Source organism: Drosophila gunungcola, unplaced genomic scaffold, assembly GCF_025200985.1.
Source record: "Drosophila gunungcola strain Sukarami unplaced genomic scaffold, Dgunungcola_SK_2 000016F, whole genome shotgun sequence".
NCBI lineage: Eukaryota > Metazoa > Arthropoda > Insecta > Diptera > Drosophilidae > Drosophila > Drosophila gunungcola.
Genome location: NW_026453199.1, coordinates 1,624,009 through 1,696,097, shown reverse-complemented (window position 1 = coordinate 1,696,097; position 72,089 = coordinate 1,624,009). Strand labels below are relative to the sequence as shown.

At 37.4% G+C, this 72,089-nt stretch overlaps 1 pseudogene; it reads right to left on the bottom strand.

Moving 5' to 3' along the window:
- Window positions 1-46,158: 46,158 nt before the first annotated feature.
- Window positions 46,159-51,360, bottom strand: LOC128263711 (uncharacterized; annotated as a pseudogene).
- Window positions 51,361-72,089: the final 20,729 nt, after the last annotated feature.

The following is a 72,089-nucleotide window of genomic DNA, read 5'->3' as shown; positions in this document are numbered from 1 at the left end:
GATCAAGATACATCGGAGAGATTAAAATTATCCAAAACAATCAAAAAATTCCTGTCATTCCATTTCATTGGCTGAATTATCTCCTATGTAAGACTGGAGTTAACAGCAGTAACCTCCCCACCTTGTCTACGAGTAACGCGATCGGTCTCAGATGTTTGAAAAACTTTGGAGTTGGAAATCTCCGTGTTCAGACAAGTATCTGTGAATACTAAAAAATGTTCATTAGGTAACTTCATATAAGGTCCCCTTGCGTTTTGATAGTCTAGAAATATAGAAGTGTTTAGTTTTTTGGAATAGAACTCAAAAACAGAGGTCGATTGGTATTTCTTTTTCTGTTAGGAACATATTATTTTACTTTTAGTTCATCATCAGGCCAAAAACTTTTATTATTTAGAACATTAAAAGCTTCTGGAGGAACAGATATTTTAGACTGTAATGTTTTGAAATGGCTATTTTTCTTGAATAAATTTCGTAGCATCAACAGATGTGGTTTCGGTTGTTAATCGAGAAACAAAGTATTGTTTCCTATAGGGAACAACTGAAAGAGTCTCTTTACAAAAGACTTGAACACTTTGAACATTTTTACTCCGCCTTTCTGACGACGAAAGTACTCCAGAGAACGCAGAACCATAAGGAACAACTGGCTTTAATGCTTTTGATCCACCGGGCTGCAACTTATACAGTGCCAGAAGCTGATGAGCTAGGTGCCGGTAAAGAACATTTATAAATATTTTAAAATGGAATTGGGGCAGATTTAAAGAAGTGACTTAGGTTACTCATTTAGCAGTTGTTTTAGTAATCCAAAAATGTTCTTTTAACTGTCCCGACTCTGCAATATAACTACACACATCTAAAGATTCATTTCACTGCAGGACTCATACAACCACTTGAGCCCCGACTGCAAGTCAATATAATTTCAAGCATGCAAATTAAGTTTGTCAGTAATTTTGTTAAAAAAATATATTTTTTATTTTATGTAACTTGGTGTTAAACCTTTTTATTTTTCACATTCGAATTTTTAACTTCCAATCTGTTTCTTGATCCAAATTGGACTGCCGGCTTAATTCTAAAATCTTATCCAACGACCCTCGGCCAGAAGCTTTTCTTTGAGCTTCAAGAACTTTTCCTATTGTTTAGATTATAAGCTTAAGATGAAATCACGGCATCCTATTGTGGAATTCAAATATGCTGACCGATGCAATCTGTTTAGGCTTGGATCGCAAAAGTTTGAACTTGGAACGCAATTGATTGGGCTTTGAGTGGAAACTTGTGTTTACTTTAAGTTTTGTTTGTTTATCTTGGCAGGGAATCCAAGAGCGGACTCCAAAGCCAAAGGCATGGGCAAAGACAAAGGCAAATGCAAAGGCATAGGCAAAGATTGCTTAATTTGAATTTTGAAAATTTTTTATTAATTCCATAAGCGGTCTGGTTTCACGGGTTAGTTAACTCTCCCCCTTCTAAAATGGATCGCACCTTCTCTTTTTTTGAGCATAGATCTTGGAAAAACAACATTGGTCTTGGTTTGTATCTTTTTCTTTAAAAGTTTCTTCGTGGTTTGTATTTTCTTCCATTAAAATTTCTTCTTGGTTTGTATTTTCTCTTTTAAAAATATATTCTTGGTTTGTACTGATTTCTAGTTCTTGCCGTTTTTTTTTATTACAAAATTTTCGTATATTATATAAAGTAATAATATTAAAAATATAATGATAAAAATTAATAATTATTTCAGAACTTGTTAAAAGTATTAGGTTGAGTATAAATACTGAAAAAAAACATTTTTCTGAAAAAAATAATAAATATTGTTGTTTTATTAATATTTAATATTGTCTTTATGAATAATTCTATTTCTAATGTTGATTATTATTTTGTTAGGCAAATTTTCCTTTACAACTTGTTTTTTATAACTGGATTTAAGTTTGTTTGGTTTTCCATGTTTCTTTTCATAAACAACTGGTCCTACATAATAATCTTATTCTTTTCTGTTCTCATTATGTGTTTCTAACATTCTTCATTGTGTATTATTCAAGATAATGGAATATTATTATGATCAATTTTATTATAAAGGATATCAAATGGTTTTTCTTTTGTTGTGGAATGAATGCTCTGATTATATTTTTGAGCGGCTCTAATAACTATTTCGGAATAGTTAGTTAAATTAAACTCCTATTTTATGCAGCGAGCTATTTCTATTAATGTCGAGTGTGCCCTTTCTACTTGTCCGTTTGACGGTCTATGTCTGCGTAATGCAAAGTAATTCCACACCTTTTGTGGGGGCTAGAATTTATAGGAAAATAAATTTCAATGAATTTAGCGAAATATATTTTGCCCTTCAAATTCGAATATTCCTCGACTCACAAGTAGTGTATATCGCTGACATGATCGAATAGAACAGTTGCGTGCGTAGGCAGAGAATAAGCGAAAGAAGTTTAGGAAAATTTCATTGAAGTTACGTTAAGCAGGCAGACGAGCGTCAGCTTGTGTTGACGGAGTCGCATAGCGCGATCTCTCTCTCGCGCGTCACCGAAAGCGCGTAGGACCCAGAAACGAGAACAAAAACCTGGAAGGATTCCGTTATTTGAAGTTTCGCAACCTCACTTAGTGCAGACAGCAGCGCGTGCCAGAATTTTCGTTCACTTCATTTCAAATCGTAGAACAGTACACACGTCTACGCTGCGAGCGCAGTTTTGAAAGTGAATAAAAATTTTAACGCAACGCACAGCACGCCACGCGCGGCCACCATGATCTAGGATCACCCCAACCTTATGGAAGGCGTTTAGGCAGTCATCTGAATGCCGCTTCATTATCTCACCAGCACGCGCCACGCACGGCATGGATAAATTATTACTGACGAAAGCCAGGATTTAGCCAGTTGCCCAAGGAGGATCTTTTCCTTGAGCAGTCTCCGGACTAAGAATTGCTGGAAGATGTCTTTAATTTAAAAATGTGACGAACAGTCGAGTTTTTCTTTTCTTTTGTAAATATAGTTTAGATTCTTTAAATAACTCTTGTATGTTAGGTTTTTGATCATAGCCGTTTATTTAGACTCCATTTATACAAGATAATTATGTTATAAACCCCAGCCGTGAAAATCACATACATGTTCAGCCCACTGTAAAAACCAATTTTCCTGATAACATTACATAATGTGGGTTGCTGCAGCATCTTCGATGGGCCCAACGAAACTGGGTCAACGGATATGTACGTAAGTGAACGAAAACCTTATATTGCATTTCTGAATATAATATTTTTTGGGATTTGATTGTGTGTCGATTAATCGGATAGGCTTGAACGTATAACGACGCGCCACTACACAAATAAGAAAATAGCGACCCAACCCAAAAAACCCTAGGAACCGAAATTGATTTAATTGATTTAATTTGACAAGTGATCAAGATGTAATTAGGAGTATTTTTTGTAAGAAGCAAGCAGTTGTAAAAACAAATACGGACCAGAGTAAACCATATTTTTTGTAGCCAATTTTTAAAAATGTTGTCGAAAATGTCTGTACTTCACAGTAATCTCGATTTGTCACTCGCGGTGGACGCTGAGATAACATCCTGTACAATTTGTACACAACCATTGATTGCCAACGATTTAACAGCATCTACGCCGAGTGGTCATACATTCCACCACCAGTCTATCAGAGATTATGTGCTTGAGTCGAGTGGATGCCCAGTTTGCACTCGTGAGTGCACGGTGCAACATATATCTTTGTGAAACAACAACCTGTAAGCAGAATTGTCAGCTGCTGATAGAAGGACAGGAGAAGTTAATGCGGCAAACAATATTTTACCGGCGGTAGAAGAGGTAGAAATGCAGGACATCAGAGAGGTACAGCACTACGTACTGGAATGACACTTAGGTCGAACTGAAACCAGCTAGAGGATCGCCATGAGCGAAGTTTAGACACAGATTCAGTGGTAGATGTTTCTAGAGCGGAAAATTTTGAGGATATAGAGAGAGTAGTTCGTACTGTTCAGTTCAGTTCAAACACCGAATAGGTGGATGACCGATAATCAAGGACGACCAGCGGAAGTAAATTCTGCAGGAACTGTGTATCAGGATGTTCATCTGAATACTCAGCGTGTCGATAGGTCAATTTCTTCGATTCAGCCAGATAAGGTGCCGAATATTATTCAGAGCTGGCACATCAAGTTTGATTGATCCAAGGAAGGTTTACAGGCTGAGGTATTTCTTTATCGAGTTCAAGCATTAGCTAGACAGAATTTAAATGCAGATCGCCAAATGTGCGTTAATTTGCATTTATTTTTTGTCGGCAAGGCTAGTGAATGGTACTGGAGATTTCACCGAACGTATCTTCAATTAAATTGGATAGAATTTTGTAGGGATTTCCGTAAGAGCCATTTGGAGAATATCAATTTCAAGTGGAAAGCTTGTTGCTCGTTGGCGTAACCCAATCTCAGAAAAATCCTAGGTTAGACTTCTTATACGGCATTCTAAGCCTTCTCTTCAGTATGAAGTTATGGACCTGTGATTGATCTGGCTTCAAAGGAGTTTCAGTCAGAACAGTATAATGAAATAAGGAAACGAATTCAAAGTAACCAATCACGCCTTACTGATCTCAGGGTCGTGGATGATTTTGTGTATAAAAAGACCGAACCAGCCAAGGGAAAGTTGTTGCAAGATGAGGAGTCGAATACTCTGGGTTCCCATTAACCTTGTAGGCGAATTTTTAGCCCGAGCACATAACGCACCCGATGCTGCACATATCGGCATGAGCAAGATGATCGATAAGATCAGACGGTATCTATTCTGGCCAGGAATGGTAACGCAAATACGCAATTATGTGTCAGAATGTTCCGTTTGCAAGTCAACAAAGAGCCCAAACCGAGTTCTTAGACCACCCATGGGCAGACCAGTAAATTCTGATCGACCTTTTCAGAAGCTCTATATGGATCTTCTTGGTCCATATCCGAGGTCCAAGAAAGGAAATATGGACCTCGGATATGGAAATTTACGTCCGAGAGAATTTGTGAATACTTGGAAAAGCACGTATTTTATTCTTTCGGAGCACCAGAATCCATACTCACAGATAATGGCTCTCAGTTTAAATCAGGATATTTTAGAGCATTTCTTAATCGATTTTGTGTAAAACACGTTTGTACAGCTATCTATTCGCCAAAGCCAACGCGAGTGAGCGAGTAAATAGATCCGTTTTAGCAGCAATTTGAGCATACGTAGGCGCTGACCATACGAGTTGGGATTCAAACATCGACGCGATAAGTGCTTCGTTTAGACCGAGCGTACATTGGAGTACAGGATTTTCTCCGTATTTTCTTAGTTTTGGACAGAATATGATAATCAACGGGCGGGACTATGAGTTGCTAAGGAATTTTAGTGCATTGACCGACGATGTGGCATTAAAATCTGCCGACATGTTGCACATAACGCGCCAACAGGCTAAAAAGAAAATCTCGGAATCTCATTCAGCAAATGCTAGGGTATATAATTTAAGGAGTCGATCGGTACATCTGAAAGTTAACGACACTGTATTCGCTCGCAGTTTCGCTCAAAGCAATGCTGGGAAAAAGTTCAATAGCAAGTTAGCCCCTGTTTTCATAAAAGCATCCGTTACAAAGAAGATCAGCCCGACTTATTATGAGTTAGAAATCAAAAAATCATTAGGCGTATATCATTTAAAAGACATAAGGACGTGATATATTCGAGAAATAATTCACAGTGCCCTTTTTCAGTTTACCCCTCGGCGAGATATTACTCTGGCTGAGTTAACTGTGGTTGTGGGGGCCAGAATTTGTAGGAAAATAAATTTCAATGAACTTAGCGAAGTATATTTTGCCCTTCAAATTCGTATGTTCCTCGACTCACAAAGTAGTGTATATCGCTGACATGATCGAAAAGCGCTCTCTCTTTCTCTCAGAACAGTTGCGTGCGTAGGCAGAGAATAAGCGAAAGAAGTTTAGAATATTCCATTGAAGTTTGGCAACGTTACGTTAAGCAGGCAGACGAGCGTCAGCTAATTGCATCGTTCTCTCGTGTTGACGGAGTCGCATAGCGCGATCTCTCTCGCGCGTCAGCGAAAGCGCGTAGGAGCCAGGAACGAGAACAAAAACTTGGAAGGATTCCGTTATTTGAAGTTTCGCAACTTCGCTTAGTGCAGACAGCAGATTTGGATTTAGAATTGAATATGTTTGATTAGTTTGGACCACATAAGTCCGTGTTTGAAATACAATGCTGCTGTTACATGAATTCAGTTTGTGAATTTATAAATAAAATCAAATAAGGGATAACCGCCAAATTTCTAACATGTTATCAAGGAAGGGAGGGTACAGAACGGGGAGGGAATATCACCTAGCTACCCCGAACTCTTGATTAATCTTGATCTACTTAGTCTTCATCGTCCGACCGCTTATCAAAAAATCTGTTTACATCCCTATTTGTTTGGAACCTGTTAGATCATCGCTTAGTGCGCTTAAAATTTTTTTTGTTTTTTGTGACAGTGTTTATCATATAGAGGACGAAGAAAAAACCACCCCCCATCCGGCGAGTTTAGTACCGAGCAATGCTAGAAGTGCACGACTCCGACTCTTCTATACACTAGATGGAGTATTTTCCAAAACATCTAGTGCTGTCTAAAAAATAACGGCGAGCCAACGCGCGACGCGAAGTACACTACACTTTGTGCAAATGATTTAAATTGGTCCGAGATAAAACTAGGTTCGTTATCGGTCATAATTACTTTTGCTTGGGGAAATTGTTGAAGTAGTTCCATTACCTTAAATTCAATGTTTAACTTTTTTGTGAGTTTCTCTTACAACAAGGTATTTTGAATACGCGTCTAAACAAGTAATAAATTTTGGGCGTAGTATATATCTATATGTAAATTTTCTCCTTCTTTAGTTGGAATAGGAGCTTCCCCTATTGGAAATTTTATTGGGGCCTGTTGTATTTGTTTTCATTACAAATCACACAATTTTTGATATATTCTTTCAATTTTTTAAATAAGATTGGCCAATAATAAAACCTACTGATTTGTTTATAATTTTTATCTAGACCCCTATGAGCTCGACTGTGTGTTTCTTCTATAATTATGGCGTTTTCTATGTCTTGAAGAAAGATTCTCGTACAAATAAATGGGTTAGTGAAATTATTTTTAAGGGTAATTGAATGTGATATAAGTCCTCTAATGTACAATGAATTCCTACCGTAATGTTTGATGGATTATACTCTTTTAATATTGTATTAAATTTTCTGGTGTTTCATATTCAATTATGTGTCGTGTCCTGCCAAATAATTCCAGTGACTCATGTATTGAAACCTCCCCGTTGTTAATAACAGTTGTTGTTTAAACTGATTTAACGGTTTACGGGTCTCTTGTATTACAATTTCAAAACTACTGTCAGCAGAATGCTATGTGTTTCGATCTGAGTCTGACTGTTCTGTTTGTTCTACATCACTGCTTGTTATGTTATTTATTTGTATTCGAGATAAAGCATCGGCTACAACATTTGTTGCACCGGGCTTATATATTATTTTTCTCTATGAAAGAATACCATCTTTTCATTTCTACGTTGGGATTTTTGTCCGAAATCGTGAAAGACATTGATTGATGGTCCGTTTGGATTTCTATACCAATTACTCCATACAAATAGTTTCTCAAATTTTTTAAGGCCCATAATTATGTGTCAGAATGTTCCGTTTGCAAGTCAACAAAGAGCCCAAACCGAGTTCTTAGACCACCCATGGGCAGACCAGTAAATTCTGATCGACCTTTTCAGAAGCTCTATATGGATCTTCTTGGTCCATATCCGAGGTCCAAGAAAGGAAATATGGACCTCGGATATGGAAATTTACGTCCGAGAGAATTTGTGAATACTTGGAAAAGCACGTATTTTATTCTTTCGGAGCACCAGAATCCATACTCACAGATAATGGCTCTCAGTTTAAATCAGGATATTTTAGAGCATTTCTTAATCGATTTTGTGTAAAACACGTTTGTACAGCTATCTATTCGCCAAAGCCAACGCGAGTGAGCGAGTAAATAGATCCGTTTTAGCAGCAATTTGAGCATACGTAGGCGCTGACCATACGAGTTGGGATTCAAACATCGACGCGATAAGTGCTTCGTTTAGACCGAGCGTACATTGGAGTACAGGATTTTCTCCGTATTTTCTTAGTTTTGGACAGAATATGATAATCAACGGGCGGGACTATGAGTTGCTAAGGAATTTTAGTGCATTGACCGACGATGTGGCATTAAAATCTGCCGACATGTTGCACATAACGCGCCAACAGGCTAAAAAGAAAATCTCGGAATCTCATTCAGCAAATGCTAGGGTATATAATTTAAGGAGTCGATCGGTACATCTGAAAGTTAACGACACTGTATTCGCTCGCAGTTTCGCTCAAAGCAATGCTGGGAAAAAGTTCAATAGCAAGTTAGCCCCTGTTTTCATAAAAGCATCCGTTACAAAGAAGATCAGCCCGACTTATTATGAGTTAGAAATCAAAAAATCATTAGGCGTATATCATTTAAAAGACATAAGGACGTGATATATTCGAGAAATAATTCACAGTGCCCTTTTTCAGTTTACCCCTCGGCGAGATATTACTCTGGCTGAGTTAACTGTGGTTGTGGGGGCCAGAATTTGTAGGAAAATAAATTTCAATGAACTTAGCGAAGTATATTTTGCCCTTCAAATTCGTATGTTCCTCGACTCACAAAGTAGTGTATATCGCTGACATGATCGAAAAGCGCTCTCTCTTTCTCTCAGAACAGTTGCGTGCGTAGGCAGAGAATAAGCGAAAGAAGTTTAGAATATTCCATTGAAGTTTGGCAACGTTACGTTAAGCAGGCAGACGAGCGTCAGCTAATTGCATCGTTCTCTCGTGTTGACGGAGTCGCATAGCGCGATCTCTCTCGCGCGTCAGCGAAAGCGCGTAGGAGCCAGGAACGAGAACAAAAACTTGGAAGGATTCCGTTATTTGAAGTTTCGCAACTTCGCTTAGTGCAGACAGCAGATTTGGATTTAGAATTGAATATGTTTGATTAGTTTGGACCACATAAGTCCGTGTTTGAAATACAATGCTGCTGTTACATGAATTCAGTTTGTGAATTTATAAATAAAATCAAATAAGGGATAACCGCCAAATTTCTAACATGTTATCAAGGAAGGGAGGGTACAGAACGGGGAGGGAATATCACCTAGCTACCCCGAACTCTTGATTAATCTTGATCTACTTAGTCTTCATCGTCCGACCGCTTATCAAAAAATCTGTTTACATCCCTATTTGTTTGGAACCTGTTAGATCATCGCTTAGTGCGCTTAAAATTTTTTTTGTTTTTTGTGACAGTGTTTATCATATAGAGGACGAAGAAAAAACCACCCCCCATCCGGCGAGTTTAGTACCGAGCAATGCTAGAAGTGCACGACTCCGACTCTTCTATACACTAGATGGAGTATTTTCCAAAACATCTAGTGCTGTCTAAAAAATAACGGCGAGCCAACGCGCGACGCGAAGTACACTACACTTTGTGCAAATGATTTAAATTGGTCCGAGATAAAACTAGGTTCGTTATCGGTCATAATTACTTTTGCTTGGGGAAATTGTTGAAGTAGTTCCATTACCTTAAATTCAATGTTTAACTTTTTTGTGAGTTTCTCTTACAACAAGGTATTTTGAATACGCGTCTAAACAAGTAATAAATTTTGGGCGTAGTATATATCTATATGTAAATTTTCTCCTTCTTTAGTTGGAATAGGAGCTTCCCCTATTGGAAATTTTATTGGGGCCTGTTGTATTTGTTTTCATTACAAATCACACAATTTTTGATATATTCTTTCAATTTTTAAATAAGATTGGCCAATAATAAAACCTACTGATTTGTTTATAATTTTTATCTAGACCCCTATGAGCTCGACTGTGTGTTTCTTCTATAATTATGGCGTTTTCTATGTCTTGAAGAAAGATTCTCGTACAAATAAATGGGTTAGTGAAATTATTTTTAAGGGTAATTGAATGTGATATAAGTCCTCTAATGTACAATGAATTCCTACCGTAATGTTTGATGGATTATACTCTTTTAATATTGTATTAAATTTTCTGGTGTTTCATATTCAATTATGTGTCGTGTCCTGCCAAATAATTCCAGTGACTCATGTATTGAAACCTCCCCGTTGTTAATAACAGTTGTTGTTTAAACTGATTTAACGGTTTACGGGTCTCTTGTATTACAATTTCAAAACTACTGTCAGCAGAATGCTATGTGTTTCGATCTGAGTCTGACTGTTCTGTTTGTTCTACATCACTGCTTGTTATGTTATTTATTTGTATTCGAGATAAAGCATCGGCTACAACATTTGTTGCACCGGGCTTATATATTATTTTTCTCTATGAAAGAATACCATCTTTTCATTTCTACGTTGGGATTTTTGTCCGAAATCGTGAAAGACATTGATTGATGGTCCGTTTGGATTTCTATACCAATTACTCCATACAAATAGTTTCTCAAATTTTTTAAGGCCCATAAATGGCATAAAGTTGCTCGGTTTTATTAACTGTTTTAGAAATGAAAGTAATTGGTTTATTATCCTGTGATAATACTATACTTTTTACTATAATCTGGTTGATCTAGTTCAACTTGTGCTATTAGATTGTATAGCTGAATCGTCCAACTGTATTAAAACTTTTGCAGATATTCTTTTAGAAACATTTCCATTTTCCCCTCCTAAATATTTTGTAAGAGGTTTTTCAATTTTTGAATAATTACGGACAAATTTTCGGTAATAGCCAGTTAGGCCTAGAAAACTTCGAAGTTCTCTAATATGTTGTGGAAACGGATATTTTGAAATTGTGGAAATTTTTTCTGAATCTGTTTTGATTACATTAAAAGAAACAATGTATCACAGAAGGGAGGTTTCTAATTTAAAGAATTAAGATTTTTCGAGACAAATTTTCATATTTGCTCTTTGTAAAATGACTATTATTTGAGTTAAATCTGAGAAATTTTGCTCGATTGTGTTTGAAAAAATTATAATATCGTCCATGTAGACCTGGCATGTTTTTCCTACTTGTTCTCTGAGAATATCATCCATTGCTCTCTGGAAATTCTGGGAGCATTTGTTAACCCGAAAGGCATGCGTAAAAATTCAAATTTTCCGTTGTAAATAGAAAAAGATGTTTTTTCAATAAATGAGTCTTTCATTAGAATTTGATGGAATCCTGATTCAAATCAATTGTGGAAAAAAATTTTCCTAAGTTGGCTAATATAACAGATGGGTCTTGCACCGGGTATCTATCCGGTATTGTGTTCTCATTTAATTTTTTGTAGTCTCTTTAGGTGCTACTATTTACAGTACTGGTGAATTGTAAGGACTTCTACTCGGCCTTATAATATTTTCATTTATTATTCTATTGTTAACGAAATCTAAATGGCCCTGTCGTTATTTGTATTTATTTCGCCCCGAACATCAGTTTTAAACTGAATTTATAGGTTTATTTTAGAGTGTTCTTCTTCAATTATGTCAATTATTCTTTTCTCCAAATCTTCTACTTGATTTGAATTTAACATTTTAATATTATTTATTTTATTTCTTTCAGAATGCTTTGATCCCAAAGTTGTTACTTTTTTATTGACGGATAGTTCGACATAGGCGCGTTGAGGGCGTGTTCAGGAATTTTTTGTCCCAAACTATATAATTTTTTGTTGACGGATTTTTCTACGACGGCTTGCTCAGGATTCTGTGATCCCAAGATAAATAAACATTTTACCACCATTTGTGATTCTGTTTTAATTCCACTTTGTTTTTCAAAGTATTTTTTATAGAATATTCTTTTAATGGAAGGATAATTTTTCCATTTGTTTGCGATAATTGGCTTAAAGAATTATCCTCATCGTAAAGTAATTTTTCTTTTTTCCGTTATTTGATGGTCCCTTTTTGAATATCAATTACCGCTCCTATTTTTTTTAAAAGATTAAAACCTATAAGTAGTTCGGATTCTAACCCTTCTATTTCATAAAATACTTGTCTTCTGTTAAATATCGTTATTAAATAATAATATTTTATTATTGTAAACCGACTAATGGTTGAAACTCTTTTGTAAATTGGGAGCTCTTTTTTATTTTGATAAAGAAAATGTTGCTTCTGTGTCAATAAAAACTTTTAATTCTTTTTTTTGTTTGTTCTAATCAAGTATGGTATCCTACTCTGGATTCTGATCTAAAAAATGATCCTTTTCTATATTATTTACTCTCATAATTTTTTGAGCATGCTGATTAATTGAACCAGTTGGTTCCCGCTTTTGAGTGGCGCTTATATTAGTTTTTTGTGCTTGGTTTTGATTTTAATTATTCCTTGGATAATAACTATTATAATTTTGTCTGTTATTATTACACCTATTAAAACTATTATTAGGACGATTTTGATACTGGATTGATTCATCTATCTCCATGGGCTCAGGAGTAGACTGTACCTAATTGTTTTAAGACTTCCAATTATTATTTTGTCCCCACTGATAATTATTATTCAGACTCTGATTGCATTGATTATTTTTAACTTGTTGCGGAGATCTTTAATTGTATCTCAAATAGTTTTAATTATTGTAATTAGTGGTCTTTTGATTAAAATAATAATTATTTTATTCTGGGCCATTACTATAATTTGAGTTATAATTCCTATAACTCATTCCAACGAAATTGTGAGCGAATTTTGCTCTCATATTATTACTTTCCATCTCCTGTACAAACGCCATTGCATTAGGCAAGTCAGTTGGGTTCATGGAATACAGAGTCGATGATATTGGGCCGTTAAGGCCAGTTACGAAAACTCTTAGTGCACTCTGTCTATGTCTATCAATAATTTCTGAAGTGATTGTTAGTTTCCTGTACACTTGGTTATAGTATTCCATTACACTTAGTTTTCCTTGTGTAAGAATACTTAATTCTTGTTCGGTAATGTGTAGCGGTCTGCTATCGATCAAAACAAAATCTAATCTGGCTAAAATAGCATCAAAATTTAGGTTTGTTCCGTGGATGGTTAGAGCATCATTTGCTTTTCCTGTTAGTGATAGTGCAGCGAAATATTTTTTACTTTTTCGAATATACTGACTCATAGCGTTTTCTGCTGCTTCCTTCTAACTCACATATTTTTCAAGTTCCCCCTTAAAATCTGGAACTGATTTAATGATTTCATAAGATTCTTCACATTTTATCAAATTGTCAACTTATTCAATTTTATAATCTTCTACTTTGTTGACATTTGTTTGAAGTTCTGTTTTTAGTGTTTCTATTTCGTTTTTGAAGAATTTACCTCTGTTGAAACAATCTGTTTTATTATTTTGCTTTTCTAATTCTTTATTCGCCATTTTACTTGTGCTTGGCGTATCGGTCATTTTTAATTTATTAAATAGAATCAAGAAATCTTCTAAATATTTCAGGATTTATTAATTAATTTATCTTTCAAATTAAATTTTTACTTAAAATATAAGTGTTCTTATTTCTTACGATCTTTTAAGTTTTAAGCTTGTCTTCTTTGATGATGGCGAGGAAATGCCCTTCAGCTTCCTTCCTTCCTTCTTTGTTTAAATGAAAAATTTCCGTTGTTATTCTTCTTGGATTTCCCAGTTGTTATGTTTATGTTTTTATTTAACTTTCTTTTTTAACTGTGTTTTTGTTTATTATGCCTTAATTATTATTTTTGGTTTATTATTCTTTATTTATTTATTTATTTGTTTTTTGTTTTGTGTTCTTTTAATGAGAATTAATTAATTCGGTCCACTTTTATTACTGCATTAATTGATTTCCATTTAAATTTTTAAATCACGATCACTTTCACAATGTTAGGTGTCGTTGATTTGTTGTTTTTAAATTAACTTGTTATAATTAGTATTTTTTAAGAACTTTTTTGTTTAATATCCCATATTCAAAAATAACATTTAGTATCTTAAAAGTTATAAGATCTGGTATATCGGTATTTTTGACTTTGTAAGAGTCTGGTCTCATTTCAATATTCTCTCTCTCTTTTTCTGCGGAGTTGCTCGGAAGTGGTCGTGTGTTGTGTTTGAAAAGAATAAAATAATAAATCAAAATATATTCTATCAATCCTTTGCCTTTTGTTAGTTTTTATTCAAGTTTTCAATAGGTTATGGGCCCAGGCTACGCCTATTATAATTAGATCCGTGAAATTTTTATTTGCTTTGTGGTTTGCGCCACGTTGTGAAATTCTTGTGAAATTGTAGAATTCTGTGTTACTTACACACATACATACATACATATAGCTGTATGTGCGTTTGCGAAAAGTAGTATGGAAAAAGCAAAACGCAACATTAAGTCTTTCGACGGCTAAAAGTACTCAGAATAAGAGCCCTTTTCGCAGAAATAGATGTCTTAAAAGTAATTGATGAGAATATTCCTGATAACATCGACGATTCCTGGAAAAAGGCAGAGCGTTGTGCAATAAGCACTTTGATAGAATATCTTAGTGACTCTTTTCTCAACTTTGCGACAAGCGACAACACGACGCGACAAATTCTCAGGAATTTGGACGCGATCTATGAGCGCAGGAGCCTCGCGTCGCAGTTAACGATTAGAAAGAGATTGCTGTCGCTTAAGTTGCAGAGTCGATGAACTAATGAGTGAGTTGTTGGCTTCAAGAGCCAAAATCGAAGAAATGGACAAAGTAAAGAACAGATTGCTCGATCACGAGATAAAAAATAAAAACGATAGCAAAGATACAAGTAGGAAGGTTATGAAAGCAACTGTGAATAATAAAAATAATTATAAAAATAAATCGTTGAAAAATACTAATACATTTAAAAAAAATAATACTTTAATTCGCAAGCCATTCGATGAAAAAGGAAAGTTTAACATTAAGTGTCATCACTGTGTCAAAGAAGGGCACATGAAAAAGGATTGTTATGCGTATAAAAGAATAATAAACGATAAAAAGTAAAGAAAATAACAAAAAAACACAAACATTAACAACCCAAAACGGCTTCGCGTTTATGTTAAATAGTTTAAATAAAAACATGTTCAAAACTGGCGATGAAACAGTGAAATTTATACTGGACTCTGGTGCTACGGACCATCTCGTAAATGACGAGAAACTCTTCGCTGATTCCATCGACCTGGAGTTGCCAAGGGACTGCAGGAGGCTGGTATGACTGTTATCTTTGGCAGTAACGGCGTAAAGATACACAAGACCGTAGCAAGATGCTACGGACCATCTCGTAAATGACGAGAAACTCTTCGCTGATTCCATCGACCTGGAGTTGCCAAGGGACTGCAGGAGGCTGGTATGACTGTTATCTTTGGCAGTAACGGCGTAAAGATACACAAGAATGGGTTTGTGGTTGCTGAGAATTCAGGTGCGTTCAATTCTTGAATTCAAGGCCTATACATTAAATGTGAAAACTAATGAATATCTTTTATGGCATGAGAGATTAGTTCACATTAGTAAAGGAAAATTGCTAGAAATTAAAAGAAATAATTTATTTAGTGACAATAATCGTTTATATAATATTTATCCAGTTGATGAGATATGTGAAGCATGCTTAAATGGTAAACAAACCAGGTTGCGTTTTGAAAAAAATAAAAATAAAGAATACATAAATAGACCCCTATTTGTAATCCACTCTGATGTATGCGGGCCAATAACGTTTGTTCTAATTCACTACAAAAATTGTTATGTTATATTTGTAGATCAATATACACATTATTGTGTAACGTATTTAATGAAATACAAATCAGATGTTTTTGCAATGTTTAAGGATTTTGTAGAAAAAAGTGAGGCGGATTTCAACCTTAAAGTCGTTAACCTATATATAGACAATGGTAGGGAATACTTGTCCAGCGATATGCGTGAATATTGTGTACAGAAAGGGATAAGTTACCATTTGTATCAGAAAAAATGATCAGAACGATCACTAAAAAAGCTCGTAGTATGGTATGTGGTGCTAAATTAGATAAAAGCTACTGTAGTGAAGCTGTTCTGACAGCAACCTATTTCATTAACAGGATTCCGACTAGGGCACTTGATGATAGTTCAAAAACTCCATATGAAGCATGGCACAATAGAAAACCTAATTTAAAATATTTACAGTGTATTTTCCTGAATGTTAATATCCCGAATGAGAATAAGGATAATGATACCGTTTGTAACCTGAATAAGAGTAAGGAGAAAGATAATATGAAAATGATAAAATAAATTTCCAGAATGACAGTATGGAGAAAAGATTTGACTCAAAACAGGTCAGTGAAAATATTGAATGTATTTCTAGATTAAGTGATACGCTAAAGAACAGGCAACAAATATCATAAAAGGAAGATGAAATAGATTACAATAACTATATTTTAAATGCTCATACAATCTTTAGTGATGTTCCAAGTTCCTTTGAAAAAATACAAAGTAGGAGTGACAAATCTTTATGGGAGTCAGCTATTAAAACCGAATTGGAAGCTCATGAAATGGGTTTTTACTTTAAAGTCCGACGAATTTGGAAATCCAATAAGACACATAGCTAGATTAGTGGCGCGTGGATTCAAGCAGAAGTATCTTGAAGATTGTGAAGAAACATTTTCTCCTGTGGCTAGAATAGCCAGTTTTCGCTTCTTATTATCTATTTCAATTCAATATGATTTAAAAATACATGTATGGATGTAAAAAGAGTTTTTCTAAATGGAAAATTAAAAGAAGAAATCTTTTAACGAACTGATTTTCTTTTTTTATCCGCTCGCTACGAATGTCGTGCGGCTAGCTCAGAAGATGTTAGGGTTCGTCCCACCAAATTTATATAACGTGACCGCCCGATTGATCAGCGAAAACGCACAGAAAGATTGGGAATATACAATGATATTTTATTGACCCTCGGCCGGGGTTTTGTATTGAGAATGGGGAAATATTCTCCGCCGTCGGCCCCTTCCCACGCTGAACGTCTCCCTGGGTTGTGATCGCTGCGAAGTGGTGTCTCTCTCGCCGACTTCGCTCGCTATGCCTTCTGTTGCCTTTGCGTCGGCGGGATATCAGGGCTTAGAGATGCGTCACCGTTCCCAGACTAGGGTGAACAGGCACTGTGCTCTCAAGGAGTACGCCTTCGCAGCCGCAGCCTCCTGTCCCTTGCTCTGTCCCGGCCGGTCGCCCCGGACGTCGGCTGAGTTTCTACGCCGGAAGCCGCTAACGCAGTCCCAAGGTCAAACGCCAGGTTCTAGACGAACGCTTCCACCCTACCCTCTCTGCCGCAGGCTTTAGAATTTGACGTATCTGATGCTCGCACGGCGCTTGTTGTTCTTCGTCCTGGGTATCCTCGTTGTCCTTGCTCTGCCTATGGATGTCTCGACTGGCTTCGCTCCTTGTTGGAGTAGCGCTCACGATTCGGTAAGCTGCCGTTCTGGGACTCTAGCCTTGAACTGCTATGCTCTCAATGCATACGCCTTTCGAGACACTAGCTGAACAAACGCGCGTCCTTCCGGGCTAGTCGCACCAGGACCTTGTACAATTCCTGCAGGACGATCAGGCGTACGCCGGAGATCGTCAATGCAGTCCTTGTAGGCAGGCAGCTAGATCAAGACCACTGTCCTTCTGAGCCCACGGCTCTTCGTCGAAGGACTCTATTTGTTCAACTCTGTCGGACACGCCGGGTGTGATGCCAAGCTCAAATCGCGACAGAAGTTGTGACAAAGCGCCTGGACTTAGCCATGTGATGCTTTAAGGACCTCAGCTACCTGTGTCTTAATTCGGAGACTTTAGCTCTAAGTCCCGAACGTCTTTACTTGGTTCTTCACTTTGTTTCACTGGTTACTGGTTCAATTGATGACTGTTACTTGTGGACTGGTAGAAATCGAGTGATCCAGCTTCCTGCGCTCGGGCGGCTTATATATGCCTCTGTTTTACCGCTAGTTACCGGCGTCTCCTTGCATCCTTGTTTTACCGTTCGACCTTTCACCCTCTGCGCACGGCACCAATATCAGGGTCCGTAGTCCGGTGCCGTCCCGTTACTTCCTTCTGCACACGGACCTTCGCTGCTCTCTTTTGTTGCTGCCCCTTTCGAACTCTCCCTATCCTTGTCTGGTGCTCAGGGCACCACACTCTCTCGCCGCACTACCGTTACTACGGTCGAACTCGCCGCGTAACTGGTAACTGGTAGGTCATTGCTTGCATGCGCTCACTCTGCTTGCTTTTTAACTTTATTCAACTCCTCACAATCTATATGAAAGTGCCTCAAGGTGTATTGTGTAGTGCAAATAGTGTAAGTAAATTGAATAAAGCAATTTATGGTCTCAAACAAGCAGCAAGATGTTGGTTTCAGGTATTTGAGCAAGCACTTAAGGAGTGTGGTTTCGTAAATTCACCGGTAGATCAATGTATTTATATCCTCGATAAAAGTGACGTAAGAAAGAACGTATATTTACTTCTTTATGTAGATGATTTAGTTATTTGCACAGCAGGTATAGAAAAGATAAAATGTTTCAAATCATTTTTAATGAACAAGTGCAGAATGACGGACTTGGAAGAAATTCGACATTTTATTGGAAAAAGAATAGAAATCAAAGATGGAAAAATATTTTTAAGTCAAGCTGCTTACAGTAGAAAGATTTTGAATAATTTCAAAATGAGTGATTGTAAATCAGTCAGTACTCCACTAGCAAGCAAGCAAGCATCTAGGCAGGGAAACCAAGAGCGGACTCCAAAGCCAAGGGCATGGGCAAAGACAAAGGCAAATGCAAGGCAAAGGCAAAGGCAAATGCAAAGGCAAAGGCAAAGGCAAATGCAAAGGCAAATGCAAAGGCAAATGCAAAGGCAAATGCAAAGGCATAGGCAAAGATTGCTTAAATTGAATTTTGAAAACTGTTTATTAATTCCATACGCGGCCCGGTTTCACCGGTTGGTTAACTTGCAAAAGATAAATATACCTCTTGATGCAGATGGAAGCTGGCAATCTTTCTTGGCACAAGAAACAGTCATAATCAAATATATTTGTTTATTTATTTATAATAAGAATTAGAAGCGATAATGTAAGTTACTTGTAAATACCTCAGTCAAGTTGACACTGTGATCAAATAAAAACACAAAATCAAAAACAAAAACAAAAAGCGCGAGAGAAAAACTTTTTTATCGATCGAGCGTGAATTGTAAAACACAAACAACTTTGTACGTACACAGTTAGATAGGTCTAGTTATGTCTGTTGACCGCAGCGGCAAACCACTCCATATTTTTTTTTTTTTTTTTTTTTATTTTTACATATGCATTTTATTTATTGAATCTTCTCTGAATTGAGACTAACAATAAGTATATAAAATCTTAAATTAAAAAGCTATATCTGACAGTCAAGTTGACTGACGCGGGATGTAAGGGCTCTAATAACTATTGCTGAGCTGGAAGGTCATTTCGTTGCAATCGGGTCCGGTTGGAAACCCTGCCTAGGCCCCTGGCGAGCTGGTTTGGATGAGATGTTAGCTTGGTGTGGTAGGACGCCTTTTGTTTTGAAATTTCATCTTTTACGGGTAGAATGCCAAGATCTCTGTGGATGTTGTCGTTCCGAACATACCAAGGTGCCCCAGTGATAGTTCTCAGGATTTTTGATTGGGCTCGCTGGATAATGTCGATGTTACTGCTGCTCGCGTTTCCCCACAATTGGGAACTGTAAGTCCAGACTGGCTTAAGCGTTGAATTGTAGAGCAGAACCTTGAAGTCCAGGCAGAGGGGGGAGCGAGCGTTTATGAGCCAATGGAGGTTATTGGATTTTAGTTTTAGATGAATTTTCTTAGCTTCGATATGTCTCCGCCATGTAAGTCTTCTGTCAAGGTGGACGCCAAGGTACGTTACATCGTCAGCTTGTGGAAGTGGCGTGTTATTCAGAGTAAGCGGTGGACACGTTTGTCTGTTAAGAGTAAACGTTATGTGTTTACACTTTTGCGCATTTATTTTTATACGCCAGTCTGATAACCACCTCTCCACTACCACGAGATGATCAGCTAGTTTTGCTGCTGCCTGAATTGGGCATTTGGACCGACTTAAGATCGCGGTGTCGTCTGCGAATGTAGAAGTAGTTAGCCGCTCGTTCGTGGGAATATCTGCGGTGTAAAGGAGAAATAGAGTTGGACCAAGGGCGCTACCTTGAGGAACTCCAGCCTCTATCGTGTAATCGTCGGATATTGTAGTGTTGCAAAGGTAGTGTTGTAAAGGTACGATTCAAGTATCCTGTGAGTGTTTTCCGGTAGTAACGCTCTGATTTTATGCATAAGGCCATCGAGCCAGACTCGGTCGAAAGCCTGCGCAACGTCAAGGAATACCGCACTGCAGTATTCCCGAGACTCGAATGCAGTTCGTATTTCTGTTGTTAATCTGTTAACTTGCTCTATTGTTCCATGGCTTTCTCGAAAGCCAAATTGATGCGCCGGAATAATGTTGTGCTCTTTCAGATATGGGATTATGCGTGTCAAAAGGCATTTTTCGAGCAGTTTTGACAGACACGAGAGTAAACTTATCGGTCTATATGAGGCTGGTATTGTGTGATCTTTTCCTGGCTTTGGGATCATTATGATTGTTTTCGCACTCAGCGCTTGTATTTAAATCACTAGTTGTAGGGCGAGAGCGGGAGCCAATAAAGCTTTCGTCTGTTCGCTCTTGCGAATTCGCCCCGTCTCTCGCCACCGTAGCATAAGTTAGGTTCTAAGAGAAATTATTGAAATATAATTGTTAGTTATCAATCGAACGTCATCGTAGCCACTCCTTTTCGTCACGCTTTCGACATAGTTTTACAAGTTTCGCAATTAAAATCGTCTCGAACTACTGCGTTCACAAGTTTTCGCGTTGTTAACACAAAATAGTATTAAATTGTCATGGTGACCCCGACGTGATCAGCAGTAGAGTTCGCGAGTTTTAATATTTTTTTCGGTGAAAAACTATAAACAATAACAACAAAAACCAATTTATTCGTGTCGGTTCGGCCAATAAATTAAATTCAATAATTTCGTCGCTGGAAATTTTCTGCCGTTCTTGAAGTTGCGCCTGACTTTTCGGCAAATTTAATTGCTCAATTTGCTGCTGCCGCCAAATGGAAGTCAAAAGGAAGTTGCAATTATCAAGTCGGCCATCCAGGTATAGAGTGCCAAAAGTTGAAAGTTAATCTGTGGCGTTTTGTCAATTGTGTTTTGGCACATCTTTCAACTTTTTGTATTCGTGTAAAAATCGGTAGATAGTGAGCATTCTAACCAAGAAAAAAAAATTTGCATGTACTAACAACCAAAATTCTACAATAAACATAATATATTTCGAATTATATGTGAATCGCTTTGGCCAAAAAACAAGCAATAAAATACTCGTCGTCGACCCAATTAGTGCGAACTTAATTCCCCCAACTTTCGTCGTAGTGAGCACCAATTTAGGGTATAAATAAAAATAGCTGGAAAAAAGTGCAAATTGTGAAAAGTGTAGCTCTCAGAAAATTAGCGGCAATAACTTTCGCCGCAATTTGTCCGAACATTTCCCGCGCTTTTCAGAATTTTCCCGCGCTTTTCCAATTTTTCCGCGCTTTTCATAATTTTGCGCGCATTTTGGCGTCAGGCTTATATATTCGTTGCCCTTAGTTATCGGTCAGTGTATCATTCTCCGTTAGCATCTGCATAGGAAGAGCCGCTAGCCGCGTACACATACACAGGCACACCGACACCGCTGCCGCTATTTCGAGTTATCTTTGGTCGTTTTAGTTCTCGATCGCTGCAGCAGTGCAATTTTCGGTCTGCCTAAACGTTTGTTCGTTTTTTCGGTACGCTTGAGCTTGAGCGGTAGCTCCCCTACAGTGCGTGCGTGTGGCATATACTGTCGCAGGGTTTATATAAAAAATATAAAAACCCTATTTAGATTTTTCGCTGTAATTCTCTCGGCACTTAGCTCCCTTACACCGTGTGCGATCGGTATATTACTCGTTGATTTTTTATTTTTTTATTTAACAAATAAATAATTTAATAAAAATAAATATTTAACACCTCTTCGATACCAACCAAATAAATACAAATAAACGCAATGGCACCTAAGGATATCGAAGAGCTTAAACACCAACGAGATGTTTGCATGAAAAGTATTAACCGAACTTATCGCCACTTAAAAGAAGCTAAATTATCTATAAATCCGGTCGAGCTTGAGTGTCGATTAGAGATTCTAAATACGCACATTGAAAATGCTTCACTTTTGCAAAACCAAATAGAAGTGAAAGATACAAAAGATGTATACCGCGAAGAGTTGGAAGAGAGGGCCGTAATGACAAAGTCATTGCTGATTTCAATTTTAAAGAAGTCCAAACAAAATAATATCGAGAAATCCGCTCCGCCAGCAAATCGCCCGCCTCAATGCCGTCTGCCGAGCGTTGCTCTCCCAACTTTTAGCGGAAAACACTTCGAATTTAAAAATTTTATAAGTCTTTTCGAAACTTTCGTTGACAAAGATGACACTTTACACGATATTGAAAAATTCAATCATTTAATTTCGTGTTTAGCTGGATACGCTTTAGGAACAGTTAGGGCCTTCCAAGTCACTGCGGAAAATTATCCCAAAGCCCTTGCTAGCCTGAAGCGGGTGTACGAAAATGATTGTCTTATTTTTTTTGACAACATATCGACACTTTTTAATTTGCAAAAAATTTCCCAGCCTTCAGCTAAAGCCTTGAGAACCCTCATCGACACGGCCACAGCCTTGTATGACTCCTTGCTGTCTATTGGGGATGATAGACGCATTACCAATGCCATTTTAATACATCTGGTAATGAGCAAGGTCGATGCAGGAACTAAAAGAAAATGGGAAGAACAGTTAGATTATACTTCGCTTCCACTTTGGATCGAATGTGAGGCGGCCCTCAACAGGCGATACCAACACATGGTAGCAGAAGAGGCTTCCAAGCCCAAAACTGTTCAGCAGACCCAATCTAACCCTAAGAAGAATGGAAATAGGAGTTTTTCGTTTGTCGCTGCCAGGAACGACTCTGTTCAATGCATGTATTGCAATTCAGCTGAACATCAGATTGGAAACCGCTTCCTTCCTTTGGAACCCCGACAGTTCAGCAAAGATTCGATTTCGCTAAAAGAGCACCCTTATGCATTAACTGTTTAAGAAAGGGTCACATTGTCAAAAAATGCAAATCGAACAGATGTAGAGTGTGCAATTCCTCACATCACACTTTGCTACATATATATGCCCCAAACACAAATCTCGCGTTGCCACCTCCTTCTCAGCCCACGCTCATGCAGGAGTCTCCATCCACTTCGCATGTTTTGCATGCGAATGCATCGGATCGAGTCATTCTTGCAACTGCTGCTGTGAGCGTCCAAACAAAAAGCGGCAAGTTTGTATTAGCTCGAGCGTTGCTCGACTCTGGTTCACAAATAAACTTTGTAACCGACGAGCTCGCTCAGAGGCCCAAAATTACAAGAGAGGACGTGTGCATGAGCTTGCGAGGCATTGGTGGAACTAATGCCCAAGCCACAAAAAAAATACACACGATTGTGAAGTCGCGAGTAGGGAACAGCCAATTGTCGTCCGATTTTTGGATTATGAAAAATATTTCTGGTTATCATCCGGATCAAGCGGTGAACAGCAGCGGGTGGAGGGTGCCTGAAAATATTCAGTTGGCAGATCCATTCTTCTTCAAGCCCCAAAAAATAGATATGCTTATCGGCGCTGAAACATTCTTTGAACTTTTATCTATTGGCCAGATAAAGCAGGGGCCTGAATTCCCCATCCTACAAAAGACAGTTCTCGGCTGGATAGTGTCAGGCAGATGTGCCTCTGAAAATAATAAAAACGCTGAAAAAATGGTACATCTCAGCTGACACAACCCTGCAGAAATTTTGGTCTGTGGAGGACTTGCCGCCCAAGGCTAAAGTCCATACTCCTGAGCAACAACTCTGTCAACAACACTTTGAGAAAAATACTCAAAGATTGTCGTCCGGTAGATTTTCGGTTCGTTTGCCGTTTAAATCTTACCCAAATACTCTTGGTTCGTCATACGAAGTTGCGAAACGTAGATTTTTGTCGCTAGAAAGGAAATTGTCAAAGGACCCTTCGCTGAAGAAGATGTATATTGAATTCATGGAGGAATATGTTTCACTGGGCCACAAGTCCTCCACCAATGACAAAATTCCGAATACTACGCACTATTTCATTCCGCACCAATGCGTTTTACGGCCACAAAGTACTTCAACTAAGTTGATAGTAGTTTTCGATGCATAGAGCCGTACTTCTACGCAGGTAGCGTTGAATGACACCTTGATGGTAGGCCCAACTATTCAAGAGGAGCTGTACTCGACTCTGCTTCGGTTTAGATTGCATAAGTTTGCCCTTGCGGCCGACGTCAAAAAGATGTATCGCCAAGTGATGGTGGACGAAGCTGATCGTAACTTCCAGCTCATAGTATGGAGACGAGATCCTTCTGAGTCCCTGAAAATCTTTAAGTTGAACACCGTTACATATGGAACTTCGCCAGCCCCCTTTTTGGCGATTCGGTGTTTAATGCGGCTAGGAGAGATGGCGCAAGCAACTCATCCAAAAGCCGCAAAGGTTATTCAGAATGATTTTTATGTTGACGATTTGTTGACTGGCGCCGGATGCGTTGAGGACCTGCAAAGCCTTCGAGACGAAGTTTCTCAGGTCTTGCAAGAGGCAGGCTTTGAATTGGCAAAGTGGTTTTCAAACTGCCCAGAGTTATCCGCATCTGATAGCGCTGTAATGCCACTTATGGCAGACTCAGACGTAACCAAGACCCTTGGCGTGGTTTGGTTACCGGTTAAAGATTACTTTCAATTTCGGTTGGATGACTCTTTCCTGGATCTTCGCGCGACAAAACGAAATATTTTGTCGGTGACTGCTCGACTTTTCGACCCACTTGGCCTCTTGTGTCCTTTGGTCACAAAGGCAAAGATGTTGTTGCAGGAACTGTGGCTTCACGTCGTGGGAGACGTTTAAAGCGACGCTTCTGCAGCTGCCTAAAATTAAGGTATCGCGATTCGTCAACACAGATCCACAAGTCCCGATTCAAATACATGGTTTCGCTGACGCTTCCATGCGAGCGTATGGAGCGTGCATCTACATTCGGACTCAAACTGCTGAAGGTTTGAAAGTGTCTTTATTGACCGCCAAATCGAAAGTAGCTCCCCTCAAGACGAAAACTTTGCCTCGCCTTGAGCTGTGTGCAGCTCACCTTTTAGCAGATCTCTATAATCGTGTCAGGCCATTGATAAATTCTCCCATTGAGAATGTTTTCCTGTGGACAGACTCCGAGATCACTTTACACTGGATTAAAACCCATCCCTCGTCGTTGTTGGTTTTTGTTTCGAACCGGGTTGCAGAAATTCAGGAGTGGTCGGAGAAAGCAATTTGGAGACACGTTCCCACGAAAGTCAACCCAGCAGATATAGTGTCCCGAGGATGTTACGTAGAGGAGCTTACAACGTCCATTTGGTTCAGTGGGCCTTCGTTCTTGCTAGACTCAGAAAATAATTGGCCTGTAAAAAAACATTTCGAACTGCCGGCAGATGTAATGTCGATGGAGCTACGCAAATCGGCAATAGCTCTTCGCTTTTGATAAAATTGTCGAAGTTGTCCAATTTCACGAGTTCAGGGACGACATAAGTAAAATTCGGAAGAATAAACCGGTAGCAACGAATATTCAAAAGTTAAAGCCTTTTCTTCAGGAAAATAATTTAGATTGGTGCTCCTCGACATTGCTACGAGTTGAGGGTCGGTTATTGAATGCTCCTATCCCGTACGAAGCCAAATTCCCGTTGTTGCTGTCTAAAAGCTCACAGTTCGTCAGATCCTATGTGTCATACCTGCACGTTACGAACTGTCACGCTGGCCCACGAGCTCTCGTAAGTCGTCTGCGCGAGAAAATCTGGCTAGTTAATACTCAAGTAGACTGCCGACGAACAGTTCGGTCGTGCATGCGCTGCTTTCGCTGTAAGCCGCAACTTTTGACGCAAATTATGGGAAACTTGCCAGCAGATTGACTTCGAGCTCTCCGCCCGTTCAATATTTGTGGCGTTGATTTTTGTGGTCACTTCAGCACAACGTATCGTATCCGTGGTAAGCCACCGTACAAGTCGTACGTGGCCTTGTTCGTCTGTTTTGCGTTCAAAGCGGTCCACTTAGAATTAGTGTCTGACCTAACCACTGATGCTTTCTTGTTGGCTTTTCAAAGGTTCGTGAGTCGTCGCGGGATTCCGGAGAAGGTGTGGTGCGACAACGCCACCAATTTCGTCGGCGCAGATCGCCACATGAGAGAGTTCCGAGCCCGTCTGGAGGAGCAGGGGGGCGGTATCGAAACATTCGCATCAAAAAAAGGATGCGAGTTTGCGTTCATACCGCCCAGAGCACCGCACTTCGGCGGACTGTGGGAGGCAGGTGTAAGGTCTGCAAAGCACCTGTTCCTTCGGACGATAGGCCAAGACCTCTTGACCGCGGAGGAGCTCGGAACTCTGCTCACCAGCGTGGAGGCCGTGCTCAACTCCAGGCCCCTCGGCGCTCTAAGCAGCGACCCGAACGACGGCGAGGCCCTGATCCCCGGGCATCTGCTCATCGGCGGCCCTCTTCTGGCCCCACCATCTGCGGCGCTCCCGGACCAGATCAGCCTGACCTGCTTGCGACGATGGCGAGGTGTCTCGTCTCTCAGGCACAGGTTTTGGCAGCGATGGTCCCGGGAGTACATCTCCAGCCTCCAGCAGCGGTCCAAGTGGCACCAGGGGGAGCCCAACCTCGTCGTGGGAGCGCTCGTCGTTGTCGCAGAAGACAACCTTCCGCCCCAGCAGTGGAGGATCGGACGAGTGGTAGCGGTGCACGCCGGCGCCGATAGCAAGGTTCGCGTGGCGGACGTCAGGATGCAGGACGGCGAATATCGGCGAGCTGTCCACCGACTGGCCCTGTTGCCCGTTCTGGGCTGAAGGACGTCGTCCCTTCAGAGGGGGCGGTGTTTGCGCACTCAGCGCTTGTATTTAAATCACTAGTTGTAGGGCGAGAGCGGGAGCCAATAAAGCTTTCGTCTGTTCGCTCTTGCGAATTCGCCCCGTCTCTCGCCACCGTAGCATAAGTTAGGTTCTAAGAGAAATTATAATATAATTGTTAGTGATCCATCGAACGTCATCGTAGCCACTCGTTTTCGTCGCGCTTTCGACGTAGTTTTTACAAGTTTCGCCATTAAAATCGTCTCGAACTACTGCGTTCACAAGTTTTCGCGTTGTTAATACAAAATAGTATTAAATTTTCAATGATTACCGACTTTTTCCATTTTTTTGGGAAGTAGCCAAGTCATGTAATACCGTTAAATAGTTTACAAATTACCTCAACTGCACAGTTTGGGAGTTCAATTAGCATCTTAGGAGTTATTAGATCACCGCCTGGGGCCTTTTTTGTTTTTAATTGCTCGCTGATGACTTTTGCAACTTCGTTTGTTTGGAACAGAATTGGCGCCGTCTCAGTTCCACCTCGAATTGACGGCGACGGTAGTGTGAATGAATTATTTGCAGGGTTTGGCTGAAAAACGTTTCGAAGGTGTAAAGCAAATGTACAGGCTCTGTCTTTGTCGCTTCTGGCCCAGCTGCCTGAACAGTCTCTTACGGGAATTACTGTTTCGGCCGGCGCACTTAGATTTTGGTGGGCCCTCCACAGGGGATGCTTGGTGCTGGTGGTTGAAAGTTTCTCAATGTACTGGCGTTGTGCTTTTTCTTCTTCGTGCCTTAGAGCCCTGGTAAGTCTGCGACCAGCTTCCTTAAGACTATGTTTTGAGGATGGCGATCTGCTGGTTTGCCAAGCACGCCTCAAACGTCTTTTCTCCAAAACAAGCTGTTCGATTTCAAGGTTAGTTTTGTGTTGGTGTGTGTGCCCAACCCTCCCTTGCGGTGTAGAGACTTTGGCTGCTGCGATGAGTACAGACTCCAGTGCATTGGCATAGCAGTCGATGTCCTCCTTGAAGTTGAGCTGTGGAGTTAGTTAGCCAGTTGGTTCGATGCGACGTCAGCCTGCAAGGGTGCTCGATTAATTCCGGGCCTTGAAGAAGAGTTATTAGCACTGGTGAGTGGTCCGATGATAAATCCAAAAGCGATGTTGCAGATATTAGATTGCGAGAAATATTTTTTGTCACAGCAAAATCAATTAAATCAGGTAGTTTTCTAGGATCTGTTGGCCAGTATGTAGGACTGCCTGGTGAAACGTAGTCCAGTTTGTTGCATGTTTTGATGAGTGCATTATATAGTTGCCTTCCTTTGGCGGTAACAAGGCGGGATCCCCAGTGTGTGTGCTTGGCGTTGTAATCACCTGCTGCTATGAATCGCTCTCCAAGTGAATTGTAGAAGTCCATGAATTGGTCTTCTGAGACTGTAAAGCGGGGTGGGCAGAAGACAGCGGCAATGGCAAGGTTGGTGGTGCCCAACTGTAATTTTATCGATGTAGCTTGCAGATAATTTTTTGCAAACCGTTGGTGAAAGTGGTGTTTGATACGGTCTCTTATTAAGATGCCGGCTCCGCCATGTGCTTTACCATCTGGATGATCGGTGCCGTAGAACGTGTATCCTCGTATTTTAAAGTTATATTTGCTGGTGAGATGCGTTTCTGCCAGCAACATAACGTCGATGTGATTTTCGTTCAGAAATTGAGTTATTTCAGGTATATGCCGTGAAACACCGTTGGCGTTCCACAGAGTTATTCGGAGGCTAGGCATAATTTATTTGGACTGCTGAGCTGCAAGCATTTGTAACAAGATATTTTGGTTTTGCATTAGAGTTTGCATGGTGGTTTTCATGAAGGACATAAATTCCATCATATTTTGTTGCAAAGTTATCATCATAGTTTCCATGTTATTTTGTGGCTGTCCCATGGCCTGCTGTATGTTATCAGTTTTCGGCTCTATGTGAGCTGTGCCTGATCTTAGAGCACTGGCGTAGGAAATGCTGTTGGTGGTAATTAAAGGGCCAAATGATGACCTGGCTGCTTTTGCGAAGAAAACTTCGGGTGTCGTTTGTGATTTCATGTAAATGTTCTGGCGTGCCGTTGTCGCTCTTTGCATCCGACTTTTCATCTCCTTGTAGACTGGACAGCCTCTGTAGTTTGCTGTGTGGTTTCCCTGGCAGTTTACACACTTTTTAGAGAGAGAGTCTCCCTTGTTGGCAGGGCAGGGTTCGGAGCCGTGGCAGTTTCCACAAGCTACACAAACTGACCTGAGGGTGCAGTAAGCCCTGGTGTGTCCGTATTCCTGGCAGTTTGTACATTGCACTGGCCCGTTCCGTTTGTGCGGCTCTTCTACTGTGATCCTACGGTGCAGAAGGTACTGAAACTTGTAGATCCGGTGCACTGCGTTTTTTTTTTAAAGTTCTGCTGTCTGGCTCCAGCTCAACCTTGAAAAGTGGTTGCGGCTTCTTGTTTTTGTTCATAATGTTTATAACATTTTTGGCGCAAAAACCGTTTTCTTTTAAAGCCTCTATAATTTCAGAGGGGGTCACATCGGGTTCTATTCCCTTGAGGACAACTTGTAAGCCCTTGCAACTTTTCAGCTGGTACGTGTAGTAATTCTTTTTGGCATTGTTTAGGTACTTCGACACTGCTCGGAAATCATCTTCGGTTTTGGTTTGAAGTTTGGTTTCGCTTATATTCCCTTTCATAAGCGGAATAACATGACAGTTATCCTTCCCGACAAGCTCAACTATTTTATTGACTAGGACGTTGGAGATCTTCTCCCGAATAAAGATAGGTTTAAGTTTCTTTGGGGCTAATTCTTCGTACTCTGTTTCAGGCTCCGCCAGAATGGAAAATCTATTTTCATTTAATGGCCCGAGATTTTCAGGGCCTTTGTTGGTACGGTTTATTTTGGGCATATTGCCGTCAGATTTTTTTGGGGGAGTTAGCTTGCGCTTGGAAATATTAATATAGCGATCCATGCCTGTCTGCATGGCCGAACCCGCTTGCGGAATTGTAATTTTTTCTACCGCAGCTTTTTTTTTGCCGTTTGACCCGATTTTTGCACTTGGTTGTGTTGTTGCTTTACCCGCTGCAGAAGAAGAGAGTGGAGTCGTTATTGCATTGTTGGCGACAGAGACCGTTGTAGTTGACGTAGTAGTTGCTGTTGTTGTTGCACTAGGTGGCAGAAGCTCGGTTGGAGTTTTGCATTGCTCACTCCATGGTGTTTGTGAGGTGAAAAGCAGGGCGGGAGCAAGAACTAGCTCTCTGGTTTTCGGCGGTCAGTAAACTTGCACTTTCTTGCACTTTCGGTTCTAGAGTATTACTCGTGAACGAGAAATAAGCATTGTTTCGGGCCAAATAGAGACGACGTTTGTCTTGCTCTCTCTGAATTTTTTCACGGGCTTCGTCTTGTTGTTTTTGGCGTTGAGTGCGCTGATCCACGTTCTTACTCATTTATTGATAGAGCGTAATATTTATTAATTAATTAACTAAAACTTTAGTTTACGATATGCGAATTAGCATCGCGAATCGCAAAACCTCGCGTTTATAATTTTTTCAGAACGTTTTCAACTTAGTGGCTTATTGTTTTTCCGGAGCGTTAAGAAAACACGTCTACACGCGACCGAAGTTGGACTATATTCGTTAATAAATATAAACGTTAATAAACTGAAGTGTTGTATTTATCTCGCCTTGTTTTGATTAGGTGTTAAAATAGCTAACAAAATGGCTTGTTAGCTACAAAGTTGGAGGCACCGGCGAGATTGTGTAAAAATAATTTCAAAATGAGTGATTGTAATCAGTCAGTACTCCACTAGCAAGCAAGCTTAATTATGAATTATTTAAATTCTGATGAATGGTATGATGCGCCTCGTAGGAAATTAGTCGGAGTCTTATTAATGTAATGTTATGTACACGTCCAGACTTGGCCACTGCTGTTTATATTTTAAGTCGATATATGAATAAAAATAATGCAGAATTATGGTTATGTTTAAAAAAGATTCTTAGAAATTTAAAAGGGAATATAGATATAAAATTAGAATTTAAAAAGAATACAAGTTTTGAAAATATATTTGTCGGGTACGCAAAGTCTTATTGAGGAGGCAATAAATTGATCATTCATCAATGAATGTGAAATCTGCATGATTGCAAAAACCGACCCGGAAATGCAAAAACTGTCATTTGAAGTAACTCCAGAAATACTTACGCAAGAGAACGATATGTAATTCATTTCTATATAGTTAGTAAGCAGCAATTTCTATCTTGTATCGACATTTATTCGCAAAATCGCTACATTATTTAAGTGAAAGTAGAGATTGACTGGAAGCAAAAAGGTCATATTGAAGGTATTTAACGATATGGGAAAACCACAAGAAATCAAAGCAGACAAAGATTCAGCATGATGATTCAGATTATGTGTATAGCCTTGCACAAACTGGTTAAAATCTGAAGGAGTAGAAACAATATATCGGTAACAACCAGCAAGAACGGTGTATCTGATGTAGAAAGGTTTCATAATTCAGTAAATGAGAAATTGAGAATTATTAGTAATGAAAAATAATATAGAGGACCGATGCACGAAATTGAAATGAGAATTATTAGAAATGAAAATAATATAGAGGACCGATGTGTGTGAAGGAAGTATTCAAGTAATTATAGAGTTAAAAGATTGATTATGATTTTTATATAAAAAAATCTAACTTTTCTTTATTGAGTTGGATTAAGAACTAACTTACTTAGATTAAACATTGTTTTATAGTTACGCGTCGCTCCATCGCTGCCGCCGTCTCTGCCGCTGTTGATGTTTCTGCTGACGTTCTTTCATATTATTGGTTGCTGCTCTTGGTCGCCGTCGCCGTTGGCCAACTTAATTGTAATTGGCAGTGCATTTTAATTATAGTTTTGTTGTATGCACTAAGTTGAGTTCGATCAACTTTGGAAATTGGCTATTCTGCATTCCCACGATCGCTGACCAAAAGGTGCAAGCTAAGTTCGTTAGAACTTTATGAGAGCATTGCTTTGCTGTTAGTTGTGCAATTACTGCTCTCTTCTACGTTTGGGAATTCTATATTGAGGGCATTGTCTTGTGCTGTTTTTTGTGCAATCAATGCTTACTCATTTCCGCTGTCTGAGAAATTGTATTATTTTGGGTGTTAACTCTTCCTCCTTAAACGCGACTGTCCTCGGTCGCAACGTAAGTAGAGTACAGGTCCGGAGGTGCGTGGGCTTTTCTTGCGTTTTCTGGCACGGAAACTGGTGTCCTTTCCGTTGACCTACGTCTTCGTAGGAGTTCCGTGATTGATCCTATTATAAAGTAGTAGTAGGATGATGGCGGATCCGTAGCTAACGGAAGATTCTATGTTGCCTTGCTTCTTAATTTTTCCAGCGCTTTTGTGTTGTTAATGTTGAGTTCCTTGACCATTTGTAGTGAGGAGAACTTCCTCTAACTTAGTCTTTTCGCCCAATAGTTGGAATAACGGAGGTTCTGGGGTCGACTACGTTGATTTCCTTTGACTTGAAGATGGTTTCACCAATTGTTACCGTCGAATTACGATATTGTATTATGAAAGAGCCTTGCAGTTGTAGAAGTTTTTCATCTAGTGAGACTGGTCCATTGAAGTTGTTTAGCAGGATGGTGCCTGGTAGTATTTCTTCGAAATCCGGTATATGTTGATTGTTGTCATCTTACATTCTGGTTCTCGAAGGTTTAATAGAGCGTTTACGCAGTATCATTGCTTAAATCTAACAAATTTTCTGAATTACAAATTGTCTTATCATTATAGGATTCACAAGGTTTAATTATTGCCAATAATTGTCTCTTACATTCTAAAAAATTTTCATATTTTATATCATTGATTATTTGGGCTTTTTTTATTGCTTTAATTTTAAAGTTCTACAATTATCTGATTCAATGGTTGGTAGGCTAATAATGTAAATAGGTCGTGCCATTTGTGGCTAACTTGATTCGAGCAAATTCCAATAATTCTATGTTAGAAAATAAATTATTTTCTTTTTTAAAAATTTCCTCCAATTTTTTGGTTTTTGTGTTTGTAAGTACATATGAATTAACGTGTTAGATTTGGCCCATGTAATTGCGTATATTATGTTGGTTATTTCTTCTTTTATAATTGAATTTTATACTTTAAAATATTTGCTTTCTGATTTACGATTTCTTCCCAGCTCTGGGTAATTTTCAACATTGCATTAGTAGCATTAGTAAGTTGGTTTATTTTTTGGTTAATTAATGTGTTAATTACTACTTGTCTATTGTTGTTTTCTAGCTGCTCATTTATCTTGTCTTCTAAGATCTGATAGTCGTGAATTGTTCTGTGAATTGGAATAGTCGAGGACTGTAGTTATTCCCAAGCATGTTGGTAAAAATAATCTGAAAAATTATGTTCTTATATTATTTTTATGTATGATTTTTCCGGTTTGTGTTTTTAATGGTGGTCGTTCTATTTTCCGCTACTTTCTCGGTTTTGTATCTCGGTGTAAGTTTAGTTCCTAATCTTTTATCTATTTTACATGTACAGTTTTCGCCTGGCTTAAAAAGTTTTGGTAATATTTTGCCTTGATTATGGTATTCGAGGTCGGCTGTTTGTTTATTTTTAATTTTCTTTTTTATTTCTTCTCGTTCTTTTCTATGTCTTCTGTTGAACTAGAGATTGTGCTTCTGAAAAATATGTCTATGGGTCTTTCTTTTGTTACAGAATGTATCGATTTATTATATTCTTGAACTGCTTTAAAGATTAAATCTTCAAATGATATGCTCCCGTTGTCTTTTTTGAGACACCGCATGATTTCAGATAGGGTTGAATGAAACCTTTCTATTTGTCCGTTACTTGTCGATGCGTACGGTGCGGTGGTGTGTAATGATATTTTGAGTTCATCTTCTAACATAAACTTTATTGCTGCTGAGCCAAATGATCGTTCGTTGTCCATTATTATCCATTTCGGCATACCGAAAGCAATTAACATTTCCCTCAACGGATTTTTAATATCTTCAGATGCTCTTGACTCTAAAATTTTTACTTGAACATATTTTGAAACTTGTCAATTCCTGTTAAGACTCTATGTTTTTCGGTAATATAGATATCTATGTGAACTATTTCTCCTGGGTAATTAGGAATAGGGGTCGGTTGGATTTCTCCTTTTGGGGGGTGTCTATCGTATTTTGATTCTTTACAAGTTTGACAGGCTTGAACTATTGCTTGGATTTTCTTGGTAAGTTGTGGAAAGAAATAATTCTTCAAAATTTGTAATTTGTTCTCTTTTGCATCTCTATGGGCTCGTTTATGTTCGAGGATAATTATTTCGTTTTGTTGGGACTCCGAAGTTACGTCGTCTATTCGTTTTGAGTAAACCTTACCTTGTATGATTTAAAATAGGTAGGGTAATGTTTTGAATTTTTCCCATTACCTCTTCGGATGTAATGATTCCGTTTATAAGCTTCGGATCAAGTTTACTAGTTAAGATTGCAATAAGTTTTTCTTCCGTGTAAGATTTTTGTTTAATTATGTGTCTGTGGTATGTTGGGAATGGCATTTCGAAGCTATAGGATTCTGTATCGGCAGTCAGTAATAATAATTGGTTTTTAAATACGTTAATTGGAGCTTCTACTGAAAATATGAGGTTGTGTGACGAGCTTTCGTCGCTATTGGCTGATGCTGAGGAGCTGATTGAGTTAATTTCTGCGGGGGCCTGGGACAACGCGTCCGCTACCACATTAGCTACTCCGGGCTTGTACCTGATCTCGTGGTTATACTCGCCAATGAGGTCTCTCCAGCGTTTAAGCTTAGCGTTATGGTTATTTACGCTATTCGAAAAACTCAAGGGTTGGTGATCCGTGTATATTACCACTTTTGAATACCCGTAAAGATAATGTCTTAAACTTTGGAGCGCCCAAACGATCGCGAGCATCTCTCTTTCGTTAGTTGCGTAGTTCTCTTCAGTCTTTGACAGGGTGCGTGAAATGAACGTTATTGGCTTATGATTTTGTTCCAATACTGCGCCTATTGCGTAACTTGAAGCGTCAGTAGTCAATTGAAATTCTTTTTCGAAATCTGGATAGGCAAGGGTAACCTCCCTGGAGACGAGAGTATTTTTAAGTTTCTCGAATGCTGTAATCGCATCTTTGCTCAAGTTGATAGCAGTTCTGCTTGACTTGGTCTTAGATATCCGGCCTTCTTCGCCTCTTAGAAGAATGGTTAGGGGTTTTGCTATTTTGGCGTAATCTTTTATGAACCGCCTATAATAACCTGTCATGCCCAAAAAGGAACGGAGATCTTTTAATGTTTTTGGGACTGGAAATTTTGTAATCGCTTTTATTTATCTATGTTGGTTTTTACTCCATTTTCTGATATTGTGTACCCCAAGAAGTCTACTTCGTTTTTAAAAAAATGGCATTTCTCTATTTGAACCCTCATATTTGCGTTTTGTAGCGTTGAAAATACTCTTTCCAAGTTTTTGCCGTGCTCCACTTCGTTTTTGCTAAAGACTATAATATCATCAACGTATACATAGCAAATTTTCCCTATGTATTCTCTCAATATGTCGTCTAACGCTCTTTGAAAAATGGAAGGGGAATTTTTCAAACCGAATGGGAGTCTCGTAAATTCATATTTTCCGCCATTTACCGCGAATGCTGTTTTTTCTATGTCTGTATCTTTCAGTGGTATTTGATGAAAACCGCTCTTGAGATCTAATACCGAAAATATTTGTTGTCCCCGAGCTGCGCAATAATTTCTCCAATTTCGGGTATGGGATACCGATCTGAGATAGTAACTTCATTAAGTTTCCTATAATCAATTACTAATCTGTACTTTTTTTCTTCGGACTGGCCGGACTTTTTCGGAACTACCCAGACTGGTGCATTATATGGTGATCTTGAAGGTCTTATAATACCATCTCTTAGCATCTCAGTTATTTGTTTTTCTACCTCTTGTTTGAGTGATATTGGGTATGGGTAATGTTTCCGTAAACTGGAGAATCTGATGAAGTTCTGATCTCACCTACTACTTTAGTTGTGTATGCTAACTTTGAATCGGGATCTGCGAAGAGGATTTTGTGGCTTTGTACGAGGAGTTTTATTATTGATTTTTGTGACTCGGTCATATGGCTGACTTGCGGTCCAATTGTATTTACTGCTTGTGTCGCTAGTTGATGAATTTTAATTTTGCGTTTATTTCCGAGAATTAATATATCATTTTTTACATCTATTATTGCTCCTAGTCTTTTCATTGTGTCATTGCCCAAGATACCATGAAAGGTTTTCAGGGTGTCTAGTAAAAGAATTTCATGGGTGTATCCGAAATATTAGCGAGCTTAAGTATTGCGTGTTGTGTTATTTTATTGTTACCACCGACTGAACTAACTGAAAAAGTGTTCTCATTTGGCTTTGGATTTGGTACTAATTGATTTTGAATATAATTTTGATTAGAGCCCGTGTCGATTAAGAATTTTAGAATTTTTCCGTTCCCCGTGGTTACTTTAAAGTAAGGTAGTGAGGAACGATTTATTCTAAAAAATAAAGTTCTGACATATCTATGTATTCTTGTTGTTCGTTATCGCTTTGCCATACATATTCCTCCTGAAGTTCGTTAACGTTATTTTCTTCTGCCAACTGATAATACTCTTGTTCTGAACTTGATGAAGCTTCATCTGAATTTTGCTGCGCGTTAATTCCTGTCTCTGGTTGAATATGGAACTGTCTTGGCATCTTATTATTATTTGGGGCATTAGCGGTGCTGAGAGGTCTTTTCCCTGCATAATCATTATTTGCTGGTTTGTTCATATAATTTATATGACGTGATCGAACTGACTGATCTACGTCCATAGGTACCGGTTTCGGTTGTGGTCGTGGCGGAGGTTTTGGTATGTTATAGGACGCTACTACACCGGATTGGTTTGTATAAGGTTGACTATAAGATTTGAATTGGTTAGTTTGAGTAATTAGGGGTTTTCCGGATTGGTTTGGGTTATGGTAGAGATGCGGATGGAAATTTTGTTTGACGGCTACCATCCGATATGGTTGTTGAGGTTTAGGTGGTAGCATGGGTGCCCTCCCTAAATACGGAGTTTTTGGTGTCTGGTTATTCCTAGCATTTTGATTCTCTAACAGACTGCATAAATGTAGAGCGTGTCCTAAGTCATTTGGTTCTTTAATGGCCAGCAATTGTGCCAGGTTTCCATTAAGTCCTCTGACAAAAGTGTCTAAGGCTTTTTCCCTATACATGGCTGTCAGAGATTGTATAGTTTCTTGTGAGGCATCTAAGCTGCCAATTTGGTTCAGAATTAGTGATAATTGTTGATAGACTGCCTGATAATATTCATCTATAGTATTGTTACCTTGGTTAAGAGCATATAGTTGATATTCTAAGGTCTTTAAGTCGCGCTTGTCGGCGAAATGCGCTGTTAGGCATTTTGAAATAGCTGTCCAATCTAAGGGGGTATTATATGATTCTAATACTGCGTCCGCTTGACCAGTAATTTTGTTACGGATTGCTAAAAGAATTCCATAATATTTTGGTGAACCAATTCTGTTTTCATAGATTTTTAACACCCTCTCGACACTTTTCCTCCATGATGAATATTCACTTTTGTTTCCTGAAAAGTCTCTAAGTGTCCGAACAATGTCTGGTAATTTATCTAACTCACTAAGATTGTGCGTTAATTCTCTTTTAATTGTTTGGTCTGTATATTTGGAAAAATCTTTATTTGGATTAAGTATTTCCTTTACTAGTTTACTGAGATTTGTCTCTAAGATTGTTTTTATTTTTTCCTCAATGTCCCTCTCGGTCATGATTCGTGTGTTTATTTGTGTGGAACTGGCTGATGAGGGTCCGGTAAGATTCGCGAGTCTGTCTGCCAAATCTTGTTCGGTCATTTTGGGTATGGATATATGAGCAGCGAAAAGTTTAATTTAATTTTTTAATTTTAGTTATTCAGAATTCGGAAGTTGTCTTCTAAGAATTAGGGTGTGCGATTTTTTATTACCTTTGTAATTATTGTGTGGGAATTTTTATTTTCCCTATATTTTGGATTTTTTTCTTTTTAACTTACTAAAATATGTCTTCTACACTTTATATTTGGGTAAAACTTTTTCTTCTTTGAATATTTTTCGATTAAATATTTTTTATGTTTTTGTTAATAAATTGCTTAAAACTATTCTTACAGTAGTAACATATCTCGGCGTGCTCTCGTGATGACAGGCTCGGCAGATTCCGTTTTATCCCACTCTGCAACGATCTCTCCTGAGTGTGAGTTTACTAAGGGGCCTTCTCTGTACCTTAATTCACGTTCCCTTCGAACGGATACTAAAGGGATCACGGCGATAAAATTTGGCCTGATTATTCCACCGGGTACAAGTCCTGTTTTTTTTTTTTTTCAGGAGTGACAATTTGCGGCGTTTTTTAAACGGCACTTTTGCACTTCCGAATCTCGGTATTTTTGGTTTTTTACTTCTCACTGATTAGGCGGAGGTTTGAAACGAAACGTCAGAATTTTTTACTTTCTGAACTTCGCGAGACGCGGAACTTGTTATCCTTTCGCGGTTTTAATCAGGTCCCTGCTCGGGCGCCAGTTAAAAGATTGATTATGATTTTTATATAAAAAAATCTAACTTTTCTTTATTGAGTTGGATTAAGAACTAACTTACTTAGATTAAACAATTGTTTTTATAGTTACGCGTCGCTCCATCGCTGCCGCCGTCTCTGCCGCTGTTGATGTTTCTGCTGACGTTCTTTCATATTATTGGTTGCTGCTCTTGGTCGCCGTCGCCGTTGGCCAAACTTAATTGTAATTGGCCAGTGCATTTTAATTATAGTTTTTGTTGTATGCACTAAGTTGAGTTCGATCAACTTTGGAAATTGGCTATTCTGCATTCCCACGATCGCTGACCAAAAGGTGCAAGCTAAGTTCGTTAGAACTTTATTGAGAGCATTGCTTTGCTGTTAGTTGTGCAATTAATGCTCTCTTCTACGGTTTGGGAAATTCTATTATTGAGGGCATTGCTTTGCTGTTTGTTGTGCAATCAATGCTTACTCATTTCCTCTGTCTGAGAAATTGTATTATTTTGGGTGTTAACTATGTGTACAATCATAAAACAAAACACAACACGACTAATAGAACTCCCGCAGACATTTTTCTATATGCAGGAACACCAGATAATAACACTCAACAAAAAAATTCAATAAAATAGACAGGCTGAATGAAAAAAGGCACGATTTTGAAGTTAATACGAACTATAGACAAGCCCCATTAGTTAAAACCAAGATTACCAATCCCTTCAAGTTTAAAAGGACAGGTTTACAATAAACACTTCGAAGAAACAAATAGAGGCAGGAAAATCACACATTATATGTCAAAATTAAAAAAACAAAAGAAGACTAATAAGAGCAAATATGATAATGCCAGACAAGCGGAAGAAGACGAAACATTACCAAATCATCTATATATTATCCCTGATATTAATCTCACTTATAAGTACAACCAAAAGACTAAGTATCGAAATAAGTCCGATAAATGCAAGAAACGGATATCTGATATTCAAAACCGGATCAATGGAAACTTTAACGAATTTTGAATACCACCATTTAAGTATAAATTTACCAAAGACCGAAACGACATTCGACAACCTACTGGACGAAGCCAAAGAATTCCAACACATTGTGCAAATCCAATATTTAGTTGAAAAATTAAAAAAAGGAAAAGAATGGGTTAAGAATAATCAGACGAAGCCAACTCGGGCTTTTAAACGTGCTAGGTTCAGTTTATAAATATTTGTTTGGCACATTAAATCAAGACGATAAAGAAGACCTCAAAACAAAAATTAATAATCTATCAGATAATTCCATCCAAAATCACGATTTAAATATGATTATTGATGTTGTTAATAACGGACTTGACATAATAAATAAACTTGAAGAATCTGAAAATAAGGAAGAACAAGCTGCAGTTCTGATTTTTAACCTCCAGCAATTCACTGAATACATACAGGACATAGGTATGCAGTTAACTAGGTTAGGTATATTTAACCCAAAATTATTAAAACATGAGGAAAATATTGCAGCAGATAATATTATGTTATACCCTACGTTATCGCCCTGAGGACAGGCCAAATTCTAAGGTTGGGGGAGTGACATGCCCATATTCCTATAAGACTCTGCATATATTTAAGCAACACATACACAGTCCCATAACACTCTGAATATACCCATTACTTTATGTATCCACAATATACCCTATACTACCCTACAATTATGCACCCTTGTAACAAGAGCCCACAATCGAAGGCCAACGGAAAATCCCCAAATGTTAGTCCCAGCTTATCACCCAAAACTGTAAACTAAACAACTCCCCCCAATTGTCACGTTCACACGTTCAAGGACAATCAAAGTTCGCAAACACATAAACTGCTATTTCAATCCAAAGACATTTTAAAGTCATAAAATCTAAGCGCGCACTTGTATCCAAGAGTCAAGACACTTGAATCCAAGAGTAAATGAAGTTTCACTCAAAAGAAACCCAAAGTTTTCTTAGAACAATTTCACAACTCACTCAAATCCCGAAAAGCTCGATACCGCGGCTTGATCGTCAACAGATCAGATCAGCAAGTTAAGTTCAGTTTGAGACCTCAATCTAATAGGTCGGTGTTCTTCACAAATAAGTAAACTCTTGTAATAATCATTTGAATAAAATAAAATTATATTTTTTTATTTAATCGGAGTTTCAAACTTATAATTGGCGCAGTCGGTAGGATCTTAAAATAAAAGTCCTTTTAAAATACGGTACTGATCAACAAAGGATATACTAAACAACTAGTTATGCTGATCAGCGAATTGAAAAAAGTGCACCTAATAAATGATCCGCAAATGAATCTACGTGACGTAAAACCTACGAGTGGTCATAAGACATCCAAAAATCCAATTCGGTCAGAAACAAAAACATTCTGAAAATAAAAATAAATCTAAATGTCATATAACCTATGAGTGGTCATAAGACATTTAAAAACCCAATTTAGGTATAAACAAAATATTATAAGAAACCCAAATACAAATCCAGAACAAAATGGCAGTTCAACAGTTATCAGAAATCCATCTGAACCAGTTACTGGGTCAGATCAAAGAAGTACAGTACTTCGATGGAACACCAGGAAAACTCCAGGGTTACTGCAACTTTATCCAACCCCAAAACCAAGACAGGCACACGTCATTTTCGGAGCAATCAGAAGAGTTGTTGTCGATACAGCAGCAGAAGCCGTCGCACAATCTGGAGCTAATAACTGGGTAACAATGAAGACAGCTTTAGCCGTCGCCTTCAAAGATCACAGGCCGTATGAAACAATCATCAAGAAGTTGGCTGAAACACAATTCAGAGGAAGTCTTAGTAAGTTAATAATAGAATTAGAAAAACAAAACAGGAATGTGTCCGACAAATTAGAATTATAATCTGATCCATCAGACAAAATAAATTATACAAGAATGTTGGATAGAACAGTTCATATTACCATTGATCGAAAACTTCCCGATCGCCTGTATATGACACTAGCAAGAAAAGACATAGCCAATACTCCGAAATTAAAACAAGCAGCTATGGAGTTAGGATTCTATGATGCAAGCCCAGAAGAAGAATACGCACAAAATAGAAATAACCATAAAAATCAGAGGAATGGGAGAAGATATCCGGTTAACAATCAAAGATATTATGGTAATCAAAGAAATTTAAGTTCCTACTATAATTCTAATTCAAATTCTAATCCTAAATTGGATGGACGTAAATTTTCATCGAAGACACAATCCCTATGTAAAAATTGTCTTTTATAATAAATTTTAAAAAGGAATGGTAGACACAGGATCATCAATCAATATAATGAATAAAAATTTTGCTATACTAAAAGAGATAAAAGAAGATTTAAAAGTGTATACTATTAGAGGTCGAGTAAAAATACATAAAAGTATCATAGTCCGTCATCTCATGTCCGTCTGAACAAAAATTTTATTTGCATAAATTTTCCGATAATTATGATATCCTGTTAAGTCGAAATTAACTAGAAGCTGCTAAGCCTAAAATTGATTATGAAAACAAAACAATTAATTTAGGCCCCAAAACATACAAATTCCGACACAACGACGGAGATATGGAAGAGGGTAAGACCGCACAAGAGTGCCTAAATCTACCTTCTACAGAAGATCAATCGGTAAACTTCGCAATTAATAATGATTTACGCGAAAACAATGAATTTAGGCTCGAAAATCTGAATAGCGAGGAGATTGAAAGTTTAAAGAAGGTTCTATTTAAATATGGTGACATTCAGAACAGAGAAGGTGAGAATTTGACTTTCACAAGTACTATTAAACACACAATCCAAACTCAGCATGAAGTCGCAGTTTATCGTAATCCATATAAATACCCCCAGAGTATTGATGAAGAAGTAAATAAGCAAATAAAAGAAATGATATACCAGGGAATAATTCGCAAGTCGAAATCTCCTTACTGTTCACCTATTTGGGTCGTTCCAAAAAAACCGACGCGTCTGGCAAGAAAAAGTTTAGGTTGGTTGTGGATTACAGGAATTTAAACGAAATCACTATCAATGATAAATTTCCAATTCCTGGAATTGATGAGATCCTTGACAAATTAGGAAAATGCCAGTATTTCACAATCATAGATCATACACTCGAATGCCATTCGGCCTTAACTTTTCAAAGATTTATGAACAACCTTTTGGAAGATTTAAACTACAAAGATTGTTTAGTTTATTTAGATGATATAATAATTTTTTGCACTTCATTGGAGGATCACATCTTATCTCTAAAGAAAGTTTTTGGAAAACTTAGAGAAGCAAACTTAAAACTGCAAAAAAAGAAACAGAATTCCTAGGTCATGTTGTAACTACCAACCGTATCAAGCCCAATCCAAATAAAACCAACGCTATTACAAATTTCCCACTACCAAAGACTCCAAAACAATTAAAATCATTTTGGGATTATGTGGATTCTATCGCAAGTTCATTCCAAACTTCGCTAACATAGTTAAATTGAAAAAGTAAGCAACGATAGACACGAAAAATAAAGATTACATAGCAGCATTTGAAATGTTAAAGATACTTATTACATCAGATCCGATTTTAATCTACCCTGATTTTAGTAAACCTTTTTCCCTAACTACTGACGCTAGTAATATTGCCATCGGTGCAGTTTTGACTCAAAATCATAAACCTGTTTGTTATGCCAGTAGAACTTTGAACGAACATGAAATAAACTATGCCACTATAGAGAAAATACTTCTAGCCATTGTTTGGGCAACAAAGTATTTCAGATCATACCCATTTGGAAGATCTTTTGAAATACTGAGTGACCATAAACGTCTTGTCTGGCTTTATAACATCAAGGAACCAAACATGAAACTTCAAAGATGGAAAATCAAATTAACGAATTTGATTATAAGATTAAGTATCTTCCGGGAAAAGAAAGTTATGTAGCAGATACTTTATCCCGTACCAAAATAGAAGAATTAATGCTTGGTGAAGTTGCCAACAGTGTAGATGCGCTCCTGAAGATAATCTTAATTATATACCCATCACAGAGCGAGCATTCAATTATTTCTCTAGACAAATAGAATTAGAGAAGGGAGACAACCATGAAACTGAAGTGAGGCATTATTTTTACAAATTGAAAATCAAAATTACTTACAAGAAAATGAAATGAAAAATTTGCTAAAACCATCATTAAAGAATATGTATGCACTAAGAAAAGCGCAATTTATTTCCATAATTATGAGGATTTATTAACATTCCAACAATTTAACGAAATTGATAAAATGCACACTTATATTAAAATATATTCTGACATACGCTGAATTAAAAAATATGATATTAAAAATGCATAAGGAACTTCTACACTTAGGAATCGAAAAAACTATCAACTGGTTTAAAGAAGAACATTATTATCCAGATAGCCAAGACTTAATACAATATATCATCAATGAATGTGAAATCTGCATCATTGCAACAACCGAACACGGAAATACAAAACTGTCATTTGAAGTAACTCCAGAAATACTTAACGCAAGAGAACGATATGTAATTGATTTCTACATGGTTAGTAAGCAGCAATTTCTATCTTGTATCGACATTTATTCGAAAATCGCTACATTATTTAAGTGAAAAGTAGAGATTGGCTGGAAGCAAAAAGAGCCATAATGAAGGTATTTAACGATATGGGAAAACCACAAGAAACCAAAGCAGACAAAGATTCAGCTGATGATTCAGATTATGTGTATAGCCTTGCAAAACTGGTTTAAATCTGAAGGAGTAGAAACAATATATCGGTAACAACCAGCAAGAACGGTGTATCTGATGTAGAAAGGTTTCATAATTCAGTAAATGAGAAATTGAGAATTATTAGTAATGAAAATAATATAGAGGACCGATGCACGAAATTGAAATTGAGAATTATTAGTAATGAAAATAATATAGAGGACCGATGACCGAAATTCGAAGTTATCTTATATGTGTACAATCATAAAACAAAACACAACACGACTAATAGAACTCCCGCAGACATTTTTCCATATGCAGGAACACCAGATAATAACACTCAACTAAAAAAATGCAATAAAATAGACAGGCTGAATGAAAAAAGGCACGATTTTGAAGTTAATACGAACTATAGACAAGCCCCATTAGTTAAAACCAAGATTACCAATCCCTTCAAGTTTAAAAGGACAGGTTGACAATAAACACTTCGAAGAAACAAATAGAGGCAGGAAAATAACACATTATAAGTCAAAATTTAAAAAACAAAAGAAGACTAATAAGAGCAAATATGATAATGCCAGACAAGCGGAAGAAGACGAAACATTACCAAATCATCTCTATATTATCCCTGATATTAATCTCGCTTATAAGTACAACCAAAAGACAAAGTATCGAAATAAGTCCGATAAACGCAAGAAACGGATATCTGATATTCAAAACCGGATCAATGGAAATTCCAACGAAGCATAAGTATATGAACGTAGAGAGGGATGGCCGAGTCCTCTGGAGGGTCCTGGAAGGTGCACAGGTCCTGTAGTTGAATGACGAGTCGTAGTTGTTTCGGTGTTTGGTAGGGGTGTGGGCGCAACCACTTTTATTCACTATGAAAATCGAACTAACTATTCTAACTTATTCTAATGCTATTGAGAGCGCAGTGGAGACTTCATGGAGACTTCGTGGTGGGGAAAAGGGAAGCTGGGTGAGAGCGGAGAGCAGATGGGGAGAGCGGAAAGCCGGGAATACCGGGTGCTCCTTCGTGGCCTGAACATTCCGCCCCCCTTGCAATCGCTAGCGTTGCAAAAGAAGATGGCTTCTAAGGTTGGTGGCAGGCGCCGGAAATGATCCACCCAAAAACCGTCTTCTGGGCGACCGGCAGTCCGTCGTAGACCATCAGGAACCCCGACTGGATCACCTTGGGGTACACGTCCGCCCCAAGAATGACAGAAATCATCCGCGAGCTGTATGCCCTTAAATTTGGTACGGACGGCGTCGTTGAGTGTCCGAGTCGGTGTGCGAATGCCCACCTTGGGCTCGACTTTGAACACCACCTCCATCTTGGTCGTCCCGCATTTGGACTGTATCGTCGCGTTGCACACCTTATCGTCACCAACACTGGTCGTTGGCAACCGAAATGCGGCGGCCCGAGAAGCGTCGATGCAGCTCACTGGTGTGCAAGGGTCGATTAAAGCTGCGGTCTCGAAAGTCTTGCTTCCGGTCTTCACCATCACCGAAGCAGTCGGAAGGACGTTGACGCTGTGACGTTGTAGCAGCGATGAAAGCGACGGAGCTGGTGTAGGGGAGGCTGAGCGCTGCCTTAACGTAGGCGTCGGGCGATTTGGCGGATTTTGCCGGCGCGAACGCTGCCCAGAATTAGACCGCTCATGCATATGCAGCAGCGTGTGGTGGTTCCGTTGGCACTTCTTGCATTTTCCACTGCGACAGTCAGCTTTCGAGTGGTCGTGGGCAAGACAGTTCGAGCAATACTTGTTTACCAAGACTGCACGAAGCCGCTTCTCAGCGCTCAGCTTCAGAAACCTGCTACACTTCCGTAGAGGATGGACTCCCTTGCAAACTCGGCAACGTCCAGGGGTTCTTCGGTGCGTGTTCGGGGAGCCATTTTTCTGATCTAGATCATGGATGAATGAAGGTGAATAAAGGGAAATCATATTAGGAATTGTGGATAACAACTTAGGACTAAAAAAATGTGGGCCAATTTATTGTGGAAGTTTTGAAGGCTCCACAGGCAGAAGTACGACTTTGGTGATTGGACGTTTGACAACCCCGCGTGCCGTGCGGATGTCCACTACACGGACATTGCCATCGGCTCCTGGGAAGACAGAGTCAATTCTGCCGAGCCGCCACTCGTTGGAAGGAAAATTCTCGTCCTTTATGACAACCATGTCGCCGACGTGAAGATTCTTCGCGGGGGCCTGCCACTTATTGCGCTTGTGAAGTTCTTTAAGGTATTCTTCCTTCCATCGCATACGAAACTGCTGATGGAGAGCCTTTAGATGCTGCCAGCGGTTGATCATAGACCTGGTGTTTCCTTTGACTTCTGGTTCCACGGTAGACAGGAGAGGTCCTCCAACAAGAAAATGACCTGGTGTCAGGGCCAAGAGTTCGGTAGGGTTTTCGGACATAGGGGAGAGTGGCCTGGAATTTAGGCAAGCTTCAATTTTTGCCAGAAGCGTCGAAAGCTCTTCGAAAGTATATTTTCGAGTGGCTGTGGACTTATAGAACAGTGTTTTAAAGCTTTTAACACCAGCTTCCCATAGGCCTCCCATGTGAGGGGCTCCCGGAGGTATAAATTGCTGCTGATGACCATAGGCATCTGTCACAGACTCTTTTACAGCCTGAAGGAAGTCGCGAGAAAGCAAGGCGGCAGCGCCAACGAAGGTTTTTCCGTTGTCAGACTGGACTTGTCAAAGACACCCTCTCCGGGAAACGAAGCGAGCGAAAGCGGCGAGAAACTTCTCGGTCGTGAGATCAGAGGTAGGCTCTGAGTGGATGGCCTTGGTGGAAAAACAAACGAACACTAACACATATCCTTTTGTTATGAGACACCCTCTTCCGGTATAATTTTTAATTTCGAATGGGCCGGCGAAGTCCATTCCCGTGTACGTAAATGGTCGTTTGTAGCCTTTTCTTGTAAATCACGCATACCTTGCAGGAGTTTACATTGCCTTTACTAAGTTCTTTAGTTTTGGTATCCAGTATCTTGACCGAATGAGGCGTACCATTAACTGGTTGCCGCCATGGAGGGTTATGCGATGAGTGAACTGGACAAGTAGGCGAGAAAGTGGGCAGCTATATGGAAGGATAACTGGATGCCGTTCATCATATTGAAGGCTGTCGGAGGCCGTCACGCGACCGCACGCTCTTATCAGACCATGTTGATCTATGAACGGGTTCATGCTCAGGATAGAACTTGAAGAAGGCACAGAGCGCTTTTCACTTAAGCAGTGATAATCATGGGAGAAGTCTCTGCGCTGAGTATTCAGAATAAGTAGTCGTTCCGCGGCGGAAATTTCCGCCGCTAGCAGGTGCTTATCAGAGGGTGTTGCTTGTTTTTTGCATCGCTGGATGAAACGATTGACATAAGCGAGAACCCGCAGTGCTTTGTCGAACTTGGAAAAACGGTCAAGGAAATCTTCAGACGGAATAGTTGCGACGTGGGACTTAAGGGGACGTTTCTCTAGCTCGGTCGCTGGGGAATTGTCGCCCTGACTTGGACATTGGCTGCGTGGCTTTTGCAACCATGCGGGACCATGCCACCAAAGAGGATTGTCGACCAATTCCTGAAGTGCTACCCCTCTACTGGCCAGGTCTGCGGGATTGTGTTCGGATTGAACATGCGACCACTTCTCGGCCTTTGTACACTGGGTAATCTTGGTCACCCTATTGGCAACAAAAGTAGTCCACTGGCAAGCTGGCTTGTTTAACCATGCGAGCACAATGGTGGAGTCTGTCCAGCAGAAGAGTTGGGATGTGAGTATTGGCATACTCGGAAGAACACTTGCTGCCATTTCAGCCAGTAACAAGGCCCCGCAAAGCTCTAATCTGGGAAGCGATACCGTTTTTACCGGCGCAACTCGCGTCTTTGCAGTGAGAAGGTGCACCATAGTCGTATGCCCCACTTCCACTCGTACATAGATCGCAGCACCGAATGCCGTTTGAGACGCGTCACAAAAACCGTGATGCTCGACTCTGAATTCTGGTCCGAAGGAGACCCACCTTGGAATGCGGATTCGATTTAAGTCAGAATAGCTTTGTAGAAAGCTCTGCCATCTCAGACACAGATCACTTGGAAGTTCGTCGTCCCACCCCAGGTCCTGCAGCCAAATCTCCTGCATGAAGATTTTCGCACGCACTACGAAGGGCGCGAGCCACCCTGCAGGGTCAAACAATTTGGCAATTTGTGACAGAACCTGGCGTTTTGTAAGGGACGATTCATCGGATAATTCGGGCGGAACAAAGAAATATTCATCAGATGTGGCTTTCCAACGGACACCGAGCGTTTTTGCCGTGCTTTCGGCATCGATATCCAGAAAATCGGAGCGCAGGAGATGGTCACTCGGAATGTGAGCCAAAATATCCTTATGATTGGACGTCCATTTTCTCAATGGAAACCCAGCGGAGTTGAGGGCAGTTTGTAGCTCTTGAATCGAGAGCCGAGCGTCTTCTTTAGAGTCGGCGCCAGCTAGGATATCATCTACATACATAAAATGACGAATGACATCACTCGCTTTAGGATGGCTGTGTTGTACGTCAGTTGCCAGTTGTTGAAGCACGCGAATGGCCAGGTACGGAGCGCAATTGACTCCAAAGGTGACCGTTTTCAACTCGAACTCTCGGATGTCCCCATCAGGATTACGGAACAATATCCGCTGGAAAGGCGTGTGCTTCGGATCTACCCAGATCTGCCGATACATCTTTTCAATATCGGCGCTAAACACATATTGAAAATACCGCCACTTTAGGATTTGAATGGTAAGGTCGGACTGTAAGACTGGGCCAGCATGGAAAGACCTCTCTCATATGGTTCAGATCCAGATATTCTTGAATCACTGAGTCGTATCGTATCTTTAGCGGAATGTCTCTTTTTAAGCGTTGCTCGTTTCTCAAAAATTGAGATAACGCAAAGGACCTGGAGTACCCTAACCCTGACACTGGATGTTCCGGGTCGCGAAAAGGTAGGGTAACGACGTATCTGCCGTTCGCATCTCTCGTGGTCGTTCGGAGAAAATTATCTTCGCAGACGGAATCGGATTCCTTTACCAACTTTATTTGTAGATCCTCTACCTCCCAGAATTTGGTGAGGATTTAATCTAAGCCATTGTCGTACGCTTGGGAAATTTGCATAGAGAAGGTGGCAATCTGACTCTGGGTGTTTGTTTGTTTCTTGTTTCTTGTCCAAGGAGGGAGCCACAGATGTTGGTTTTTGCCCCATTTAGGAGAACCGAAGGCAGAATGTCGGCTCCTATCAGAACATCTATTTGTGCGCTCTCATAAAACTTCGGATCCGCCAATGGTAAATCGGGAAGATTTCGAAGAAAGTCTTGCGGAATTGGGTAGGAAGGCAGATTCCCTGCCAGTTGAGGAAGGACATAGGCTGACGTCTCTAACTGCAGAGCGGGCCTACTTGGAGATCTGATTGTAAAATGACAGAGCTTCTTGGACTGGGCGGACACTGTCTGATTTAAGCCTGAGACTTGGGCTTGGACGACTTGGAAGGGTAATTTGAAAAGATTGAACAGACGCTCTGTCACAAATGTTGCTTCGGATCCTGAGTCGATAAGGGCACGAGCTTGGAAATTCGAACCCAGGTGGCAAATATTTATGATGGCTGTCCCCAGCAGAACCGATCTTGCACCTGACGCAAAACAGACTTGCACTCCCGACTGGTCATCGGAAGCGGCTGAGCCTTCTGTCGAAGTTGCTGGTCGTGACATGAGAACATCAGGCCGACTTGGAGGGCTGGCAAAAGGGTTGCTTCGGTGCAGCAGCGTATGGTGGCGACTGCGGCAGGTGAAGCAGCTGTGGGTGCTTGTGCAGTCCCGAAGCTGGTGCCCTCGGGCAAAGCAGTTCAAGCACAATTGCTTGTTTCGGATATAGGCGGCCCGCTCGTCTACTGTCATTTGGAGGAAACGTGGACAAGTGCGTATAGGGTGGCTTTCCCTTGAGCACAGATCGCAACGTCTCGGTTTCGGAACTATCTTAGTCTCATAAGAATTTATTCTGCTTAAAGACCCGCTAGCGTTCGTTGCTTTGGACTGCGAATGACTTGACCCAGAAGGTCGCACGTCATCTATGGCCTCGAGGGTTCGATGGCGCTCAGTAAGAAAGGTGTTCAGGTCAACCCATTTTGGAATTGCGGCTTTATCGTGCAAGGACTGCTCCCATAAGGAAAGTGTAAGCTTGGGGAGCTTTGACGAACACATATAGACAAGAATGCAGTCCCAATCTGTAATCAGGATTCCGGACAGTTCCAAGGCGTTCAGACAGCCTTGAATCGTAGTTTGCAGTTCCTTTAGAGCTGCCCCAGATTCTTGCGAAATCGACTGGAGGTTGAAGAGGATTTTAAGCTGGCTATTTACTAACAATCGCTTGTTGTCGAACCGCTCAGTTAGGTTATCCCAAGCTGAGCGAAAGCCATCGTTGGTGAGAGGGGAATTTGCGATTATGGCATACGCGTCACCGCTCGTTTTAGCGTTTAAGTGGAACAGCTTTTCCACAGGCGTGAGCCTTGGATTATTTATATATATCGCTGTAAAAAGGTCCCGGAAAGTGGGCCAGCGTAGGTAATCGCCTGAGAAAACCTCTGTGTCGCACGGAGGCAGCCGACAGCCAGAGGAGATATAGTTCTGGGCAGGGGCTTGAGCTTGAGCTGGCGGAGCTGTGCCCTGTTGGATTATACCTGTGAGCTGAGCGGCGTATCTCTCATACACTGTATAACAGTAGTTATACTTTTACTTGAGAATGGGCAATGTGGAAGCTGCATCCTCGCCTGCTGCCGTAATGCACTCTGAGCATACGTCGAACTCTTTCTCCACCTTGTCCCATAACACTCGGACTTGCTCCCGACGGATTTGGAGCATGGAAACGCTTGGAGTTTCGTTCCCAGGAGTGTTGGTTCTGCTTTCGAGATCGCTTAGACGATCTGAGACCGCGATGAACTTATTTAAAGCTAACTCGTAAGCAGTTGAAGCCATTTTTTGTATGGATCGAGTCACCCTTGAACTGGAAGTAGCGGGTTTGGCGTTTGGACTTAATGAACTTGGAGTTTTTGGCGTAGCCGGCTTCACCACGATGCTTGGTGGGCTCTTGGAGCTTTTGGTTGCCAGCGGCGAGAGCGTGGACTTGGTTTTGCTCAAGGGGGAAGCAGATACCTTTTTCTTATCGTCTCCACCGGGCATACTAAGACCAAAAAACGCTCGCGAATAGCTGTGGATCTCGCCACACTATGTTTGTGTCAGTTTGGATGAAAAAAAAATGCGGAATTGTAGGTGTGTGGAACGATTGGAATGGATCACGCCACTTGAAAATGGTATTTTTTAGTTGTTTTTTTGAATCGGACTTTTCCGGAATTGGAATTTGAATTTTTCAATTAACCAGCCGAGAAAAAAATCAAATATGCGGAATTTTAGGTGTGTGGAACGATTGGAATAGGACACGCTACTTGAAAAATGGTATTTTAGTTGTGTCAGTTTGGATGTGAAAAAAAAAACAGAATTGTAGGTGTGTGGAACGAGTTGAAAAAATAGTATTGCGAAGTTTTTATGGATTAGGGCTTTTCCGGAATGTTGGAATTGGAAATTTTCAATTAACCAGACGAGAAAAAAACAAATATGCGGAATTGTAGGTGTGTGAACGATGGGAATGGGACACGCTACTTGAAAAAATTGTATTTTTGAGTTTTTATGGACTCTGACTTTTCCGGAATGTTGGAATTGGAATTTTTCAATTACCCAGACGAGAAAAAAAAACAAATATTGATTTTTGTGCATAAGCCTCCTGTTTCTTTTTGCACCTCCGCCCATGAATATAGTATCTGCACCTCCGCTTGAATCCAAGAGTAATAAAAGTTTCACTCAAAAAAAAACCGAAAGTTTTCTCAGAACAATTTCACAACTCACCCAAATCCCGAAAAGCTCGAAACCTAGGCTTGATCGTCAACAGAATCAGATCAGCAAGTTAAGTTCAGTTTGAGACCTCAATCCAATAGGTCGGTGTTCTTCACAAATAAGTAAACTCTTGTAACAATCAGTTGAATAAAATAAAATTATATATTTTTTTTAATCGGAGTTTCAAACTTAAAATTATATATATATGATCCTCATACATTAAATTTAGAGTCATGTAATATCCATATTATTATTTTTTAATTAACTCCAAATATTATTCTTAAATTTATATTCATTCTTAATACAAATATGTATATAATATTAGAATAATTCTCCATTTAATTGATTTGGCACCTAAATTTTACACTTTTATTTGTCAATTAAATGTACACCTTTTAAAATGAAAAATCTTTTCAATAAATTATAATGTGAAGCAGAACTCAATAATGCCTTAGTAAACGTATATAAAAGGGGGAGCTGGCGCAAATGGAAAAACTCGGGTCAAGAACAATGACGTAACTTTCGACTGACGACATGGATAGTAGGGAATCGCATTGCAGCGATCCATCGGCATACGGAACGTATGAAGGGACAGGGTAAAACAGTCACACGCTGCCGATCGAAATTCGGTCAAGCGCTTGAGATAGCTACTTGAGAAGCTTGTGGGCAGCGACGACAAATGACAAAACTAACTGAACGAGCTCTATCTTTTTCCTAAGGCACGATAAATTATTTATTATTAAATTTATTATTTCCAAAGAACCCACCCCGTCCGGCGAGCTGAACCGGCAAACTGGCGTGCCTACACAGGACGCAACTCCCTCGACCCAAGTATTTTGGACTTTGCACTAATACACCGACGTAACAGAATTTTCTTTTTTTACACTTTCATATAAATTATGTTTTTACAATATGTTTAATATCGATCTTACCGCTAGGTATGGCCATTATAGAAAAGGGACAAGTAGTTCTAATAAAGGATGAATGTTGTCATCCATCGAGATGGCCGTTAGGAAAGATAGAAGAAGTACATAAGATAGAAACGAGCTACATTTGAGTTTATGGGGTCCCTAACAAAACAGTTGACAAGTTTAATTTAAGATTGTGAAAAGAGACAAACAGTTATAATAAGCTTACTAATTGATATAAATCATGGCCGGCATAACACTAATATTCTTAGGCCAAGCCAACTAACAGGGGAAATATCTAAAATCAAGGAAAATCTTTCTGAAAAATTAGGTATACCAGGAAAAAAACACTGGAACAGAACTAAAGGAGGTATATACGTTTTAAACAGCTAAGGGCTTGTTTGTGGACAAAAAATTGATAACAAATGTTAAAATATCATTATTATTTACCCATCGAAATTATAAAGGGTAATTCCAGTTCCAGTTTGGTCAGAAGAGAGTTTGTTAATAGCTAATGTAAATACAGAGTATTTAGTGTACAATTTTGAGATTGACTTATAGCATTTAATGACGGAAACCTATTTGAATAAGTGCCAAAAGTGGCAGGCTCAAAGAAGAGTTTGTGACGGAAATTGGCCGTGGAGTAATGCCAACGATTTGGCATTTGAGTTAAGAAGCGAATGTTAGACTCTAACTCGTATTGGGTTGAATTAGAAGAAAAAGCACTTGACACGTTAAGGGTTGTATGAATACAAAAATAAGAATTTAATAGCCAAATTGCCAGAGGAAGAAATTTTAACTCTAAGGTCGGATTGCACCGCTCGCACAGAGGATAAGATTTTAGTAGCACAATATAATATTAAAACAGAAACGCAAGATTTGGTATCATCAGCGTATATAGGTGATATACCGAAAATTGTTTAGAGTCCATTTGAGGACCACTCAATTAACCATAGTGCATGAATTGATAGATTATCAAAAGAGTTAACAATTGTTATTGTCTTTTAACAATTCGTTTTAATCCAAGATATTGGTACAATTAAAATTTAAAATTATTATCATTAAAATAACATTTCAACAAAAAATGCGATTTTTTATATTTGTTCCATTTACCTTTACAAAAATATAAAAAGTATTTTATTATTTATTACTTGTTTAAAGACAATTAAAATTACACTGCGAATCATTAAAAAATAAATCAACCAAAGATCACTAAACACAACATTTAAAACAAGTGTCCTAAAAGCCCGATCCCCCTAAAAAGCAAATGTCGGAAGGGTATGCAGGCATCAACCGCTCGCAAAACATCAACACAAGCTGATTTAGTTTGAAGTTTTCGCAACCACTGAAGAGCAGTCGGTGCTTTAAGTGACACGACTGCGATATACCCTGTTCTCATCTCATACATACATATATGTAAAACATTTACTGCTACCACTGATTTGAATTTGTAAAAAAAGACAAAATATTCTTGATGCGCCGAACTGAAATAAACGCACACATGCTCCAGTGTATGAGAATGCATGATCACGCATACATACAAAGACGAATTCAAGCGCAGGGCAGCCTTCTTCAAAAAGCGCCTCGTTGCGACTGAGCGACTGAACGCCTGAACTCGTGCAATGAGTGAGCGAGCATAAAATGAGAATAAGAATGAGAGAGCAAAAAACCCGAACGCACACGAAGTGCATGGGCCTGCTGCTGTGACCACGGGGGCCTCCCGCTTTCAATCTTTTTGTGTCCAGTCTATATGTTGTATGGTTAGTGTTTAAAGCCAACTCCACTCATAGAAAGCTCTAAAGCTCAAAACCGAGGTATGATCGTCAAAGAAGTTTAAGTTAAGAAGGGAGTTCAGTTTGAGACTTGTCTTAAGACAGTCAGTGTTCTTCCAAATAAAAAATTATTGTAACCAGTTTAAATAAATTAAATAAAGTTTTTTTTTATGTTAAACTTATGGTTCGAAAATTTAATTGGCGCAGCCGGTAGGATCTTGAAGTCGTTTTAAAAGTCTTCGGTACTGATCAACTAAAGGATATTACTATATTACTATATGACTAGTATATCCCGATCAGCGAAAATTCCGTGAATATACAAAAGACAAATTTCGATATCCGCCAAAGAATCTATGTGTAATTTTTGCACGCAGAAATAAAATAGATAAAATCCAATTCGGGCAATACGCGCTTAAAACAAAAAAGTGTCAATATTGAAAATAAAAACCAAAGAATATTAAACATGGCAAATCCATCAGTGCTACCGCAGTTGTCTGAGATTCATTTGAATCAACTAATCGGACAAATCAAAGAGCTACCTTATTTCGACGGAAATCCATCGGAATTAATTACTGCAACTTTACTTTACTCAGGATGTTCGGCAAATCCACATCATCTATGGAGCTATTGAAAGGACCATCATCAATTCCGCGCAAGCAGTCATCGAGGAGGAAAAGTCCAAAGCATGGGGAACAGCAAAAATGGCCCTAATTAAAGTTTTCAAGGATCACAGGCCATACGAGGACATTATACAGCACGTTCGCGACACCCCTTATCAAGGAAGCATCAGTAAGTTCGTAAATTAACTAAAAACCAGATCATCGAATGTACATAATAAGTTAGAATTAGAATCAGATCCAACAGATAAGTTAATTTACACAAGTTCTTTAAAGAAAACAATTGGGGATTGTATTGAAAGGAAACTTCCCGATAGATTGTATAATTCCTTATCCAAACAAGAAAGGAAGCAAACTTCGGCATGCCGAAGTTTATATACCCTTGCAGCTATTGCAAGAATTAAATATTTTTGAAAACATTAAAATTATGATTTACTTGCGTATATGTCTAAAAACATTGAATCAATGATGATTTGCAGCTCAATTATTAGGTAGTTATTTTATATAATTTTATTACTTCTATGGGACCTATATGATATAGTCGTCCTATTTTGATGAAATTTTAACTGTAATTCTGAAATATTTATCCATTACTATATGTCGAAGAACTTATAGAAAAATTTAAAAACACCAAAGTTATAATTTTTTTTTATTTACTTTTATGATTTTTCCTATGGGAGCTATATGCTATAGTCGTCCGATTTGATGAAATTTAAACCGTAATTCTGAAATATTTATCCATTACTATATCTCGAAGAACTAAAAAAAATTAAAAAACAGAAAAGTTATAATTTTTTTTTCATTTATTTTTATGATTGTTCCTATGGGAGCTATATGTTATAGTCGTCCGATTTTGATGAAATTTAAACCGTAATTCTGAAATATTTAACCATTACTATTTTTTGAAGAACTAAAAAAAAAAATAAAAAACAGAAAAGTTATAATTTTTTTCATTTATTTTTCCGATTGTTCCTATGGGAGCTATATGCAATAGTCGTCCGATCCGGCTCGTTCCGACTTATATACTACCTGCAATAGAAAGACAACTTTTCGGAAAGTTTCATGCAGATAGCCTTAAAACTGACAGACTAGTTCGCGTAGAAACGGAAGGACAGACGGACATGGCTAGATCGACTCTCCTAGTGATGCTGATCAAGAATATATATACTTTATAGGGTCGGAGATGTCTCCTTCACTGCTTTGCAAACTTCTGACTGAAATTATAATACCCCCTGCAAGGGTATAAAAAGATATAAAAACACTTGCAAATTTAAAAGAAGCAGCAATGGTCCTAGGTCATTGGGATGCAGATCCTTTTGATAATTATAAACCCAGGCGCAATGATTGTAGAACGAATTCGGGAAATACACATCAAAATTATTATTATCAGAGGAATAATTCCCATTCTTATAGCTACCCAAGAAACAACAACAATAATTATCTAAGAAATAATAATAATTCAAATTCAACAAATCCTCAAAGTTCACCAAACAGAAATCAAATTCCCCCTCAAAATCAGGGAAATTATCATCATGATCAAGGTAGGGACCAAAACCCCTTAAATTTCTAGGCATCAACGTCCAACGTCCACTCTCCGAATACACCTGTTAAGAGACAACGAGAGAATGACAGTGCACAGAATAGAATGGAGGTAAATTTTCAGCAAATTGCCTCGGATACAGAAAGTGTTGCCCATATGTCAGAGTAATGATTAAAGGATAACTTCTTAGATACAGGGTCATCTATCAATATAATGACGAAAAATTTTGGAAATAACGAAGAACAGAAGAGAAATTAAAAGTATTCACAATAAATGGATCAATGAAATTAAATAAAAGTATAACATTGAACCCATGCAAAATCTGCCCAGCTAAACAAAAATTCTATTTTCATAAATTTTTAAGAATTATGAAATTTTAATAGGTAGAGATTATTTGAAAGGAAGTAAAGCGAAAATAAACTATGAAGAAGAAACAGTGACGTTAGGAGACACATTACTTTACATAAAATATGGTGAAAATGATATGGAAAAGGACAAGACCGCAGTAAAATGCCTTAGTCCAAACAAAGAGATTGGAGAGGATAATACCGCATTAGAATGCCTTAATCCGCGCTTATCAAAGGATCAATCATTTAATTTTGCCATTAATAATGAATTAAAAGAATGCAATGAATACAGATTAGAACATTTGAACGAGGAAGAAAGAGAAAGTTTAAAGAAAGTTTTGTTTGAATATAATGACATACATTACAAAGAAAGTGAAAATTTGTCTTTTACAAGTACAATTAAACATTCAATACAAACCAAACATGAAGACCCAGTTTATAGGAAGCCATACAAATATCCTCAAAACTTTGATGAAGATGTTAATAAGGAAATAAATGAAATGATTAAACAGGGAATAATTCGTAAATCAAAATCTCCCTATTGCTCACCCATTTGGATAGTTCCAAAAAAGAGCGATGCATCAGGTAAGATGAAGTATAGATAAGTAGTAGATTACAGAAATTTAAATGAGATCACTATTAATGGCAAATTTCCGATACCCAGAATGGATGTAATATTGGACAAATTGGGAAGATGCCAATATTTCACGACCATCGATTTAGCCAAAGGACTTCATCAAATCCAAATGGAACAAGAGTCAAAAGCTAAAACAGCATTCTTAACAAAACACGGTCATTACGAATAGACACGAATGCCATTTGGTCTCAAAAACGCCTCCGCCACTTTTCAAAGGTGTATGAACAACTTATAAGAAGATTTAATCTATAAAGATTGTTTGGTATATCTAGATGATATAATAATAATATTCATTGGAAGAACATATTTTATCATTGAAAAATGTATTTAAAAAATTACGTGATGCAAATTTAAAATTACAACTAGACAAATGTGAATTTATGAGAAAAGAAACTGAATTTTTAGGCCATGTAGTAACTTCTACAGGTATTAAACCGAATCCAAAAAAGATAAGTGCCATAAAAAATTTCCCAATACCTAAAACACCAAAAGAAATTAAATCTTTTCTAGGATTGTGTGGATTTTATCGAAATTTCATGCCTGACTTTGCACATATCGTAAAACCAATGACAATGAAATTAAACCTTACATAGAAGCATTCGAAAAAATTAAAATTTTAATTACCTCAGACCCAATTTTAATTTATCCAGACTTTAATAAACCATTTTCTCTAGCAACGGATGCAAGCAATATGGCTTTGGAGCAGTATTGTCACAAAACCACAAGCCAATCTGTAACGCTAGCAGAACCCTCAACGAACATGAAATAAATTACGCAACTATTGAAAAAGAACTTTTAGCAATCGTATAGGCCACCAAATATTTTAGATCATATTTATTCGGTAGTCTTTTGAAATATTTACCGATCATAAACCTTGAGTTTGGCTGAATTACATAAAAGAACCAAATATGAAACTACAAAGAAGGAAAATAAAATTAAACGAATTTGATTACCAGATTAAATATTTGCCAAGAAAAGAAAATTATGTAGCGGACGCATTATCCAGGACCAAAATAAAAGAAAATATGTTTACAGATGATATTGAGGAAAATATACCAGATTAAACAGCCAGTAATACAAATGCAACGGCCCACAGTGCTCAAGAAGATAACCAAAACTATATTTCCATAACTGAGAGACCATTTAATTATTTTTCCCGACAAATCGAGTTAATTAAAGGAGATGAGGACAAAACAGAAGTAACACGTTATTTTCCCAAATTAAAAATTCAAATAATTCATAAAGAAATGACTGAAACTTTAGCAAAAGAAATAATTAAAGAATACTTATGTACTAAAAAGAGTGCAATATATTTCCATAACGATTTAAACTTCCTTACATTCCAAAAAGCTTATGTGGAAAATATACATGCAAATCACTTGACGAACTTAGTATGATGTACGGCAAAACTTGAAGACATACTGACATATGCAGACTTTAAAGAAAAAATATTGAAACGACAGAAAGAATTATTACATCCAGGAATCGAAAAAAACGACTAAATGGCTTAGAGGAAAATATTATTTCCCCGATTATCAAAAATTAATTCAGAATATAATAAACGAATGTGAAACTTGCAACATTGCCAAAATGGAAAATAGAATTGACATAAGAACTTAATATATCCCGATCAGCGAAAATTCCGTGAATATACAAAAGACAAATGTCGAGATCCGCCAAAGAATCTATGTGTAATTTTTGCACGCAGAAATAAAATAGATAAAATCCAATTCGGTCAATACGCGCTTAAAAAAAAAAAGTGTCAATATTGAAAATAAAAACCAAAGAATATTAAACATGGCAAATCCATCAGTGCTACCGCAGTTGTCTGAGATTCATTTGAATCAACTAATCGGACAAATCAAAGAGCTACCTTATTTCGACGGAAATCCATCGGAATTAATTACTGCAACTTTACTTTACTCAGGATGTTCGGCAAATCCACATCATCTATGGAGCTATTGAAAGGACCATCATCAATTCCGCGCAAGCAGTCATCGAGAAGGAAAAGCAAAAATGGCCCTAATTAAAGTTTTCAAGGATCACAGGCCATACGAGGACATTATACAGCACGTTCGCGAAAGCCCTTATCAAGGAATCATCAGTAAGTTCGTAAATTAACTAAAAACCAGATCATCGAATGTACATAATAAGTTAGAATTAGAATCAGATCCAACAGATAAGTTAATTTACACAAGTTCTTTAAAGAAAACAATAGGGGATTGTATTGAAAGGAAACTTCCCGATAGATTGTATAATTCCTTATCCAAACAAGAAAGGAAGCAAACTTCGGCAAGCCGAAGTTTATATACCCTTGCAGCTATTGCAAGAATTAAAAATTTTTGAAAACATTAAAATTATGATTTACTTGCGTATATGTCTAAAAACATTGAAGCAATGATGATTTGCAGCTCAATTATTAGGTAGTTATTTTATATAATTTTATTACTTCTATGGGACCTATATGATATAGTCGTCCCATTTTGATGAAATTTTAACTGTAATTCTGAAATATTTATCCATTACTATATGTCGAAGAACTTATAGAAAAATTTAAAAACACCAAAGTTATAATTTTTTTTTATTTACTTTTATGATTTTTCCTATGGGAGCTATATGCTATAGTCGTCCGATTTTGATGAAATTTAAACCGTAATTCTGAAATATTTATCCATTACTATATCTCGAAGAACTAAAAAAAAATTAAAAAACAGAAAAGTTATAATTTTATTTCATTTATTTTTATGATTGTTCCTATGGGAGCTATATGTTATAGTCGTCCGATTTTGATGAAATTTAAACCGTAATTCTGAAATATTTAACCATTACTATTTTTTGAAGAACTAAAAAAAAAAATAAAAAACAGAAAAGTTATAATTTTTTTTCATTTATTTTTCCGATTGTTCCTATGGGAGCTATATGCTATAGTCGCCCGATCCGGCTCGTTCCGACTTATATACTACCTGCAATAGAAAGACAACTTTTCGGAAAGTTTCATGCAGATAGCCTTAAAACTGAGAGACTAGTTCGCGTAGAAACGGACGGACAGACGGACAGACGGACATGGCTAGATCGACTCTCCTAGTGATGCTGATCAAGAATATATATACTTTATAGGGTCGGAGATGTCTCCTTCACTGCTTTGCAAACTTCTGACTGAAATTATAATACCCCCTGCAAGGGTATAAAAAGATATAAAAACACTTGCAAATTTAAAAGAAGCAGCAATGGTCCTAGGTCATTGGGATGCAGATCCTTTTGATAATTATAAACCCAGGCGCAATGATTGTAGAACGAATTCGGGAAATACACATCAAAATTATTATTATCAGAGGAATAATTCCCATTCTTATGGCTACCCAAGAAACAACAACAATAATTATCTAAGAAATAATAATAATTCAAATTCAACAAATCCTCAAAGTTCACCAAACAGAAATCAAATTCCCCCTCAAAATCAGGGAAATTATCATCATGATCAAGGTAGGGACCAAAACCCCTTAAATTTCTAGGCATCAACGTCCAACGTCCACTCTCCGAATACACCTGTTAAGAGACAACGAGAGAATGACAGTGCACAGAATAGAATGGAGGTAAATTTTCAGCAAATTGCCTCGGATACAGAAAGTGTTGCCCATATGTCAAAATAATGTTTAAAGGATAACTTCTTAGATACAGGGTCATCTATCAATATAATGACGAAAAATTTTGGAAATAATAATATTTACATAAATTTTTAAGAATTATGAAATTTTAATAGGAAGAGATTATTTGAAAGGAAGTAAAGCGAAAATAAACTATGAAGAAGAAACAGTGACGTTAGGAGACACATTACTTTACATAAAATATGGTGAAAATGATATGGAAAAGGACAAGACCGCAGTAAAATGCCTTAGTCCACCACTAGTTAAAAAAGAGATTGGAGAGGATAATACCGCATTAGAATGCCTTAATCCGCGCTTATCAAAGGATCAATCATTTAATTTTGCCATTAATAATGAATTAAAAGAATGCAATGAATACAGATTAGAACATTTGAACGAGGAAGAAAGAGAAAGTTTAAAGAAAGTTTTGTTTGAATATAATGACATACATTACAAAGAAAGTGAAAATTTGTCTTTTACAAGTACAATTAAACATTCAATACAAACCAAACATGAAGACCCAGTTTATAGGAAGCCATACAAATATCCTCAAACCTTTGATGAAAATGTTAATAAGGAAATAAATGAAATGATTGAACAGGGAATAATTCGTAAATCAAATCTCCCTATTGCTCACCCATTTGGATAGTTCCAAAAAAGAGCGATGCATCAGGTAAGATGAAGTGTAGATAAGTAGAAGATTACAGAAATTTAAATGAGATCACTATCAATGGCAAAATTCCGATACCCAGAATGGATGAAATTTTGAACAAATTGGGAAGATGCCAATATTTCACAACCATCGATTTAGCCAAAGGACTTCATCAAATCCAAATGGAACAAGAGTCAATAGCTAAAACAGCATTCTTAACAAAACACGGTCATTACGAATAGACACGAATGCCATTTGGTCTCAAAAACGCCTCCGCCACTTTTCAAAGGTGTATGAACAACTTATAAGAAGATTTAATCTATAAAGATTGTTTGGTATATCTAGATGATATAATAATAATATTCATTGGAAGAACATATTTTATCATTGAAAAATGTATTTAAAAAATTACGTGATGCAAATTTAAAATTACAACTAGACAAATGTGAATTTATGAGAAAAGAAACTGAATTTTTAGGCCACGTAGTAACTTCTACAGGTATTAAACCGAATCCAAAAAAGATAAGTGCCATAATAAATTTCCCAATACCTAAAACACCAAAATAAATTTAATTTTTTTCTGGGATTGTGTGGATTTTATCAAAATTTCATGCCTGACTCTGCACATATCGTAAAACCAATGACAATGAAATTAAACCTTACATAGAAGCATTCGAAAAAATTAAAATTTTAATTACCTCAGACCCAATTTTAATTTATCCAGACTTTAATAAACCATTTTCTCTAACAACGGATGCAAGCAATATGGCTTTTGAGCAGTATTGTCACAAAATCACAAGCCAATCTGTAACGCTAGTAGAACCCTCAACGAACATGAATTAAATTACGCAACTATTGAAAAAGAACTTTTAGCAATCGTATGGGCCACCAAATATTTTAGATCATATTTATTCGGTAGTCTTTTGAAATATTTACCGATCATAAACCTTGAGTTTGGCTGAATAACATAAAAGAACCAAATATGAAACTACAAAGATGGAAAATAAAATTAAACGAATTTGATTACCAGATTAAATATTTGCCAAGAAAAGAAAATTATGTAGCGGACGCATTATCCAGGACCAAAATAAAAGAAAATATGTTTACAGATGATATTGAGGAAAATATACCAGATTAAACAGCCAGTAATACAAATGCAACGGCCCACAGTGCTCAAGAAGATAACCAAAACTATATTTCCATAACTGAGAGACCATTTAATTATTTTTCCCGACAAATCGAGTTAATTAAAGGAGATGAGGACAAAACAGAAGTAACACGTTATTTTCCCAAATTAAAAATTCAAATAATTCATAAAGAAATGACTGAAACTTTAGCAAAAGAAATAATTAAAGAATACTTATGTACTAAAAAGAGTGCAATATATTTCCATAACGATTTAAACTTCCTTACATTCCAAAAAGCTTATGTGGAAAATATACATGCAAATCACTTGACGAACTTAGTATGATGTACGGCAAAACTTGAAGACATACTGACATATGCAGACTTTAAAGAAAAAATATTGAAACGACAGAAAGAATTATTACATCCAGGAATCGAAAAAAACGACTAAATGGCTTAGAGGAAAATATTATTTCCCCGATTATCAAAAATTAATTCAGAATATAATAAACGAATGTGAAACTTGCAACATTGCCAAAATGGAAAATAGAATTGACATAAGAACTTAATATATCCCGATCAGCGAAAATTCCGTGAATATACAAAAGACAAATGTCGAGATCCGCCAAAGAATCTATGTGTAATTTTTGCACGCAGAAATAAAATAGATAAAATCCAATTCGGTCAATACGCGCTTAAAAAAAAAAAGTGTCAATATTGAAAATAAAAACCAAAGAATATTAAACATGGCAAATCCATCAGTGCTACCGCAGTTGTCTGAGATTCATTTGAATCAACTAATCGGACAAATCAAAGAGCTACCTTATTTCGACGGAAATCCATCGGAATTAATTACTGCAACTTTACTTTACTCAGGATGTTCGGCAAATCCACATCATCTATGGAGCTATTGAAAGGACCATCATCAATTCCGCGCAAGCAGTCATCGAGAAGGAAAAGCAAAAATGGCCCTAATTAAAGTTTTCAAGGATCACAGGCCATACGAGGACATTATACAGCACGTTCGCGAAAGCCCTTATCAAGGAATCATCAGTAAGTTCGTAAATTAACTAAAAACCAGATCATCGAATGTACATAATAAGTTAGAATTAGAATCAGATCCAACAGATAAGTTAATTTACACAAGTTCTTTAAAGAAAACAATAGGGGATTGTATTGAAAGGAAACTTCCCGATAGATTGTATAATTCCTTATCCAAACAAGAAAGGAAGCAAACTTCGGCAAGCCGAAGTTTATATACCCTTGCAGATATTGCAAGAATTAAATATTTTTGAAAACATTAAAATTATGATTTACTTGCGTATATGTCTAAAAACATTGAAGCAATGATGATTTGCAGCTCAATTATTAGGTAGTTATTTTATATAATTTTATTACTTCTATGGGACCTATATGATATAGTCGTCCCATTTTGATGAAATTTTAACTGTAATTCTGAAATATTTATCCATTACTATATGTCGAAGAACTTATAGAAAAATTTAAAAACACCAAAGTTATAATTTTTTTTTATTTACTTTTATGATTTTTCCTATGGGAGCTATATGCTATAGTCGTCCGATTTTGATGAAATTTAAACCGTAATTCTGAAATATTTATCCATTACTATATCTCGAAGAACTAAAAAAAAATTAAAAAACACCAAAGTTATAATTTTATTTCATTTATTTTTATGATTGTTCCTATGGGAGCTATATGTTATAGTCGTCCGATTTTGATGAAATTTAAACCGTAATTCTGAAATATTTAACCATTACTATTTTTTGAAGAACTAAAAAAAAAAATAAAAAACAGAAAAGTTATAATTTTTTTCATTTATTTTTCCGATTGTTCCTATGGGAGCTATATGCTATAGTCGTCCGATCCGGCTCGTTCCGACTTATATACTACCTGCAATAGAAAGACAACTTTTCGGAAAGTTTCATGCAGATAGCCTTAAAACTGAGAGACTAGTTCGCGTAGAAACGGACGGACAGACGGACAGACGGACATGGCTAGATCGACTCTCCTAGTGATGCTGATCAAGAATATATATACTTTATAGGGTCGGAGATGTCTCCTTCACTGCTTTGCAAACTTCTGACTGAAATTATAATACCCCCTGCAAGGGTATAAAAAGATATAAAAACACTTGCAAATTTAAAAGAAGCAGCAATGGTCCTAGGTCATTGGGATGCAGATCCTTTTGATAATTATAAACCCAGGCGCAATGATTGTAGAACGAATTCGGGAAATACACATCAAAATTATTATTATCAGAGGAATAATTCCCATTCTTATGGCTAGCCAAGAAACAACAACAATAATTATCTAAGAAATAATAATAATTCAAATTCAACAAATCCTCAAAGTTCACCAAACAGAAATCAAATTCCCCCTCAAAAGCAGGGAAATTATCATCATGATCAAGGTAGGGACCAAAACCCCTTAAATTTCTAGGCATCAACGTCCAACGTCCACTCTCCGAATACACCTGTTAAGAGACAACGAGAGAATGACAGTGCACAGAATAGAATAGAGGTAAATTTTCAGCAAATTGCCTCGGATACAGAAAGTGTTGCCCATATGTCAAAATAATGTTTAAAGGATAACTTCTTAGATACAGGGTCATCTATCAATATAATGACGAAAAATTTTGGAAATAATAATATTTATATAAATTTTTTAAGAATTATGAAATTTTAATAGGAAGAGATTATTTGAAAGGAAGTAAAGCGAAAATAAACTATGAAGAAGAAACAGTGACGTTAGGAGACACATTACTTTACATAAAATATGGTGAAAATGATATGGAAAAGGACAAGACCGCAGTAAAATGCCTTAGTCCACCACTAGTTAAAAAAGAGATTGGAGAGGATAATACCGCATTAGAATGCCTTAATCCGCGCTTATCAAAGGATCAATCATTTAATTTTGCCATTAATAATGAATTAAAAGAATGCAATGAATACAGATTAGAACATTTGAACGAGGAAGAAAGAGAAAGTTTAAAGAAAGTTTTGTTTGAATATAATGACATACATTACAAAGAAAGTGAAAATTTGTCTTTTACAAGTACAATTAAACATTCAATACAAACCAAACATGAAGACCCAGTTTATAGGAAGCCATACAAATATCCTCAAACCTTTGATGAAGATGTTAATAAGGAAATAAATGAAATGATTGAACAGGGAATAATTCGTAAATCAAAATCTCCCTATTGCTCACCCATTTGGATAGTTCCAAAAAAGAGCGATGCATCAGGTAAGATGAAGTGTAGATAAGTAGAAGATTACAGAAATTTAAATGAGATCACTATCAATGGCAAAATTCCGATACCCAGAATGGATGAAATTTTGAACAAATTGGGAAGATGCCAATATTTCACAACCATCGATTTAGCCAAAGGACTTCATCAAATCCAAATGGAACAAGAGTCAATAGCTAAAACAGCATTCTTAACAAAACACGGTCATTACGAATAGACACGAATGCCATTTGGTCTCAAAAACGCCTCCGCCACTTTTCAAAGGTGTATGAACAACTTATAAGAAGATTTAATCTATAAAGATTGTTTGGTATATCTAGATGATATAATAATAATATTCATTGGAAGAACATATTTTATCATTGAAAAATGTATTTAAAAAATTACGTGATGCAAATTTAAAATTACAACTAGACAAATGTGAATTTATGAGAAAAGAAACTGAATTTTTAGGCCACGTAGTAACTTCTACAGGTATTAAACCGAATCCAAAAAAGATAAGTGCCATAATAAATTTCCCAATACCTAAAACACCAAAATAAATTTAATTTTTTTCTGGGATTGTGTGGATTTTATCGAAATTTCATGCCTGACTCTGCACATATCGTAAAACCAATGACAATGAAATTAAACCTTACATAGAAGCATTCGAAAAAATTAAAATTTTAATTACCTCAGACCCAATTTTAATTTATCCAGACTTTAATAAACCATTTTCTCTAACAACGGATGCAAGCAATATGGCTTTTGAGCAGTATTGTCACAAAATCACAAGCCAATCTGTAACGCTAGTAGAACCCTCAACGAACATGAATTAAATTACGCAACTATTGAAAAAGAACTTTTAGCAATCGTACAGGCCACCAACTATTTTAGATCATATTTATTCGGTAGTCTTTTGAAATATTTACCGATCATAAACCTTGAGTTTGGCTGAATAACATAAAAGAACCAAATATGAAACTACAAAGATGGAAAATAAAATTAAACGAATTTGATTACCAGATTAAATATTTGCCAAGAAAAGAAAATTATGTAGCGGACGCATTATCCAGGACCAAAATAAAAGAAAATATGTTTACAGATGATATTGAGGAAAATATACCAGATTAAACAGCCAGTAATACAAATGCAACGGCCCACAGTGCTCAAGAAGATAACCAAAACTATATTTCCATAACTGAGAGACCATTTAATTATTTTTCCCGACAAATCGAGTTAATTAAAGGAGATGAGGACAAAACAGAAGTAACACATTATTTTCCCAAATTAAAAATTCAAATTATTCATAAAGAAATGACTGAAACTTTAGCAAAAGAAATAATTAAAGAATACTTATTTACTAAAAAGAGTGCAATATATTTCCATAACGATTTAAACTTCCTTACATTCCAAAAAGCTTATGTGGAAAATATAAATGCAAATCACTTGACGAAATTAGTATGATGTACGGCAAAACTTGAAGACATACTGACATATGCAGACTTTAAAGAAAAAATATTGAAACGACATAAAGAATTATTACATCCAGGAATTTAAAAAATAAACTACTAAATGGTTTAGAGAAAAATATTATTTTCCCGATTATCAAAAATTAATTCAGAATATAATAAACGAATGTGAAACTTGCAACATTGCCAAAATGGAAAATAGAAATACTAAATTGACATAAGAACTTAATCCAGAAATAAAAAATATAAGAGAGAAATTTGTTATGGATTTTTATATGGTGGGTAAACAACAATTTTTATCATGTATATATTCAAAATTCGCTTAGTAGAAGTCACAAGCAGGGATTGGTAAGAAGCTAAAAGTGCTATCATGAAAGAGTTTAACAAAATGGGAAAACCACAGGAAATTAAAGCAGTTAAAGATTCAGCATTTATGTGATTCAGATTCAGTATTTTTGCTTTACACAATTGGTTAAATTCAGAAGGAGTTCAAATTTTATAACAACAAGTAAAAATGTTATATCAGAAGTAGAAAGATTTCATAAAATGGTTAATGAGAAATTGAGAATTATAGGAAGCGAACCAGACATTGAAAATAGGTATACCAAATTCGAATTAATTTTGTACATTTATAATCATAAAACAAAACATAACACAACAAATCAAATACCAGCCAACATTTTTATGTATGTAGGAACTCCTGATTATGACACACAAGAAAAGAAAATAAATAGAATTGAAATATTAAATGAAAAACGTCATGATTATGAAATAGATACAAAATATAGACAAGCACCTTTAGTAAAGTCCAAAACTACTAATCCATTTAAGATAACAGGAACCTTAAGAAAAATAGACGAAAAACATTTTGAAGAAACAAATAGGGGAAGAAAGATTATTCATTATAAATCAAAACGCATATATTGTATTAAAAGTAGGATCAATAGATATAACGATTAATTATGAATATCATTATCTAAGTGTAAACATAACAAAAACTGAACAAACCTTCGAATGTCTTTTGAAAGAAGGTAGTGAATTTAATACAAATCCGATATCTAGTAGAAAAGCTTTAAAGAGAAATCAGTGGAATTTACTTTACAAAACGCAGTAAGAGAGCTTTATTCAATATTATAGGATCAGTTTATATATACCATTTCGGAACATTAGACCAAGATGATAAAGATGAGATGGAAGAAAAAATACTTTAGTAGACACTAGTGTTCAGAACACCGATTTAAACATGGTTATCGATGTCATAAATAATGGAATTGAGGTAATCAATAAATTAAAGGCAGACGGATAAAGGGAACAACTAGTCAGCATTTTAATATTTAATTTACAACACTTTACAGAATATGTAGAAGATAATGAATTAGGAATTCAGCTGACAAGATTAGGTTTATTCAATCCAAAATTATTAAAACATGATTATTTGAAAAACGTGAACCCTGAGAAATTGTTGAAAATCAAAACCTCCACTTGACTTAAAACAGACACAAATGAAATTTGGATTCTTTCCCATATTCCTTCAGAGATAGTTAAAGCTCCCGTTTTTGAAATTATTCCTTATCCCGATGAAAATAATAATATTTTAATAGAAAATATCTTCGACAAATATTTCTTATATGACAATAAAGTATTTAATAAAGAAACAGAAAAAATTGTATTTGACGAATGTATAAATGGAATAATTAATCAAGAAAATACAGAACGCAAATATACCAAAACATATAAAAATTTGCAAATTAATTATTTTGAACAACATATTTTATTGACTTGGAATATCCCTAAAACATTATTAAATCAAAATTGTATTAATAAAGAAATATAGTTGGAAGTAACCTTGTTAAAATCCTTAATTGTTCAGTACAACTAGAAGAATTCACTATTTCAAACACAATGTTAGTTTACACACAGAGCGTTTACGTAAATAATAATGTAACATATTAAGAACCATTATCTTATATTCAAACAAAAGAAATAATATAATCACACACAAAATATTATAATGTATTCCAAATAATCACTTTAACAACTTTTGTAATCATTATTATAAGCATTTTATTGTACTTATTGTATAAATTTAAGAACATACCAAGAAAACTTTTTGTAAAATATGTAAAATCAAAGGAAGAAACACAGGCAAAATTCAAAGAATGGGGGAGTGACATATCCATAATCCCACATAACTCTTATGCACATGTCCACACGCCACCAAACACATACACCCTTACTACCCCAATCAGCCGATATCTAATTGCAAATGTACCCAAGCCTTAGACTAAACATCCAGATCGAAAAAGCCGATATCTAATTGCAAATGTAGACTAAACATCCAGAACGAATCAAATTACGTTATCAGTTCGTTCCCACACTTTCGGACCCTCAATGGAAAATTACCATGCGAGCGAATCTCCAAGATTCTAGACTAAACAATCGGATTGAGTGGCTGGTGCATTATCAATCAACGATCCAAAGGGCAATTAGAAAACTCACTCAATTAAAGCCAACTCCACTCATAGAAAGCTCTAAAGCTCAAAACCGAGGTATGATCGTCAAAGAAGTTTAAGTTAAGAAGGGAGTTCAGTTTGAGACTTGTCTTAAAACAGTCAGTGTTCTTCCAAATACAAAATTTTTTTATTTATTTATCTATTTATACAATGCTAACTTATAGTTAAAACTAGGAGCTAACAAAAATAGTGGTTAGAGCTATAGCTGCAAGAGGCCTTCAGCTCTGAGGGTGGTTTAGTATTTTATACTAACATTTTTTTTATTTATTTATTTCATATTTTTATTCTACTTGTAGTTTTATAAATACATACATTTTCTGGTGAACTAATATACCTTATGAATAGTTTTGTAGTATTTTGTAGATTCTATTTGATTTTTTTAGGAACGTGAGGATCATTTGGGAATTAGCTTTGGTGGGATTGGCTAAAGCCTGGTTGGGGTTTAGATTGGGATATGATGAGGATCGTTGTGCCGAGAGAGAGGGGCATAGGGAAAGGATACGGTAAACGTCTAGAGGAGCGTTGTTGCACAGTGGGCATGTATTCGGTATTGAACGGTCAAGATAGTGTGCGTTTGTGTGGCCAAGTCCCAAGCGGGTGATTACAATTTGTTGTCTCCTATTAAGTTCGGGGAAGTTCTGGGGGAAGTTAGGTGGTGATAATTTGGATATGTATTGGTACCATGTCGAGGTTTTGTTTATTAATTCTGTGTGTCTGTGCTTTAATGATTTTTTAAGGTGCTGCGTGATATCTCTGGAGTTGTGATTGTCTGTGTATATAAGGGGTTGTCTAATTGCTTTTTTTTGCTTCAGAGTCCGCTGTAACCAGTTTAAAATAAATTAAATAAAGTTTTTTTTTTATGTTAAACTTATGGTTCGAAAATTTAATTATATATATAAGTATATGAGCTGAACAGAGCAGCCACTTGAGTCAAACAAAATTTATATACACATAACATGTAAAATGACCTCCTGCGAGTGGTCATAGAATGTCTTTGACTATAAGTGATATCAGGGTAGCACTGATCTCCCTTATTGCACTTAAAAATGTTTTCCCAAGTTAGGGATAAACAAGCCACTCCGTGGGATATTATAAAAAGATAAAAATACCGATTATAGGATTTTATGAGCTCTGTACATGTCACTTTGTCAATCGTTCCAGAGCCATAATTTACGATCTGTTGCCTAAACCATGCCAGGGAATAGTTGCTAGCACTTGTAATCTATAAGTGCAGGCCACTTAAGCCTCGAAATATTATTACTTAAAATGTTTCCCACACTGCACAAAGGACTTGTGCGGAGGTCAAAACAGAGCTATTCCGCTCAGGACAAACAGATGCGGTCTCTGCGTAGGCCATAGATAAGAATAGAATACGAATCACACAAATGTTACTTGCTAAGAAAATTTGACATAAAAATAGTTTGAAATTATAACTCCACAAATGAAGACGTACCATTATTCTTTCTTTTCACATACAGATTAAAATAATTTAAAAAAAAACATCTATTTTTGAAATTGCGAGAGTAGAATACCCCCTTAAGGTC